This window comes from Chamaea fasciata, unplaced genomic scaffold, assembly GCF_029207755.1.
Source record: "Chamaea fasciata isolate MVZ Bird 193981 ecotype frontalis unplaced genomic scaffold, bChaFas1.0.hap1 SCAF_1, whole genome shotgun sequence".
Classification (NCBI taxonomy): domain Eukaryota; kingdom Metazoa; phylum Chordata; class Aves; order Passeriformes; family Sylviidae; genus Chamaea; species Chamaea fasciata.
In genome coordinates, this window is record NW_027094086.1 from 67,821,355 (window position 1) to 67,893,443 (window position 72,089).

The 72,089-nt window shown below is 36.4% G+C and overlaps 1 long non-coding RNA gene across 1 annotated transcript; it reads left to right on the plus strand.

Annotated features, from left to right (window-relative positions):
• The first annotated feature begins 17,474 nt into the window (after positions 1-17,474).
• LOC136302397 (uncharacterized) lies at positions 17,475-45,460 on the plus strand. Its single transcript, XR_010724052.1, has 5 exons — positions 17,475-17,611; positions 38,898-39,008; positions 40,470-40,518; positions 43,617-43,953; positions 44,802-45,460. It is a non-coding gene; the product is annotated as an uncharacterized lncRNA (long non-coding RNA).
• The last annotated feature ends 26,629 nt before the right edge of the window (positions 45,461-72,089 follow it).

Below are 72,089 nucleotides of genomic sequence, written 5' to 3' on the forward strand. Positions count from 1 at the left end.
GAGTACACAGGAACAGCTGGGGAATGGTTGATTTTTGGCAGAAATATAAAGGAAACCCAAGCTTATGTAACTTTAAGAGATTTATTAGATAATGCTGTGTCATGGGGTGCTGTGGTTATTGTGACAGGAAAGAGATGCTGCTGTGTTTTTCCTGCTTTATAATTAGATAGTTCTTTCCATTACTTTTTAGATCTTATTCACTGGAGAAGGGGATGCTTACCTTCTGGAAATGACTGCACTTCAAAATTTGTAAATGCATTCTCAGTCAGAAATACTACCTTGGAGCCTGCACATGCACCTTTATAGACTAAAAACAATTTAATGCTTAGTGCTAATGGTAGAGGAAATGTTAATTTAGTTGTGTTAACTTTCGCGCCCCAGACCTGCCTGCTACATGGGATTAGAATGGTTATTTTACCTTGTAATGTATATAGGTTCACATATTCTTTGTGAGGAGATTTTGACTGTAAGTTCCATACACTTTGGGTTTCTTCAGCAATTTTCCACAAGTATTGGCAGAATCTTGTCTTTCATAATATCCATATGAATATGATAACTTCTTTTCTTTGACAGGGTCTGTTGCTTTGCCTAGAGTGTGTTTCAGGGCATCCAGCACACTCCTGAGAATTTCCTTTTTTTACCTACAGATACCAATCATATTATTGCTTATGAAAAACCCAATTAGTTTTGAAAAATATGAGAATGGCTCACCAGCATCTTATCAATCATTGATTCTTCATACTTCCTTCTTTTTCTTATTGATTAAACATATCTCATTTATTTTAATTTTGTCTTGAGTGTAGTATTAAAATTTTGTGATTTAGTCTCACTTCTGGGTTCCTCTCGCTGTAAAAACATAAACCATTTCACAGCTTGTGCCCTCTATTACTCATCTGTTCCCTGCACATACAGAGTGAGTTTTCTTTGTCCAGTTCACCAGAGTTTTAGCTTTATATTTCAACAATTAACATTTCTTTTAATGACTTGCCTTTATTGCCATAAACCAATTGGAGCCACAGAGTCCAGAAGTTTGCTTCCTTCAGTGTCTGAGCAATGGCATTTCTAAGTAAGTCTCGGAACTTGATAAGGGCACTGTGATACAAAGCTCTGCAGAACACAACAATAGTCAGGAAACTGTACCTTTTAATAATGATGGCAAGTCCTTGGCCTTTTTCTGAGTTTTTCCAAGTATTAAGGGTTTGGTTTTTTTTGTTTGTTTGTTTTGTGGTTTTTTTTTTTTTTTTTTTTTTTTTTGTGGTTGGTTTTTTTTGGTTTTTTTTGTTTTTTTGTTTTTTGTTTTTTGTTTTTTTTTGTTTTGTTTTTTGTTTTTTGTTTTTTGTTTTTTGTTTTAGTGAGTCACCTTATAGAAACAGCAGCTAAATAATAATTAAAGATAAAAAGCAGCAAACTATTTGTAGTTTCTGTGCATGAGTATCTCTCATGCAATATATTAAAGCACTTGTTTTGCTGGAGTAACTCTACACTGTCTTAGGAAAAATTATTTTTGCTAATGTGATTCAGAAAGAACTTAAAATACATTTTTCAAAGAAAGAAATGTGCCTGAAAGAAGGAGTAAATTATTACAATTGCATAGGAGCTATTCTCTTTTTTCTCTTAAAACAAACCAGACTGAACACAATTTTTAAGTGTGTATCTTGGTACATCAGGGAAAAAGCCCCTTTTCTTCTCGGCACAATTAATAAAACTTACAGTGGGTTTACATTTTAAAAAGTGCTTAAATATAACTTTATGTTCAGGTCAATTAATTTCAAGCCTATATTTGGAGTGCCTGTCAAAAAGACAAACAAAATTTTTAAGAAAGTTTGCTGAAGGGTAAAATAGTTCTGGTAGCTACCTTCCTTTTGTAAAAGCCTTGGGGCTTAAAGTACACCAAAACCTTTTTCTGTTGAAAAATCCAAGTGGGTAAATAGCTGGGGGAAGGTTGAAACACTGTGCAGGGAACTGCAGATGGTCATATGATGTTAATTACAAGGGCTCCATGAACTGGTCCTCAAAGGATTCAGGAAGCCATGTAGTAGAAAATGTGATTTATACTGTTGCAAGGGAGGTGTATAAAGGAAAAATGTTACTTCCACCAAACCTGACATTTCTGTTAAATTAGTCAAACTTTTTTTGCAGGGCAAGAAACATTTTGATTGACCTGGGAGGCAGAGGTGGAATAACTTAGAACTACAATACTCATCTCTATGGGATGAATATACTAATAACAAGTGCACCTCAGCACTGCTCTTCCATTTGGGAGTTCCTACATTCTACTCTGCACATGCTCTGCACGTGCTCCCTCCACACAGGCATTTGCATGGTTCTGTTATCCTTTTAACTGATGTTTTATTCTCTGAATACAAAATTTTCAATATCTACTGCTGAAATGCAATTAGAGATATTTACAGTTGTGACTCAACTCAGTATGTTAACTAAACATGGACATAGCAATGTCAACACTGATGAAATTAATCAAGAGAACACCCCTTTTCTGCCATGCCTTTTCTATGACATGATGTAATCAATAAAGTACTCTTTTTATTTAGGAAAAGAGTATGTTGGCTTAAGAATACCTTTTCTTCTCTGGTAGAAACCTTTTTTGCCTTAAGCTGCTGTGCTTTCTGGATATATTCTTTAACCTCAGAGAGTGAATTTCAAGTCTCTGTAGAGTCATACTCTTACCAGCATTAAGCATTCCTTTCATTTTACGGTAAAAAATTGCCACTGTGGAATTTCATACTTAGTCCTTTAATAATTTCCACTTCACAAATGTGGGCATATTTTATTTTCTCCAGCAAAGTAGGTTCTTCCAATCTTCTATGCTGTGACTAACAATAATTCAGCCCAGGGTATGCAGAAAATCCAGGGCTGAGATAAAACCTGATAAAATCACCATGTTTAAGCATGCTTCAGACCTGGACATGTGCGATACAGACTGGACATTTGCAAGTGTCATTTTCCTCAATGGCAGCTTTGGTACATCTCAGGGCTGATCCATGCTTAATGAGGTTAGTTAACCAAAAGACCTCCATTTCCTTTTCTGGGTTATGTGCCAGGTTGATCTAGGTGTAGCACTGTGTGGATGTGTGCAGATTTTAAAGTCTCACTCTTGCATTTGTGATTTTAATTTGCCATTCTTCTACTTTGGATGTCAAGACAAAACATGTCTTTCCCTTAAAAGAATGTTTACACCACACCCTTCACAGTCTCATTTTTATAAACTCAGGACTATTGGCAAAGTCCTTGTGAGAAATTTAGAGTAAAGCTGCCCCTGACCTGTACCTTCATTCTATTTCAATAGATACCTAACTTGTTAATTTGATTTTAAAAGAAGTTTGAAGAATCCTATCACTGAATCTATCACTGGAAGTGTGTGAAGGAGCTTTTAGATAAAGCCATACAAAAGCCTGTTTTAATGCTCAGAATTTTTGGAAAGAAAATCTCTTTTGAGCATCTTGTTTGATATATGTCCAAAATGGACAATGTAATAGTTTATGCTGGAGAAGAGAACAATAACCCTTCATGTAACAAAAGCAGAAGATAGAAGAAAGCTTTACCCAGGTTGGGGACTTGTGTAAGACAGTACGTCACTTAAATAGGTGGTCTGAGGGAAAAAAAATGCTTGGGTTTTAGGGTTAGCTACAGCAGAAAGGAGACAGAAGGTTTGAACATTATGGGACACCCTAGGTTAGAGAAACAGAATAAAAAAAATAGTGCTCTGTGAACACTGAAATTAAGTAGAAGAATGGATAGGGAAGATGGAGATCTTGTACTTTCTTATTGTACCTTCAGTACCTGTGACTTTCAGGAAGCATACCTTTCTTTTGCTCAAGGTAGGTATGTAATACTGTGTGTCAAATCTGGAGAAAGGCTTGAGGACAAAAATCAGTGACTTCAGGGAAGAGAGAGTAGATTTATCATGGGAAATAAATATGGTGAAAGAAATGGGCAAAGAGGTGTCAAGGTGAATCAGAAAGTGTTAAATAGGAATAAAGGATCAAGTGTTGAATTTTATATGGGAGCTTTAAAAGGAATAATGGATGAATTGGAAAAGAAATGGTATTCAAGGAATAGATATCGGGATTTTCTGGGCTGGGGAGATAAGGGAATGTACAAAAGATGGAAGATACAAGAATCTTATGGGAGAGTGGGAACATGGAAGGAGGAAGGAGAAGATGTATTTTGAAAGAGGTCTAAGAGAAAAAAGGATGTGACAAGACAAGGAATAAGAGCTATAAAAAAGGAGTAATAGGGGAGCGAAACAATGGAAAGCCAGTGGGTCGTAAACTGCATACACTCAAAGTGTATTTTCTGAGTGTCTGGCAGTAACCAGTGTGCTGTGGTGCTCAGTGCTGAATGAGCAGCTTTCATTGACACCTAGACTGTCAGTTTGGGAATGACTTAGGGTATCACTACTCTGTCACTCTGTGTTGCTCTGATATAACCGCATTTCATTCTTACAGAGCTTGAGTTGTTTAGAGGCACTGGAGTTCCTTCACTAGTGCTGGTTCATGAGCTTAGGTAAGCTGTCACTAGTTCACTAGTCTACAGGGCATTGATAACCTGCCTCAGCTGCTCTGGCTGCAATGCTGCTTCTCTCTCACATTGCTCATTTAAAGAGTTTAAGTCTTGTCACAATTTGCTTTAATTGTGTAGGTGTGAGGAAAATACTGAAAATAGGTTTTTTTTTTTTATTACAATTTAAAAATGTGTAAGTAAAAAAAGAAATAAAAAAGTATAATTTACAAGAATTGTAAAATAAATTTTACTTAGACTGCTACGGCTAATGAAACTAATTTATTTATTTTCAATCCAAAGGTTCTCATGCTTGTATAAGAATTATATTACTTTCTCCTTTAGAGGTGGCAGACCAAATCAGTTTGAATTCAGAGTGGCCTGCAGATCTTTCTAAAACAGAGAGCCATCGAACAATGGCGAAATCAAAATATGACCTTAATCCATCACATCTTTCATCTCTGAAAAAAAGAAAAAGTCCATATTCAAATTTGATGGTTTCTTCTCAGAGGAACGCTGTGTTTTAATTAGCTCAGCTCTGGCACAGCTCTACATTTTGGTTTTGGTTTTGTTTACTTTTGGCTTTGTTTTCTTTTTTCTCAGAGAAAGACAGCTAAATTTTATGTTTTCATAGGCTCAGGACTGTGAAATGCCATCATGGGAAAGGGTGACACAAAGATGATGACCTTTTTGAGCCATGTTCAGTGTGAACATTCCAAGTGCAGCTCATTTGTGCTCATTCTGTTTCTTTTTCTTTTTCTCTTTCTTCTTTTTCTCTTATACCACTGGATTATAGTCCTTACAGAGGTTAGTATATTTTGTCTTTTCCCTCTCTGGATTTTTTTAGATGTCTGAATTCACAAGATAGATGACGCTTTAGAGAAAAGATGGATATATAGGTACTTGTATGAAAATATAGATTTTTTTTTTTTTCTTCTGGCCATTGGAACTGTGATTGGACAATTAAGTAACTTTTTTTTTTTTTCTTTCTTCCCAGCAGAACAAGCTGGCCAAGCTGAGCATTTCTTCTGGCAAGGTCAAGAAGTTCCACTTCTTACAGAGCCACTCTACAATTTCTCCTTGGGGTGTTTTTGTCCCTTTACCTTTTTCAAAAATTACATCATCTTAAAAGCAATAGAACACGGGCTTAGTTTTAATCCAATAACTTTTTAAAGTACATTTTCCGCAGTACTATTACAAATTGTATTTTTGACAGCTTCAAAATCATATTTGCTTCATGAACTTGTTTAAGAGATTAGATCAGCACTGCAAGTTTTATTGTTTTGTTGACTTCTTTTCTGTGGTAATGTAATTGACAGGAGCTGATAAGCCTGTAAACTCAAAAATAAATATTGAGTGTACTTCCAAACTAATAGCCCGTTCATCTTCATCTGCACTGTTGTCAGTTGTCCCTGTGAAGAATTGCTCTGAGCTAGCGGTGCTGTTTCTCCCGTTATGAAGCCTGTGCTTACACCTGTGTACATTTGCAGAAGTATGTAAGCAATTTCTGTTGCATATTTTCCAAAATATGGGATTCCAAACCCAACATATTTTTATTGTCTACTTTACCAATGTTTTCAGCCCTAATTTTCAGAGAGTAACTTTGTGCCCCAATTGAGTGGCACAATACCATCTACCCTTGCTGCTCTTCTAGCATGGTCATTCTCTCACTATTACTTCGTCAAACTTTGTCCTGAAGGCCTCTAAATTTTCTTGTCCTGGATCCCAACACAGCATCAAAATAATAAAGATGATTTTTTTTTCTGTAATATATATTACATTACATATATTTCTAAAATATATAAAGCTCTTTATGATTGTCCTAAATCATTAAGAAAATAATCTTTCAGTTCTATTCAGAGTAGAAAAGATATCCAATTATTTTTTTCTTAAATTAGGAATATAATGCAGAACAGTACTTCAAAGCTATATTCCATCTTTCTTACTTTGATTCTTTGTGATAAAGCAGAAAGTTATGTTTAAATTTGTTCTAGTTACCACCTGTGTTCCCTGGGATTTTAAGCCAAATGGCTTGCAGTCTTGAGTCCCTGCTTGACCCATCTTACAAACATAAGACTCTGTAAGGGCACAACAAAGGTGTGATTGTCCCCTTCTGTTCACGAGCCCAGCTTGTCTTGGTGTAGCAGCCATCTCTCCAGCGGCCTCCCTCTATGCTTGACTGAGAAAGGATCTCCTTCTCTTTTTATTATATTTCCTAGGTTATAGGAAGCGTGCCACAGATATCTCAGTCACTGGTAAATTTGACAGTAATCTATCAATCGATTTTTTAATGTTTGATCTGTTTCAATGTGTTTTTCTTGTGTTCAGAGTCTAAATTAAACTAAAATCAGTGAAAGAAAATGGGAATGCTTCCCATAAGAATAAAAACAAATGTATCAGTAGTTCAGGATTTCAGAGTAAAAAGAAGCAGAAAAAATGTCGATTGTCTCTTCACTATGAAAGATTCTCAAAGAGCCAAAGATGATGGGGAGTTGCTCTTAATATATTTGAGTCTTCTCTTTTTGTGCCTACACTCTTAGGGGCATCACTGTTGAAGATAGATTACAATGTAAATATTTTAAAATAAAGTAATGACTGCATTCTCAGGTACTGATTACCTGAAGGTAGCTTCTAGAAAATTGGACTGAAAATAATTCTAGTTTATGAAAAGATCTTCTCAGTGTTTATGATATTGCACAGTTGCAAAAGGTTATCATTGTGCTTCAAACATTCATCATGGTAAGTGCAGAAAATAAATCATCCAGACTGTAGAAACACTATTTTATAGCCATAAATTATTAGACTGTAAATTACCTTCTCGGAAAACATACTTTTAGTCTGGAAATCTCTTAAAAGGAATCTTTATGATCTCATTAGGTTTCCCCTTTGCAGCAGAAATTTAAATAATTTAGCTTTTGATTACTAATTCATAACAAACTAATTTGAGAATGTTTACATTTTATAAAGCTCATCCATTAAATTATTTATCATCTGATAAAATTTCAATAGGCATTTGTTCAATTTTTCATGCTTTACATACGATGACATTAGCACAATACCCCACAGTTTAGATATTGGAGAGAAGCAGTGTATTTTAAGCAGAAAGATGCAAATGAGTCTTTTGAAGCAATATAATGTAACTTTGCACTTACTTCACTGATAATTTTCACTGTAACCTTGTACTACATTTACAACTGCAAACTACTAGCAATGTGGAAAGAGAATAAAATGTATAATACTTCTGCAAGAGGGATTCATAGTAGCTACTTAATCTTGTTTGCAGCAGCAGAACTTGGCTTGTTTCTAGTGAAGTGCTTGGAGCATCATCCTAAAGGTGAAATATAATTTAATGGGGCAGCGCTGTGAACAAGGAAACTTGCTTCTTGTAGTTGGACATGAGGTCAAGGGACAAAGAGTGCATGAGTGTGATGAGAATTAGTGATAGTGTGTGATGGGAGAGGGCTGCACAGCCTTGTATTGGGTGAGATGCAATCCCAGAGCTTTTGCATAAGCATGGTGTGACTGAGCAACAGCAACAAAAAGTGATTTTGATTGCTTACTTATGTATTGCAGGGAATACATAGAATCCCCTCCTATGGGCATTTATTGACATATAATTATTTCAAAAAATGTTGTTCCACTAATGTAAACTAGAAGACCTTGTGTGGTGGTGTCCAGGGTTGAAGTATATTCTATCACCATCTTCATGAACTGTTGAAACCAGGTGAGGAAGTGCTCCCTGCCTCCTCCACTCTGGCTTATCTTCTGTTAATGGGCCCATCAGCACCTTTGCCACATGACTCACAGATAACCCCCTCCTGGACTACCTCCTGTTAATGGGCCCATCAGGCCTTATCACATGACTCACCATCCCATTGTGAGATGCTCCGCCCAGAGGGAGGAACCAAGCATTCCAGCCTGGATATAAACTTAGACTCTGAACACCAGAGGGGCGCTTACCCACTGGATTCCCAGAGGACCCGAGCTACCAGACCTTTCTACAGGATCACTGCTTCAGGAAGACCACCTCATCTGGACTGCTTCCATCACTACGCTCAGGTTGTATTCTGACTCTGTCAGTGGTCTTTTGTATTATTGCATCTATTCTAGTTTACTTTCTTTCCTTTTTTTTTTTTCTATTAAATTGTATCTCTGACTTGGAGCCTCTCATTTGTTTTGCCTTCAAACTACTACAGGTGGTCAAGTTCAGTGTCTGTGTGTGACAGAACTTGGCCTGTGCTGGTATTTGGATTGACTGTGTATTTCTGTTTTGCTTTCATTCATTAAACTCCATCTTTGAGCACGCAAGTTATTAGAAATGCTTCATTGAATTTGAAGCTGGGTCAGATAATCTTCATAGGATTGCTTGCCTAAAATCACACTGTAATACATTTAATACATAATCACTACTACTTATTGACAAATAGCAGTAATAATGCTATACGTTACTGTGTTGCTGATTACTCCTACCTATTGCTTGAATATAAGATTTGGAAGAGCTACAAATTGAGAGGTAAGAAGCCTAAGGAAGTGTTTACTAAATTTTTTTCCACTTTAAGTCTCAAATGAGAAATCCGGTGTGTAAGCTCGGTCTACTCTAGTATAGAAAAACTTCGAAGGTTCACTTTACCTTATGCATGACCTTTCCTGAAAGAGGAGGATAGACCTCAAGGATATGCTCCTGTGGGGTGTATTTAAGCTACAAGAAAGATTCTCTCTTTGAGTAAAAATTTGTCAGGGAGCTTATGGCTCTTGTAGTCTACAGGCTGGATTTGCTAATGTGTCGGAGTTGTCTTTTTATTCATTGAACATTGTGCTTTGGCAATCTTTTCATAAACCACTTTATTTTCACATGAGTACTTCAGAATATGACTTTTATTTTATACCCATACTAAAGAAGTTCTAGTTTAGATTTGCTTTGAATCGAAGAGGACTCCCTAAAGGGCAAAGATGATAGGCTGTAGGTAGAGGTCTTACTGTGTGGAGGGAGTCTTGATCTGAGAGAAAGCTGGGTGATGGCAGAGGTCAGCTCTGCTGATTGGAGACTGTGGAAGGTATAAAGACCAAATTAATAACTCTGGGACCAGACTTGTCTGAGATAAAACAGTCAGAGGTTACCAACTGGATGTGTGTTTGTTTATTTTTTTAAAAAAGGATGTGGCAAAGAACAAGGAGAGGAATCTAAAACTGTTTTTCTGATTTCTAACATTCCTCTTCTTCATCAAAGATAGCTTGGTAGACTACCTAATCTATAGCTACACATGTATTTTTCTCTTAAGAAGAAAATATCATATGATAAATTACAGACCATAGGATATGAAATAAATAATCATCTCTAATTCAATGGAGCAGGAAAAAACCCCAGTTTGACGTACAAAAGAATGAAAAAGCTGTGAAAATATGGAAGGACCAGTGGTAAGCCTGCAATAAGGTCTTTAAAATTTGTATTCACTACATGGGAATTTACTCCACATCCAGTAGCATGTTAGTGTTAGACAGTTTCCTGTGTGGCTCAGATTTCTGCATTTCAGAAGCAGAAAAATGGTAACTGTAGATGTGCCATATTGATGTTCAGGTCACCTATAAGCAGGATAGCTGAACATGTGTCTGGTGGGATCATTGTCATAGACTAGGAATAGGTTTCTTTATAATGGAAGATTGTGTGTTTTAACAACTTTGACCTCAGTCCTAACCCCTTACATATTGTAGGACTAATTTAAGAAAACACTAGTGAATTTGAAGCCTGGACAAACCTCAAAACTTCCACAGAATTCCTGACCCCATAGATTACTTATAAGGATTTTAGTATGTAAAGCCTGAGAGATTATTCCTCCCTTTTTCTGTCTAATGATGCCTTATTATAGGAAGTTCCATTTGTTAATTAAGTATAAAAGCAAAGGCTGTGCCTTCTTAAAGCATTCAATACTTTACTTTTAAGAGAAATTGCTTGAATGAGAAAATATTTTTGTCGTCATTGCCATCATTACTTTACTGGTGAGGAGGCCAGCTTTAACTGCCCTTATGAAGCATGCTAGTCACAGCTGATCATGAAAGTTAAATCCTGCTTGCATATGCTATGACCTTTGTGGCTTAACAGCCTCATCTGAACAAGATTATTCCAGACCAAATCCTTTTCCTTCATTGCTCTGATGCATTCACTTGTTAAAAATGTATGTTATGGGAAAACATGCCACTGAACCAGCAATGCAATTGCAATTATTGGGAGACTTGAACACAATGTATAAAAAATGAAGTGTTTTACATGGCACTTGACAGGAAGCAGTGTAGACACTTTTCTGCAGAACAGTGATGATTGTGTCATGAAGGATTCCAGTTCTTAACTCTTCAGTTCTGACCATCAATCCTGGGTGAAGTACAATAAATAGAGAAATTAAGTCATTTGCAGGAAGAACACAGGCAGGTATTCCTCACACAGCAGGGCTGGGCTTCTGCAGTCTTCCAAGTATTTATTTCAAATTTTCTTCAGGATGCACTTGGAATTTTTGGCTGTGGTCTTCAAAGATACTGAGCATGACATTTATACAAGTATGTAGATTATTGTATTTATTGTATACTTGCATACATAAAGTGACATGTATACAAATATATGGATCTGGACCTAAGTCTTCAGTCCTGAAATATCCTGCTCTTGTTTGGACTTCATATTGCAGGAAAATGTTTGAACACAGATACCCTTATAGAATTAGAGTATTAGGAGGAAATTTGAGATTTTGCTATTTCCCTTAGTATTTTTATTCTTCAAACTAAAACACTAGGGCACAATGATAGTGTTTGCTTCCAGTTTTCTAAACATACTGGAGACCTGTGCGCTACCTCTGTTACCACAGCTGTCAAATTCACAGAAAAAAATAGATTAACACTCACTTGCTTTGGAAGGAAAAAAATTATCAAACATTTAAAATTGGGAAAAGAAGTATTTTACTTTCCAAATGTTCATAGATCGTATTAATTTTAGCCTTGTGAACATGGGTTTGTATATCTGAAAAAAAAAAAAAAAACAAAAACAAAAAGAATTTTTCTTTGACTTAGATGTGTTGTAAAAAATTGTTTTCAAAATCTGTCCAGAGAGGTCAGCTGAGTCATTGATTTACACAGATTTTGGATTTTCAGTGGTGTTGATTTAAATGATGACACTACTTTTTCCTCTCCCTGCCACATGTATTATACATTTGAAGAAGAAGAAGGTTTCTCAGCAAACTGAAGAAAATTATTGAGGGGATCTGTTTTTCTGTTATAATGAGCACTTAACAAGGTGGTCTTTCACAGGAACATTGCTAAATAATATTGTCAAAAAAGCTTTATTTTTGAGAATATTTACTTTTTAACACAGTGGCATTGTGAGAATAAGTACAAGATGAGCAAAAAGCCCTTGAAAAATTAAATTTGTGTCATTTAATTTCAATTAAAATTAAGACCTTGGGGAATTACTAAAAGCCAGAAAATCTTATTCTAAGATCAAATATGAAGACATGAAAAGAAAATCCAAATATGACTGCATTTTAAAGTGTTTACTCTGTCTATGTCTGCAGAAATACCTTGTTTACTGAGTTCTAGCTTTTCCAATTATTGAATCAATTTTCACATGTGTACACAGAAATGTGTTATCAGACCATATGCATGTGAAAAGAGTCTGATATTTATGTCTTGCCTGTTGAGAACAGTTTAAAAGGAGCTGGAGCATCAATACTCTTTACACATTTTTCCCTAATATGACATGTAATTCATCTTGGTACTTATGCTGTGAGAAGGCTGTTTTGATAGTGCTTCTAGTGCACTTGAAATGGCGAGGCTGGCATGTTTTCTGAACACTTACCAATCCTGCCCAGTGGGTGAGCAGCCCATGTCTAAAAGAGCAGTATTTGCCCTTCTACAATATTGTGGATAATGTTCTTTTTAGACTACTCGTTATTGGTTTAGTCCTGAAAATAAAGGGCTTGCTTGCATCTCTTTCTTGAAAACACAACCCATATCTGTGGAGATTCTCTCTAGGAGTAGTGTGGCTATTTTCTGCAGTGAATGAATTGTTTTCCAATGTCAGTCATTATCTGAGTGTGCCTCCAGGATCTGTCCTCTCAGAGGAATGAGCCTCATCCCAGCGGGGTTTTAGTACCTAATTATTGCAGCTCCAGGTAGGAACATAATATTAAGCATTTCTTAGGTTTAGGCCTCAATATAACCAGCCCAGTACTGAACATTAATTATGATACAATTTTGAATTAGGCAAGAGAAGTCCTCCAAGATGTCAGGGATCTATGTGGCATCCATCACCACAACACTAGTATGTACTGTGTGTACTCCAGGTGATGGGTTAGAAGTCAGGATTGCCTTTGTCTTTTTTTTCTCCCAGTTAGTAATAATCTAAGTCCTTTGTGATACTGCAGCAATGAGTGTGACAGAAAGGAGCCTTTTCTAGTGCCCCAGAGCAGAAGGCAGAGAATTCTTTCAATCTAAGAGCTACTGTGAGTGTCTGGATTTGAAAGGCAGAGAGTCCTGGAAATGAGTTGTAGTTCAGATCATCAGCATGTTTTTGAAGGTAACCTCCTGATGGTGCACATTTACTGAAATTTGACCAGGTTATGGAGCTTTCTGAACCAAATTCCTTTGAGGACTCAAAACCAGAAGATTTGTTCGAAAAATAAGTTGATATTCTATTTCTTCTAGTGAATATTCAATGCATGACAGCAAATTTGACCTATAATAAGTGCAAACTTACTGAAATGTGTACTGTGCATTTCCTGACTTTTCAACAGCAGCAACCTCTTCTTTCTGTATCTGCTGCCATTGAACCACATTCTTGCTAATACTGTCAGGCGGAGGAGACCAATCCTGCTAGAAGAGAGGGCACAGAAGAGGATATTTTTCCTATTTTATCCAGGTCATCAGAGAGTTTTCCCTCAAAAGCACTCATGTCATCTAGACATCAGGAGAAACATAGTTGTTATTGTTGTTCAATAAAATTAATTTTACAGAAGGAAAGATATGTTCAAGATTTGGATTAAATATTAAATCTGCTATGTTGGGGAGATAGAGCAACACTGGCTTAGCATCCTTCCATCCTACAGGACTTCCAGGTCTTGATTAGGGAGTGCTATGGATCTGATACTGGCACTCATCCTGCTATGAGCAGGTGCTTTTCAAGCCTTGACCTTCAGTTAGGGTACGAGCTGGGGATGGAGGGGAAGCATGAAAACCTGTAGTAGTTCCAGCTAGGCTGATCAGGTTAGGAGGAGACTATTGAGCTAGTCCTCTTATAAAACCAGTCTTTCAAACTTTATGCCTATGGGCAATTGTTACATATTTGATTGCAGAGAAAACATGAAGCTTTTTTTGGGTTTTTTTGGGTTTTGTGGTTTTGTTTGTTTGTTTTTTGTTTTGTTTTGTTTTTGTATTTGTATTTTTTTTTTTTTTTTACACTTTAGTGGGGTGTTTTGTAGCCCAGGAAAAAAAATTAAAATAAATTAAGTTACAGAAATGAGTTTTCTATATGTTTCCCTTTATCAGTATTTCATATAGAATCTGTACTTGGTTCTCTTTTCTTTTCAATGCTAAGAGACAATACATCAATATTTTTCAGACTGAGGGTAGTCCTCAGAATTTATCACTTACGTGAAGGCATAAATGGCATTCTTTACATATGTTTCCCAGTTTAGCCACACCATGTGTTTAAAATTCAGCCCCCGAAACTTACTAAAGTATATTTACTTTCTTCTTTATTTCTTTCCTTTAGAGTTTGACTCATACCTTTTCTATATTTAGGTTTGGAAATAACTGTTTGAGGCAAAAAGCAATTTATAAACTCAGTATGTTTTAGGGTTACAGAAAGCTTACTAACTGTTCAAGTTGACAATATTATTCTAAGAGGGTAACTGTAAGATTTCTTCCTTCAGTTACTGTTTTCATTGTAAATGCATAGAGTGATGACTCTTTTATCATCTTTGAGAATGAAATAGGCAGATAATTCTTTTTAAGCAGCTGTAACTGGTCCAAGTAATCCATGAAAAGCTGAAGGATGTGATGTGTCAGTTCTCTGTCTATTAAGGCCCCTCCTCAAGGGCAGTGATGCAGTGATGCCTTCATGCAGAGATTTGCTTTTGTCCTATTAATTTTAACTACATTAGAATAAAGTTCTAATAGTTCAAACCTTAGAACAGTGAAAATTTAATACTGTAATTATAACCTTCTGTTGCAAAGTTGTTGAAATCCTATGCACACTTATTTAGTGGCAAGAAAATGTGCAGTTGAATTCCAAGTTTGAATTATCATCTCTGACTAAAATAGTCTTACATCCCACCTAAAATAATAGCAGTTACTTAAATTAATACTTCAGTGTTCTTCAAGATAGCTTTCTTTTTTAAGTTGATTTTCATAATTTTTCTTCCTTACAGATACAGACAGGAAAAAAAGCAATTTAGAGTGGTTCTGTTGACATGAGGTTTTTCATTTTAATACTGAAAAATTTGCTTTTCATGCAGAGATAATTCATTTGAGTATGTATGAACATGGTAAGCACAAATGCACTATTAAATACAAAAAAAAAATAGTTTGACCTATTCAGCTGAATAAATTAAGTCTGTTGATAACAAGAAGAAGGTCTAAAAGCTTACAGGTATTTTTCATAGATTTTTGAAATGGTCAGAAGTGAAATTATGCTTCCTGTAAAACCCAGTCTTCACAAAAATAATCTATTTAATTCTCTTAAATATTATGTGAGTAACTGGGAAATACAAAACCCCACACTCTCCACCAGCTCTCCAACTCTGCTTTACTTTCATATGACATTTTGTTGAATGAGTTGACAGACCTGAGCAACTTTAAAATGCATAAGTATTTTAAGCTTCTCTATATTTGATAATGATGATGCTTGATTGCTGAATGAGCGCAAGGTTATAATCATCTCCCTTGGCTTTTTTGTCATTCATAAGCTGCTTGAGCTGCTCTCTGCTGGCTTATGACATTTCCAGGATCTCTCAAGTGGATTGTAACCTTGTGTGTGCTCACTGAATTCCAAGGACTGGTCCTTCTAAATGCTCTTTGATGAGATGAGCTTTTATTCCTCTGTTATTTAAAAAAGGGTTTCATGCCATACAGTTTGCTTCTCAATGTCTTAAAATTCTCACAGAAAAGATTTATGAATTGGAAATGAAAAGTAATTTAAAATCTCCAAGTTCTCTATTTGCTGCTTAGAGATTTCATATCACTTTATATTTTTAATGATAACCCAGAAAATATGGCTTTAAAAATAGTTTTGTAAGCTTGGCCTAAAACATATAAACTATTTTATTGTTTATGATAACCTCTATTTTCAAATTATACCCTGTCTTGTTATCAGAGCATTTTTTACAAAAAACTCAACACAACAATATTCCACTAGGATTGTTTGAGAACTTGATTTCCCAATTCATATTGATTTTTTTTATTTTCACATAGAAATCAATAGAGTATATTTTATTAAATGATGGAATACCACTATACAACCCTCAGGTATTGTAAAAACATTCAATACTCTGTTTAATATCATTATTACAACAACACTGATATCTGTCATCAGCAATACAAGAGCCAGCATTTTCAAAATAAAGATAATTGTTTTGAAATAGACAGCCCTGTCAGATAGGATGTGTTACCAGATGTGCTGGTCATAAATGCAAGTGATGTAATTGAGGATGTCAACACTGGGGGCAGCCTGGGCTGCATCGATTACACATTGGGGGAGTTTGCAGCCCTGAGAGCTATGGGTGATGTAAGAAGTGAAATTAGGCCCTTGAACTTTAGAAAGCTAAATTCCAGCTCTTCAGGGAGGTTGTCAGTGACATTCCCTGGGAGACTGCACTTGGGAACAAGAGAGCTGGGACAGTGTTGCAAACAGAGCTGGAAGATCACTAAAGCAACCTTTCATAAAGCATAAGAGAAACAATAAATTGGGCAAGGAAGACAAGAGACTAGCATGGTTGAGTAATAGATTGCTGATCAAACTAAAGGGATAGAAACAATTGTACCAGCAGTGGAAACAAGGGCTTCATTGGCAACTTCTCTTCCCACACTGCTTGAATTGGCAGACAGCAGGATGTGGACAGGGAAAGCAAAGTGCTTCCCACTGCAAATAAAGGTGAGGTTCATCACCACCTGGGCAACCTGAATGTACATAAAATGTACGTGGGACCTGATGAAATGCATCTTACTGTCCTCAGGGACTTGGCTGATGTAGTTGCCAAGCCACTCTCCATGATATTTCAAAAGTCTTGGTAGTTTGGTAAAGTCCCAGGTGATCAGAAAAAGAGAAACATTGTTCTCATCTTTAAAAGGGGGTAGAAAGAATTACTGACATGTCTGCCTCACCTCTATGCCCAGGAAGATCATGGAACAGATCCTCCTAGAAGCTGTGCTAAGGCACAGGGAGAACACAGAGATGATTCAGGACAACCAGCTCGGCTTTGCCAGAGACAAGGCCTGCCTGACCAGCTCAGTGGCTTTCCCTGACGGAGTGATTACATCAGTGGATAAGGGAAAGGTTGCAGGTGTAATTTATCTGGATTTTTGTAAAGACTTGGATATGTCCCCTAAAACATCCTTCTCTCTGAATTGGAGAGAGATGGATTTTTGAGTTGATTTTTAGATGGATAAGAAAATTGGCCAGTCACATCCAGAACGTAGTGATAAATGACTTAGAGTCCTGATGAACATCAGTGATGAGTGGTGTCCCTCAGGTGTCCATACTGGGACCAGTGTTATTTAATATCTTCACTGACTACATAAACAAAAGGATTGAGTTTTCACCATCAGCAAATTTGCAGATGACACCAAGCTGAGTGGTGCAGTTGACACACCTGAGGGAGGGGATGCCAGAGGAACCTGGACAGGCTCAAAAATTGGGCCCATGGGAATCTTGTAAACTTTTACAAGACCAAGTTCAGGGTGCTGCACCTGGGTCAGGTTGGGGCATGAAGAGAATGAGAGTAGCCCTGCTGAGAAGGATTTTGGGTTGCTGCTCCTCCAGGAGAAAACTCTGGAACCTCCCCCACCAAGAAGCCCAGAGTGAATTAGGACTGACAGGATACCTCTGGATCCACGTGTGGTGACTATCTTCTTGATCTGTCTATCTTTCTTCCCCCACCTCTTTTGTATTCTAAATATCTCTGTACCTCAAATTTGCTTTTCAATATAATCCATATTATTGATTTTAGCATATGGTCTCATTTGCACCTTAATTTGGGCAGAGGAATCTCTCAATAATCAGATCTTAACATTAGTGTGGACAGCAAGTCAAGGGAGGTGAGTCTGTCCCCCTATTTCTCTGTGGTGAGACCCCACATGCAGGGCTGCATCCAGTTCTGGGGTTCCCAGAAGGAAGGACATGGATCTGTTGGAGTGAGTCTGGAGGAGGCCACCAGTTTATTTAGAGGCATGGAGCTCCTCTCTGGTAAGGAAAGGCTGAGAGAACTGGGTTTTTTTCATCCTGGTAAAGAGAAAGAGATTTGAGGTAATCTAATTGGAAACTTTCAGTGCCTAAAGGAAACCTCCTAGAAGAATGGAGGGAGCCTATTTACAAGGACATGTAGTGGCAGGACAAAAGGGGAATGGCTTCAAACTGAGAGTAGGTTTAAATCAGATATTAGGAAAAAAATATTTGCTGTGAGGGTGATGAGGCACTGGAACAGATTGTCCAGAGAAGTTGTGGATGCCCCATTCCTGGAAGAATTCAAGGTCAGGTTGGGTAGTGCTCTGAGCCACCTGGCCTAGTAAAAGGTGTCACTTGTTCATGACAGGGGGGTTGGAACTAGATGGTAAGGTCTGTTCTAACCCAGGCTATGCTATGATTCTATGAATAATACCAAAAAAAATATTTGGTTAGAGTAGTTAAACTAGTACTTGAAATTCTCTATTTGAACTACTTGCTTATATCCTGGTGAGTGACATGCAATGTGATATGAAAGGCTGTTCATGAAGGCAGTGTCTGTGCCCAGAAGGGGAGCTGGAAGCTTGTTTCACCTCACAAAAACCAAAGGAAATCACAAAGGGCCTCACGGGGAATGGTGGTTTGAATAGGCTGCAGAGCGTGCAATAGCAGATATAATTTGACAGCATCTTCTGCACTGTTGGAAAATCATGACCATGACCTGTCCTTGACTCATAAGTAGAATATTGCAGTCTCCAGGGACGGTTGTACATGTGAACAGTGCACATCCTCCATTTTTTACCCTCCTTGGTAAGATTGGTTAATTTAGATAACATCAAATGACATATATAATCTTATGATGAGGAATTTTGGTGGCTTTTTTTTTTTTTTTTTTTCTGCCTGTCACTTTCAATTGTTCCTTTGTCTTGGCTGTATGCCACTTCTTCCCAAGCAACTTTGGATGTTAAATAGCAGTTACATTTAGCCTGTGACTTTAAAGGTCGGGTTGAATAAAAACATGTGGCAGTTGCATAAGGCAAAATACTTCTGCTGAGCTAATTAATGATCACAGATCAAATCATGTATTGTGTTAAGTGGGTGTAACTTGGATTTGGCCCACGTATGTGAGCAATGGATTTGCTTCTCTATATCCATCACTGAATTTGAACATCACTGAAATCAAACTGTGTATTTTACTATTTTTCACTTTTTTTTTTTTTAAATTCTTAACTTGCCTTTTCTTTTTTAAAGGTATATTCTTGCATCTTCTCTATTGCTTTGTATTTATTTTGTGTTCTATGTTTCACTATTCTGTCTGTCTGATAAGGGCTAGTATAACTTTGAACAAAGTCTGTAAGCCTTGCTCTCTGTCTCTTCCCTTTCGGACGTATCTCAACCTGCAGGAGTTAAAAGGGTATTTGAAGCCATCATTCAGGAATGGACAGATGCACTGAGGAAGAAAGACTGCCTGCAAGGGTGAAACTTCTCTTGCATACTGAAATTCCTAAAAAGGCTCTGGATATTCATGTCTGAATTCACTGTTCACACATTTTCTTTGGGCATTCATAATGAATGACTGATTTTAGTGGTCCCACTGCATTTGCAGAGGCACTTGCCCATGTATTTCTTATAATTGCATTTGATAGCCTCAATATAATACTTTTTAATGGAATTGAGTAAATAATGTTTTCAGGTTTTTCCTTGTTTGAGAATTTGATTGGCAAGATTTAGGGAAGTGCTGTTCCTTAGTTTGGCAGAATGTGGTAGTCTACACAGTTTCTGACATACATTGACTCTTGAACAGTTGACAACCCCAAAAGGGTGCTAGAAGTCTGCCTCCCTGGTCACCAAGACTGGAAGGCTTCAGGACTCACCCCCAATTCCATCATAGCTTTCTAGTAAACTAAATTATCCTCAAGCTGAGTCTATTTTTTTCTGTGAAAGTAATTTGTGAGTGATATCACTGCTTTTTTATCTGGACCCATGGGCATTTCACTGCTCACAACCCACCACAGGTGATAAATGCATTTTTCAATTCCTTCACTAAATTTATCCTAATGTCTTATTATTATATGTTATCGATATCCCATATCAATTTATAACTTGGTTTTTTGTCATGGAACTGGACCATACAGGGGTTCTGTAAATGGCTAGGCTTGTATCAATATAATTTTTGTTCATCATCAGTTCTTTTTGGGCTATTTAATATCACAGAACACAGGCTTTCTGCAGATACCCATTACACAGGCATGTGCCAAGGGGAATGTTAACTCAATCCCCTCCCCCAAATGCAATAGTGTCACATTACAGACAAGTATCTTCATGTCAGGTTTTTTTTTACTTCTCAGCAGAGTCAGATTTACTCAGACAACTTGAAATCTGGATTGCCTGACAAAGTGTGATTTGGAACAGGCTGAGCTACTTGGACAGAATTATAAATAGATTTAAGACTGTTTCTGTACTCGTAAATTATTATGTAAACATAAACTGAGTTTGTCTAAAGAATAGTTTAAAATTCTGGCTCTTATTTTTTGTTTTCTGAACAGTGACCATAAATCTTCCATCTTAGAAGTCCTTGGGGGCAGAAGAAGTCTTGTATTGCTATCCCTGGCATTCTGTACAGGGGAAGTCTGGTGTAAATAACTAGCATCTTACAGAGAAATCTGTTCAAGACGAGCACATATTAGCAATTCCAAATAGCTGCTTGTGCATCCAGCAGTCAGGACATTTTAGGTTCACGTGCACATCTTTCTCTTCATTCATTGGTTGAAATTTTTGCATCTAAGGCATTTTAAATCTGAGAGACTGAATATTTCTCTTTAGGAGTGGAAATGCACTCAGTGTTCAAAGAAGTTAAAGTCTGACCATAACTATTGCTATAATTGCTGCACTCAGACCTGTCATAAATTAAAGCATTCATTACAGGAAAAAAGTATCTTGAAATTCTACTAAAAGCGCAATTAGGTGATGAACCTATTATCAGTCATACTCTGGCCATGGTCTGATGAGGAGAATGGTATGTATAGAAAAATCTGCCTCATGCTACTGAACAAAGTTGACTAATTTGATGACCTAACAAAAGGGGACTGAATGAGGCTATCTCAGAAGTGGAACATGAACCATTTTGCCACTTAATGTTACATTAGGAATTAATTCTTGATGAATATTGCTTTTTATGGAAAGAAAATAATGTGTGATAGGTCAAGAGAGACAAGGATTTTAAGAGTTTCTTTATATTGGCAAAAGATAGCTGTGGGATGAATGAGTAGGTAAGAAAGGCTCCAGTGAAACTGAGGGGCCACAGATGAAAGTAGTAGTTTTCTCTCTTTAGATAGATATCATTAATTATTAGAAGAAAGATCCTGATCTGGAAAAGAGCATAAACAATGAAGTAGGAAATAAGTAGAATTTGCCTCCAAATTTGCAGTTTTAAAAAGTCTCTTTACTATATAACTCTGTAGCTCTCATGTCTACATAAACAATTTACCTTGAGGATTCTAAATATTGTGATATTCTACTTCTGTTCATGACACTTAGAATCTTAGGTAGATAGACTTCCTCAGTGTCTTTCATCCAGATCTAACCTGAAAACTAGAATACAAATTCTCTCTGAGCATATCTACCATGTACTGGCAGAATCAGGCTTTCTACAAAATGAACAAAGTATTACTGTTTCTCTTTAAGAGAGAGGGAATAAGAGCTGCTGATTTTTTTTTAATTTAATTTTTTTAAAAAGCATCAGCTGAGAAAACAAGCAGCTACTCTTATTTGATTTCCCTCACCTGACTGAAGAGAGTGAAATGTAAATCTCTTCTTCCACAGCATGTCCTGCTACTGTATTGTGACATGAGGGTCTGTGTTATTCTCACCCTTCATCTTCTACTGTTCAAATATATCTGAGAGTATCACTGAAAAGAAATGCAGAGCATGTGGAGAGAAACATGTTTTAAAGAATTAGGTTGTACCTCCAAAAGGTGATACTGAGCTTACTTACTTACTTTTCTTACTTACTTTTCTGTAAAGTATAAAACAATTAGAAATAAAGGATTTATCTTGGTTTTTATCCTTGTTGACTGGCTTCTTTAATCTCTTGCTAAGAGCTCTGTGCTGGGAAAGGGTAAATTTATGTTTACTCCCTCACTTCCTATCCTCTTAAAAAGAAAAATAAAGAACAACTCTCTCTGGAAGAAAGTTTATGGTAATCACTTGCTTAACCATTTTGTCTCCACTGGAATAATATTAAGACTTTTATCTAATGCAGATTATGCAGCAGTTACTATTTATTGTGTTAGAGGTGCACTTCATGTATGACTAACTCAGGACCTTGTGTTTCTTCAAGGAGATGAGGAATAATTCTTGAGGATGCAACAATCCATTGGAAAAGCAGCAAAACAGCGGTTTCTTGATTGTTCAGCTTTGAGTAATAGGTTTCACCAAGCTCACCCATTCATTTCAATGCATATCAATATTGACTTCTAGGATTACTGAGGGATAAATTTAGTGGAGCTGGTTCAGGCGAACATTACTGTTAGAAACTTTTTTGCCTAATTTGCTGTTTATCACAGGTTGATTTCAAAGAAAAATGTCAAGAAAACATTAATATTTTCAAGGGGAATTGCATTCTGATTTTTGGTCCTGAGATGATTTTTTCTAATAATGACAGATGATTAGACCTGTTACAGTTCTTTCATTTTTCTCTGTGTTTGGAAGCTGTTTTCTTCTCTCTAAAAAGTACCTCTTTATCATTCCTTACTCTCTCTCAAAGAAAAAGTAAGACTTAAAAGATATTAGAATATTTTTCCTCTTTAATTTAAATTTAAATGAAGGTCAGAGCTCAATCATCCCCAATGAATGGCAGAAATAATGAAAATCTTACCTTGTGGAGTGTTTCCTTTTAATAGTGCTGAATTAGAGCTGCTTCTGAACTGAGTAATTTTATCTGAATATACACAGGATTCCAAATCATTAAAGGTTCTCATAAAGCAAGCTCATAAATTTGGCTCAGCTCAATGAGACTTAGTGCATATGTGAATAAAAATGTTTCTGTAAATAGGAATTGATTTTTCTTTCTCACTGATGATTTTCTTTAGTTAATCTTATGAATGTGTTCTGCACTAGTTAAAGCAAGACAAATATGAGGATACTGGGTGTCATAGGAACCAATATTAAAGAGCATATTCTACTGATCTTTGACGCTCATCGTGATACCCATGATATCTTCTGCTTTTTCTCAGAGGGAAGATGTTGCTAAGTCACCTAAGTCACCAGTAGCTGCAGACCAGTCAGGTAGAAGAATATTAGAATTTTCATACCAGTCCCAACATGAAAATTTCTAATCTTTTTTTCTGCTCTCCTTTAATTTTGTCTGTACTAATTTTTGAGGCACTGTTGTTGTGAATTATCCTCCATAAGTAATTTCCCGACCCATTCTGATCCTGCATAATTGTAGGTCAGTTGAAAAATCCCTTTTGACAGCAGTGATATAGGATCAAAATTACTGTTTGACCCCATGATTTTAAAAATAAATAAAAATAAATGTCAGAACAAAATTACCTTAAGAAAATAAATTGTTTTTCAGTTAAACTTTGGAAACATGTTTTTTCCAATTAGGTTCTGAAACATTTACAATTTTGCTGCTGCAGGAAGGCAATATTAATGTAGTTCCTTCATATACATTTAAGAAAGGAGTACTAGCCTATTTAGGTTTTAACAAATTAAACAGACATCATTAATGATTAGAAGAAAGATCCTGATCTAGAAAAGAGCATAAACAATGAAGTAGGAAATACAAATAGATGGGATGGAGCTCAGTGGACAGGTGTCTGATATCCACCCTCTCTCTCTAAACCTTGTAATGCAGTTGCTAATTTTTGAGAGATATTCTTAGTATCTGCTTTTATTTACCTTTACAGATGGCCTGCAGTGAAGTTTTTTAAAAAAATATATTCCCTTCCCACCAAAAAAAGATTGCAAAGAAACAAAAAAAGAATATTTATTTCAGTAGTCATGTATTTTGTCATTGTGGCAGTGTAGGATCAAATATAATAAAGTGCAGGTGGCTATGCTTTCTTCTTTGTGATTGTGATTTTAATGTATTGAGCACTCAGCTCCCCTTTAAGAGATAAAATGTAAGGATCAGGTTGTGAGCACTCTTCCTACTCTAGTGAAAGCATGAAGAAGGTGTTGGATACAGACAACTTCGAATATCTGTTCATTTGATCTTCTGCCTTCTCAATTACCAGCTCAGCTGTACAACTGAGTGTTTCCTGAGGCCTCAAGATAGTGTAGTGCAGCAGAAAGATATGGCTGTGCTGTAGCTTTGTACAGCAGTGAGTGCTGTAGGGGTTGAGTTGTGCCTCTACAGTTAAACTTGGAGAATGAGATTTGCTCTCACACAAGATGAGTGCCTTCCAAAACAAATTCTTTTTAACACTCCTTGTATGAAAATGGTGCAAAAGTTTTGCAAGAAAATGTTTGTTTCTTTACCCATAGCAATAATTTTTTTGTATTGTGTGTGATTTTCTTTTATGATGGGAAAGCAATTATTTTATAGTACTTCTGCTCACATTGAGTATGAGCCATATGGTAATATTTACCTATTTTTTTTTTTTTTTCTGCTAGCTACTCATGTAATAAGAAACACTTTTTTCCTGCTTAAAACCCTGGGTATTATGCACTTGTGTTAAGCATTACATATTTCAAAAGACGCTTAGTTCTTCTTTCTAGCTGAAGAAATTATTTGCAGGAGAATGCAACAGAAATCAGATATCTTTCAGTTGTTTTTCAGACCTCTTGTGTTCAAATACTATATCTTGATGTTTTGTTTTGCTTTGCACTTTCAAGGTGATATTGATAAGACAAAAGAAGAAAGCCAAGTTTTATAACCAGCCTCTATAGACTTAACTACAGATGAAAACATTAGGTCTACAGGGTAATTTCTATAAGAGCACAAATAGAAATTACATGGAATTGTAATATGGTGTGGATAGATGTTTTTAGAGCTGCAAGTGCAATAAAGAAATATTTATATAAGGCTGGATGATGACATTAGAGTTTTGTGGAAGCAGTTGCAAGAAGGAAGAAAAAAGTTTATTAGCTGATATAGTTGAAGTGTATGTAGCCTTCTGGGGTGAGTGGAGAGCAGAGAACAGCTGATCCCAGGGCTCAGAACTGTCTGCTGCAGTGCTGACTCTGAACGTACTCTTGGTTGTATCTGGGACCCATAGAAATTCAGTGCCTTGGAAACCTTACTTTTAACTAATCTGGTAATAGACACCATGCCCTTCATCTCAGTCGTAGACTTTTAAGAACCTTGTGTCAGAATTGTTATCTGCAGAATCCTTCTGACTTTGAAATAATATAATAATGAGAAAATGCAAGGTGTAATACTCAGTGAAAAGGTTCCGGAGATAATTTCACAAGAAATGAAATATTGTCCAAAGAATTGTATTAATTCATTAATTAGCTGTATTATACATCAAAGAGAAAGATTTACATAGGGTGCTGCCAGACATGATATTTTAGTTGAGTTACTGATACTGTGTTGCCATTTTAGCTTCTATTATTTAATTGATATTGTAGAGCTGAACACAGCCCAGATCTGCAATGCTGATTTATCAAAGAGATCTTTGTTCATGGAAACTCTCAGCATCATGTAAAACAGTCTTTCAGTTCAACAATCAATATTTATAAATCCTTTCAAGTCAGTACCATTATGATTATAGAAAATAGTAGCTGAAATGAGATTTAGATATAGCACTTTTTTTTTTTTTTTTTTTTTTTTTTTTTTTTTTTTTTTTTTTTTTTTTTTTTTTTTTTTTTCCCCCCAAGGGCAGGGTATGTTTGGTTTTCGTGGGGGTTTTTTTTGTGTGGTTTTTTTTTTTGGGGGGGGAAGTGTTTTTTGTTTCTTCGGGGTTTTTGTGTTTGTTTTTGTTTTGGTTTGTTTTTGTTTTTGTTTTTTGTTGTTGCTAAGCATTGGGATTTTCTAAGGAGGGTTTTTAAAACCTGTTGGTTATTGCAGATCCTACAGAATGGTGCTAATTTTCTGTGTTAATATTTAAATGAGAGAGCAAATAAGGGCCCTGGCTTCTTAGTAATAGTTAAAAGGATGGAAGTTACCACTCAAAGCACAGAGGAGTTCCACTGTTAGGCTTCTGCTCATTACACAAGAAATTTTCTTTATGACACGCTGAAAATGCAAGGGCTGTGCCCCTAACTCAACTGCATTGCAAATGTGGCAAAAGCAATCACTAAAGGCATGAAATTGCTAAAAAAAAGTAAAGGGAGGAATTCCTTTGAACTAAATTTTTAAGAGAAAAGCTTGATTTTGAAGCTGAACAGGTACTGTCCCCCCCCCCCTTTTTTTTTTTTTTTTTTTTTTTTTTTTTTTTTTTTTTTTTTTTCTGCTCAGGAAAACAGAATTTGGTTTAAGTCTTCTGTAAATAGAATTATAGTGACTCAATAACTCAAGGCCTTCTAACTTTGTTTTTTTGTATTGAGGTAAGTTCTGTCCTAGTTCACTATAGGGCCTTGAGGTCATGTGATTAAATATATATTTTTCATTCTCATTGTGAATTCGTAGTTTTCCTTACTAGGGGAAAATCTTGTGGTTTTGAGACAGGGAAGCTTTGCTCACATCAGCTGTTTGGATGCATAGACAATAAAGGAAACCATCCAGAATTCTTTCTTTTATTCCATTGTGTCACTTGTCAAATATGTCCTTCCTGAACTACTGGGGCTCTGTTCCCTGCAAGTCAAACAACCGACACAGATCATTTGGTCAGCTTTGTGTTTGCAGAAGTAAAACTTAAGAGGACTGAAATGGGAATGTGGTGTTTCTGCACTGGGAAAGAAAGTCTGACCACATGTGTATGTTACCAAAAATCAGAATAATTGCTGGAGCAGCATCTATGATGTGTTATTCCACCAGTGTGCTGCTGTCTTTCAGACACAGACATCAGGACAGGTAAGTCAGGCAGTGCTTACAGTTTTGAGGAAAAACTGGTATTTTGCTCTGGAGTTGTAGTTTTATTGGGTGAATATGATCAGCCTAAAATACAAAGAAATATTTAATTGATCTAAGCAAAAAATACCCAGTGTCAAAAAGCAGAGAAGAAATACTTGATCCCAATAATTTCACTGTCAAGCACTGTCATTAGGACGAATCCACAGCATAAATATTTATGTGGGTGGATAGGGTGAGAGTACATGTAAGCAAATGTTGAACATACTTGACCTTAACAGGCTCACGATCTGAGGACTTTTAGAGATACAGAGCCAAACTTAATGTTCTGTCAACAACTAAACTAAAACATGACGCTATTGTTAGATCAGGCATACAGATTCATGTCTAGATTTTTAAAGCTTGGGTTACTTTTAAATATCTTGCCTAGTCGTTATTTTTCTCATCTGCCTCCAAAATTCTGTTCAATTACAAAAAACCTTCCCATTTCCACAGCAGGTATATAAAAATCAATGAAGCATTTGAGTGGAACCACAGGGAAACTTGGTAGAAGGGATTGAATTCGGAACATAATGCAGTACATTTTAATATAAATGTCCTGTAACCCTTAGACAAATTTATATTCTGTTCACTTTGGGAACAGAATATACCATCCTGACAGATTCAAGGATATTTCAATCATGTAAGCCCAAGAGACCATAAATTAATTGAAACCTGTATTCATTTGCTCTCTAGGTTTATTTACTTACAGAAAAACTAATTGGCTTTATTCCTGGGTGCCTCCCACTCCTCCCTCCATATTTCAGTGATGGTAAAAGACTTATTAAAAATATATATTGCTAGTGATTTCCTGTATTCTATTACTCACATTGCTGCTTGTAATAGAAGCCATTAATTTTGTATTTCCTAAATATAATTTCTTTAAACTGTCAATGCTAATTGATGTTTCAGAATCTAAATACTAAAAACCTGAGGAATGTAATACTACGTTAAGCTCTTCACTATTAAAATAGATGAGGAAGTGTAAAGAAAAGTAATAAGAAGTTGAGACTAATAATATAGTCACCTAGTGGTATACTGTGTTTAGTAATTACGCCTTGTTTAAATCTTATTTATGTAATACGAAACTTATTCTATTCTGAAATCCCACCAATTCCAAGATCTGGTGTTGCTCTTATTTTGCTCTGGGTGTTCAGATAATACTGAACTTTATGCTCTGCTCTTCCTCTAAAATGGCCAAGATTCAATGAATACATGCAGCTTTTTTATTACTAGCTGCACTGCTAGAACATTAATGTTCAGTATTAAAATCTTGAAATCTATCTATTGAAGGCTTGTACATTATTTTCTTATCTGAAAGGAATATTAATTATTAATAAAGGAGTCTTGTGATGTAGAGTCTTCATTTGGTAATGAATCCTCTATGAACAGATGTTTAAGTCCATACAGAGGTGCAACATCAGATAGGTGCCAAGGTTAGATACACTGTGGTTTCTGATAAATCTGTTTTTGGAAGGCAGATTTATATGCCATGAATTCACTTTAATTAGTGTGCCATATTTTGGAGGGATCTGCCTGTAGGCTGCATAACAAGAACAAGCAGATAAACAACAAAAGTTCAAGTTTAGCATTTCACAGCTTTGTTACTTATTCTCCTCATACCCCCTTGAAAATTCTTTCAAAGTCAGCAAGTAACTGTTATCAATTAAACATTTAGTTTGCTTTTTGTTGGAAGACATTTGACCCATTACAGCCTGCGTCCTGCCCTTCATCCTTGAGTCTACTCATGAAATTAAGGAAAAAATATGCCTTTTGAGCATCCTTTTTTCCAAGCACTTAAATTACGTGAAGATTTACAGTCTTGAAAATCCCTTAATGATAAATTGAATGCTATTAAAATATTGCAGCTACTACTCAAATCAACCAGTTTATTAGCATTCCAATTGCTGGGAGTTGTTTTCTTTTTTTAACAGCCTGTGTACTTCAGTGTTTTCTTCTCTTCATGGAGTAAGAACATTTACCTTGTGGATCTTCTGACATGAAACAAACTGAGTGCTAATGCAATGAAGGACTATAACAAAACTGAATGAACATACCTCGATTTTTTGTTTTGGTTTTTTTTTTTTTTTTTTTTTTTTTTTTTTTTTTTTTTTTTTTTTTTTTCTGCTCAAAGATGAGCATTTGTTTTCCTCTTAGCTGTGGCTTCCCATGATTCACATGTAGCCAATATGAAAGCTCATGGTAGATTCCCTTTTGCTGGAATACCATAGATAAGATGCTGCTTTTACAGCTTTGTAAAATTAAATTTCATGAAAATCAATAAAGTAACAGTGCTGTAAAATTGACTTAAGCTATGAGGCTCAACATGTTCTCTGAAAAATCCTTTTCTAAAAAAGATAAAACAGAAGCATTAACATTTGGGTTATTGATTAACATTAGCAAAGTTAGATTTATTTGCCAATGCTGTGACTTTCAAGAAAGTCTAAAATGTCAGAAAAATTATATCATCTGTTTTGGAAAGGTGATTTTTCTCTATGACGCTGGGATAATGAAGCATTGCAAAATTATTTTTTTTGCTATTTGCAGCCCTTCAGAGAAAAAAAAAAGAAAAAAGAAAAAAACAGAACTGTTGAAAAAACATTGATAAGGAGATAAATGCAGACTTAATTTTGAATGATTTTTTATGGATTTGGAGTAAGAAATGGACTTATTTATGGGTTAATTGAGAACTTAAGAGTTTTAATCCTAGAATGCTGTTATGAGAGAATTCAATCCTTTAATGGAGCCAGGGGACAGAGGAAGGGCAGAACACAGGATGATCAACCCCCAAAAAACCCAATGAACCCAATGAGGTTCTGCTTTCTATTTCACTTTCCTAACATAAAAATTCTAGGATAGGGATTGTATTTCAGAGATGGATTTCCAATAGCATCAGCTTTTTCTGTCCCTGCCTGAGTTACCCTGTGTTCTTTCACAAAATAATGTTTATTGAGACTTCTTGGTTATTAATACTAACAATCTGAAGGTTTGAGAAAGCAGATTCTATTTCAACGGACTTCTATTAAAAATAATTAAAAAAGCCACTTTATGAAGTAAGCATTTCTGGAAATCCTTGAAATTCGTGCAGTTGACCATATGTATTATGTTTCTGATTCAGAGTTGCATGGTGGTTTGGAATGAAAGTAGACACAATGATCTTTTGTGGGTGCTTTCCAACTTGAGATATTCCATGATTCCATGATTCTATGGTCATTTTGGGATGGTGTTGCCTTTATCATGAGTAGACAAATGACTTCTGATGAGGGAAGTGAGAAACTGCAGACTGATAACCAGTTACTATTATGAGAGACTGAAATGATAAGTTTAATAACTCAAATAATTTGCAAAAGCACAGGTAAGTTTAGAATAAACACTAACTTAATTTCAAATGGGTGCCTGAGCATGCTGCAGAAATGGGACCTGGAAAAGTAAAGAAGGAGTAAGAATAACAACCATTGAGAAACCCAGAGACAGCTGTGAAGCGGTCCGGCCTGGACTTTGTAATAGCCAAGGAGAAAAGAAATATGAAGATTTGGGATAGGTGAGAGGGATGCGGTTCAGTGCAAAATTTAAGAAATCCTTAGAAGAAGGGGGCCAGGGAGAAAGAAGGAGGGCGGAGATGGGGGAGGGGGGGGAGGTGGCATTAAAAGGCCTGATAATATATAAACCATTGATAGGTTCTACATATTTGACCTGTGCTGGTCACTGCAGTTCTGTTTTGTTAAATCCTTTCTGATCTCTGCACGGTACCCACTCTATCAGGGAGTAGTGTAGGGACTGAATGCAGGTGCTGGGGGGATGGACACAAATGGATTTGGTGCCAGCAGGTAGAGTCAAACTGGGATGAGTGTGCACCTAGGCTTTTCCAGCTCAACTAAAGCAGGTGTGGGCCTCAGTGTCAGCCACCAGTGTGGGACTATGGAGTGGAAATTTGGAGGGCTGGAGTGTTTGTGGTTTTCTTCTCTCTTGGTGTGCATGGGGGTTTCTGTGTGTGTAATTTGGTATCAAATCAAAGATTGGACTAGCTGGTGAGCAGGAGGACCTAACTTGGGGTAGGCATATCTTGCATGACCTGTGACTGTGAGGTGCTTGTGCTTATTTGCTAGCAAATATCAAGCTGGGATAGCTGGCAGGTGGATTCTGGAGGAGGTCAGTGTGCAAGCATGGATGTTGAATGGGAAGCAACTGTTCCTGCTGATGTTCGGGGGATCTGAAATGTGCCCATGGGTCTAGGGAGTGTGGCAGCGTGCTCTTTCCCAAGATGAACTTCACCCATAACCAGCTGGAAAGGTGGAAGTGGATTTGGCCATCTGTGCTGTGTTTATGTGAGTCCTGGCAGTATTATATGTAGGTCCTGTTAAAAGAGAGTGCCCAGCCTGCAATAGTCAGTAGCTGATTGCATTGCTTGCTGTCCTCTGTGTGTGCCTGGTCTCACTGAACATCACTGTTGCCTGAACTTGCAAATGAGAAAGTATCAGCTGCATCCATTGGCATGGAATGGAAAAACTGGTCCCTGTGGATACAGGCACATTGGGCTGGGCTGCAGTGGCTGGAAAGCAGCAATCACAGAGACAGTGGCATTAAACATCCCACAAAGTACACCTGAGTAATCCTCTACTCCCAGTTAAAAACTTTAAAAAAAAAAAATCAACTTGCAACTGTAACTGGTAATTTAACTTTTTCAGTATTTTAAGACTGCTGAGAAAAAATGTATTAAGGCTTTGTTACAGATAAGCTTACTAAGAACTTGTATCAGATTTATTTCTACTTTTTCTGTAAGGAGTTGCATAAAAACAATTAAATACAAGCAAATTAATCAAGACAATCCATTGTTTAAAATTCAAGGGGGTTTGTGCTGTGGTTGAGAACTATTTATGCTACAATAAGACCCAACATGGCTAGTGGCGCAGTCTCAGATACATGAGCAGTACCCATTGAAGGGAAATAGGAGTAAGTTTCAAAATTAAATATGAAGGAAGTGTGAAACATTGATGAAAACAGACTACTGAATTGTCCAGTTATAGCATCAAAGTTGTCAGGTTGAAAGGATCTCATTTTCTGACTGTTTTAAGGCAAAGCAGAGGGGGAGAGGGAAGTAATTTTTTTGGTTATGGAATTCAACAAAATTTAAATTAATAATTTGGTTTTTTGGGTTTTGTCAAATAAAATAAGTCTCAAAAAATTCCAACAAGTGCTTAAAGAGAGGTAAAAGTATTCAGATTTTACAATATTTTCACAGCACTAGTTTCATGGTCTTTAGTGTAGGTAGAGTACTTTCCTTTTTCAACCTACTAGTAATGAAAAATTAATTTATTCTTTCCACATTAGTAATTTCTAATATTCTTCAGTTCTCCTGCAGCATTCTATATTCCTTGTCAACAACTAATAATTTTTTTTCATGATGCAGCTCAGGAGCTGGATGTCTAGATTAAGAAAAGTATAGCAGCACTTATGGGCAGTGGCATCTGCAGTGTGCGTGCCCTTGCATAGATGATACCACAGAACAACAAGGCATTAGTGACAGAAAAAATTGAAGCTTGTATCAGAATGAACTTAGTGGATACTAGACTAGAGTTTGAAACTACTATTTGAAAAAAAAGAGTAGGTCAAGAGAGATGAATTGTTTTTTGAAGTGATGGGGCCACTCCTTTTCAAAACTGACCAGCACTTATATATTCCTATATAAAGGTGTTTGGATGCCAGAGAGAGGAGTGTATGTTAATACTTAATTTACATGTGTTCTTTACTGTGAAAGGGGAAGAAGAAGAAGAAGGCAATCACTGTGTGAAGTTGAAGGGAGTCATCCATTCATTCATTTATTCATTCATTCATTCATATGAATTTTCTGAAGTGTTTCATTGTGACATTTTAGAATTTGTATGTATTATAAAAATCATAATTCTGTGGGGTGTTTTGTGACCTATTTAATTCTAAAATTTTAGATTCCAGGGCAGCAAACTGATTACAGACATGAATATACTATATCCATTGATTTGTTTCCACACTGACTAGGAGAACCACCATTTCTTTCTCTTTAGACTTTTCACTTACTGTATCAGTTAGTTGTCTTAGTTATGGGTGCTTCATCTTTATTCCTGAAAACTTTAACCTGCTCATCCTTGTGTGAAAGAGTCTCAAAATATTTCAGGCTGAAAATATACATAATTGTTGATAGCAGTTTCTTATCTGCCACCCACTATCTGAATACTAAAGCAGTATTTTGTTAGAACCTCCAAAAGCTGCTGCAGAAGCTGTCAAAAAAGAGTAATTATCTTGAATGTAAGAACTAGCAATTTTTTCCCATCTGCCTGTTGCCAGACAGCAGCGTGGGCTGGAGAAGCAAACTCCTAGTGAACTGCTCTTGGGTTGGTACTCAAGTACCACTTGACAAGTTCTTAGGCTTTGTTTGTGAGGCAATATGTAAAATTCTGGTTTAAAAAATGAAGGTTTGAAAACTCAGTATAATACTGGAAAAAAGCTGACTGATCTCAAGAGGGGATATTGTTCTTCTAGAAGCACCTGTCTCAATCTCTTTGGACTTAATTTCTATTTTGTGAAAAACTTTTCCTCCCCTGTTTTGTTCGTCTGATTTTGTTTTCTCACATGCAGCACAAATGAGGCTGTGTTCACTGACCCAGAGGTTTCTTATGCAGTGACTGGCTTTCAAAGAACCGACCCTCTCTTCTTCTTCATAGTTTTGTTGTATTTTTTTCTATATGTCTAAAGTTAAATTTTACCACTTCATAAAAACCCTATATACAATAGGTTCCTCTTAGAGTGCTTTTAATTGTTATGTATATCTTCCCCTGATTTCTGTTTCTTAATGATTTCATGCTTCTCTGCGTTCTGTGAATTTTATAGGCAAGAGCTATATATAATTGTTTTATTATTGTATAGTGAGCTTCATGAATGGTGAAAAAAATGAATAAATGCAGACTATTTATTGGTTTTATTTTACCTTATGTTTTCTAAACATACAATTAGTTTTTCAGCAGTTATAGTGCTTTGATATTGTTTAGCAGTTTTAAAAAATCAAATTACTTTGTGGCACTAAGTCAAATACTAGGTCTATGTGCATGTTTCAGTGAGAAAGCTGCATTTGTTTACCTGGGCATGAGCTTGGGCTATGATGTGTCAATATAGTCTCACTTAATGAAGACTTACAACACAGAATAGTATCCTATTTGGTCAATTTTCAAGTTGACTAATATTATTTATCCTTCCAATGAACTAAATCCAATTCTTTGATGGAACCGAATTTGGCTTGTTAAGTTACATCAACTGTTCTGCTTCTGAAATATCCCAGCATTATCAGATTTATCCAAAACATACTTTGGCAAGGTGTCCTCATATAGCCCTCTTTTTAGGATACTTGAAAGCTGACTGCGTAATCCATTTCTTCTCATTAATGAAAATTACCAGTGCCTTATGCTTATTTTACTATTCAGATGGTGACAATGACTTGAAAAATTTCATCCCAGAGCAACTTAAATTTTTGTAACCTGGTCCTCTGCCTCCAAGCATGAATATCTTTTCCTGATAAATATTTATCAAGTATTTTATTAAAGAACTTAAAGTAGACAGATTACATGGCCTCTCCAGGCAATCTGTTCTAGTACTTCACTCTCTTTACCCCAAAAGTTTTTCTTAATTTTTGCCTTGAGTCTTTTATGCTGTAATGTGAACCCATTCTTTCATATCCATCATAGGTAAGGAAAAGAAATTAATCTGTCCTTTGCAGAAGCCATTTATTTATTTAACCCATGTTTGTATTTTCCCTTCTCCCTTTCAGGTAAATTAGATTAATTCAACAACTTCAGATAGGTATGATTTTGTAGACCTCTGATAATTCATTTTCTTCTCCTCTTGACTTCTCTGATTAGTGCACATTCTCATTGAAGTTCAGCATGGAAATCTTGATCAGAGATTCTAGCTGAATATGAGACTCTTCTTGGTCTTATGACCCATTTCTCCATAATTTACATCAGCAAGAATAACTCTGTAGTGTACTTGTAGGATCTCACCTAGTAGAGCTAAGAGAAGAACTTAGCTGTCCCCTTCTTTCCTATGCCATTCCCATTTTGTTAATTTGAATAGGGAGTTTATCAGAACTAGCCTTTCAATTGATGCAACAAGCCTGATTAGATGTTACTGTTTTTTTCAAGGTCATCCTTTGATGCTGGTGATTCAGGAGACAACATGAGAAGGTTTTTTTCAATGACTCTTACCTTGATTCTTGTGGAGCAACTCCTAGCCTTGTCCTCTCCTAAACTGTACCTGCATACTTACGCTCTGTTCCTGTGTGCACTCTTAAGAATCTGACTTTTGCCATTTCTTGTATATTTTCTTCCTACATTTGAAGTAAATGCAGAACTTCTAATTAGCTATATTGATCTTTTGATGTGTTTCTGACCTTCCTTGAGAGAATTATTTGCTTGAAATATCTACTTGAAGACAGGAAATGTTTATGCAGTTGCCTCTCCTTTGATTTCTGAGGGTTTTTAACTCTTCTGCTTACTTATGGGTTTAATTGAAGTTCTTTCTTCCTGTGACATTTTGCTCAGCCACTTTATCCTTGTTGTTCAGAATTATAGCTAAAAGCCATCTCTGACTTCTACAGGAAGAAACATTCATACAATACTCCAGGAATATGGTGGACATCTTACCTGCCAAAGCTGGTCAACTGGGCTTCTTCTACAATTAATGAAGATTAATAGGCCTCTGAAGACTATGAAGATAATTAGGAAATAAGGAATGAAATATTCTCTGATAAAAGATCTTTTGTTATATGCTCTATAGATACAGTGTTTAGGTGACTGGATTAGTTTTTTAATTAATAACAATATAGGTTGCTATAGTTCAGTGAGCTGAATAATGCTCTCTACTTTTTAGGTGTAATCTTCTTTTGGCAGATGTTTGGATAATTGAAATTGTACATTACTTACTGAACCTCACATTCTAAATAATATTGCCATTGATTTTCATCAAGCCTTATCTTCCCAATGTTCCTGTTTTACCTTGAGCTCTGAATATTGTGGTACCCATGTTGCAGATCAAGGCACTGCCTGTCTTCATCTTTTCAGAAGATGATTGTTTCATTGATAAATGGATAGTCAAACTATTAGTTCAGATTTTTTTTTCTCTAAATAAGAAAATATAAATTAAATCAGCCAATAAAAAATCAAAAGTACTGCCAAGGTCCAGGCCAAAATAATGAGGAATGAATGTTTCAGGGAAGAATTTTTTAGGTTACATCCTAATGGACAAAATAGAGCCTTTCTTTGTTTTAGGAAAAAAATATGGAAGGCTGTTTTTATTTCTTACAAGAATTGTGGAGTTTCGGAGCAGTTTTGTCCCAGCCTCAAAGTAGAAAGGTAATTTGCTATAGTCATTCTTATTTTGGCTGCTGATAGTAAAATAAAAATATTATATATCCTAAACAAGTTGGGAATGGTAATTTCTACCATCGACTGCTTCACCGTCCAAGCTGTTTGTCAAATGTGCTGTCACAATAGGTTCTTTGGATAATAATTTGAAGAATCAATAGCCTTCTCTCTTTTTTTTATGAAACCTGGCAACTTTTCCATCGATTGCTTTTCTTCCAACACTGCACCTGCTGGCTTTGCAGTTTCTGATTAATTTTCTATCATCTCAGCTCATTTGTGTATTTCAATATAACACATAGGCTTTGGAGAATATACAGGCTCTTTCTTTCCTGCTTGGATACTGTAACCTATGTTGGCAAAATGGACCATGTTTTATATACATAATATTGTGAGGTTTAGATAAAACAGATAAAGGTGTAACTCTTCCCTGCATGCAACCATAGGATGGCATGGTGGAATAAACCAGGAAAGAAACAAGAAATGTTTCATGCAATTGCTAGAGAAACACTTTTTAGATAGTAGTCAAGCAACAAAAGTTATCATGGTGTCCAGTAGTATGTCTTCTGTCTAACATGTTGTGCCTTACCTATAATAATTAACAGTGAATACTGCAGTGTGGCAATCACTGCTGCAAATAACAATAAAAAGAATGTTTACTATGACCGCCACTGTAACGATCTAATTGCATTTACCTTTTGTGTCTCTTTACAAAAGAAAGATTTGAAGTAATGACAAGTTTAAATCTTGTTGGGTATTACCAATTAGAGTGCAATTTTGTGTTATTAAGTGCATGGCCATTCATTACTAGAAAAGGTTAAAAAATGAAGGTCAGATGTTGTGAACATTTACAGATATGACCTTTTGCAGATGGCTATAAAAATTTAAGAAGTGTCCTGGATGGCTTTAAAGTTACAGTTTATCTATGGCTAAATGGACTCTAACAATTAGCTTTTAAACTGCAACAATGATTTAAAATGTTAGCATTGTCTTAATTATTGCTCAAAAATCCAACACAGTTCTGGACACCATTTTCAAAAAGGTGGTTGAGACCCCATCCCCAAACATGTTCAAGGCTGGATGGGACTTTGAGCTACCTGGTCTTGTAGAAAATGCCCCTGCCCATGGAGTGTTGGAACTAAGTGATCTTTAAAGTCTTTTCCAGTCCTTTCCCTAACCATTCTATAATTCTAAGATTGATTTTTCTCTAGCATTGTCTCTTGTCACTGTCAGTTCCTGTTATGAACCATCTTAGACCAAGACTGTTTTAGTGCCAGGGGCATGCTGAATCTGTATCCATGATCACTCCTCTTTTCTTCAGCACCAAACTGCAAGTCTTATTGTCAAACTGCGTACGAATGATTCTGCGTACAAATCCTCATACTTGAGTTTTTATAGTACTTCTATTGCTTTTTGCCTTTTTTCTGCTGTCCTTGTATGGAGGTTATGGCATGAACCAAGCTCTAAATGTCCTTCTAAAGTGTGGACTCTGAGCTGGTAGTGGTGTCATGTAGCTGGGGGTGGGGCGAGGGCTGATCTTACACAGGTATAGAAATTTCATTAGCTCTGAATGCTGTTCAAATACCAGCTCTCTGCATGTTAACAGACTCACCTTTTGTCTTGTGTATACCAAAGCTACTGAGTATTACCAAAGTAACTATTAATTGGCCTTTCCAAGTTAAATATTATATTTGTTTCCTATGCAGCATCTGAGGAAAAGGGCATCCAACATTGCTGGTAGGGTGACAGATCTAATTGTCTCCCCAGGAAAATAGACAGCATAGCACACTTTTATTTTTTGTCCTGATAGACTTTAGGAAACATAACATATTTTTGTAATCTACAAATTAATGGAGTTAAAACATGATTAATTAATAAGAAGGTATAAATAACAAATTAAATTAAGCAGAGGTTTCTGTGTATCAGTTAATTTGTTGAGATTAAATCTGAAGTTAAGGAGGAAATGAATGTAATTTTTGTTTACTTACATGTTGTTCTGACCGAATGCACTGTAAATCTGAATGTCTCACTACACTGAAATGTTACGTATTTTCATGAAATGTGCACGTGGGCAGAGAAATCAGAAATATATCTGTATTCTATTTTCAAAGTAGCCCAATGTAGGCCACGTTAAACAGAAAGCTCTCCCTAAATCTATCGTCATTTCTAATTTTCTCTAATCAGAGGAAAAACATTAATTTCACTTGTCTAAGGATGGAGAAAAATGTACATTCAGTTGATTTAACTTACTGATGTTATTTTCCTCTAATAGGAGAGGGGTTTACTCTTTTAAGAGCTGGCAAGTGAATATTGATAGGTGCAGCTTTAAAAACTTGCAGAAAAGAAAGTCTCTGGTTAAAATGGATCAATAAAAATCTTTGCTTATATTTTCAAGGAGATGTATCTGTTTAAAAGATAGTAAAGTTTGGTGTAGCTTATGCAGACCATGTAGAAAACTGTAATGGCATTTAGAGAATAATGCAACCATCAGGCACCATTTACATGGGTTCACCAAGGAAAGGTAATGTGTAAGTACACTGGTATCCTCCTATGGTAACGGTGACCTCATTGCTCTCTACAGCTTACTGAGGAAGGGGTGTGGAGAGGTGTTGAGCTCCTTTTCCAAGTACCTGGAGATAGGATGCATGGGAATGCCATAAATCTGAGAAAGATCAAATGGAGATTTCCAAAGGTACTTTGGACCCCAAGATTTTGCTTTTTTTATATGCATGAACAGAAAACTTAAATGACTTTTTTTTTTTGGTATATGTAATTTGTTTATTTTTACAAATGCAATATGAGATGGAAAGATCTCTGTAGGAGTATCTTGTGGTTTTTGATTAACTTTGAGGTATCCACCCATTTGGAGCTGTTTCTTACTTTCACTAATTATACCTCACTAATCTCAGTAGCTATGCAGAGGCAGAGGTTTCAACCTGCATTCAAGATAAATTACTATTTTGAAGACAATAATAATTCATATAAAGCATAATTTCTTTTGCCGTGTGGATAAGCACAGTAAGTTAAAGTCAAAGGCTATGTTGATGAAATCAAAAACTGAATTCCTGGGAGTTAGATGGCAGTATTAGCTTACAGTACACTTCTGATATGTTGTTCTCTTGTTCAGGTTTTCATAACACCCTCGTCACTTCTTTTTCTCTCTTAGTGTTGTGTTAAGCAACATTACTTAAGCAGTTTTCTTATTCCTTCCCCACAGGAGAAATGAGTGCAGTGGTGTGTCTTGTTTTGGTCTTTCTTTTTCTTCTTCCTACATTCCTATCTCTCTTTGATTTGCAGTCTTAATTTTCCTCTTTTTTTAAGACCTTCTGGAAGTTGTCTGAGTCATGTTGCTATTCTGCAGAGAATTTGAGCCATATTTGGAGATAGAAATGCAGCCCGGGATACCAGAGGGATTCTAAATCAGTGCAACTTACAGATTCCTCTGCCATCCCAATAGATCAGCTGCACTTAGTAAAATCTCTGCAGATTGCTTTAAACGAAGTATTTATACTTAGGTTTTTTTGTCAATATGTAAGTTGCATTCTCCAGCTCATCTTCTCTTACATGGTAGAATCCCAGTGCTGAGGGAGAGGAGAGGAGAGGAGAGGAGAGGAGAGGAGAGGAGAGGAGAGGAGAGGAGAGGGAGAGGGAGAGGGAGAGGGAGAGGGAGAGGGAGAGGGAGAGGGAGAGGGAGAGGGAGAGGGAGAGGGAGAGGGAGAGGGAGAGGGAGAGGGAGAGGGAGAGGGAGAGGGAGAGGGAGAGGGAGAGGGAGAGGGAGAGGGAGAGGGAGAGGGAGAGGAGAATAACTTCTATTTCCTCTTAATGGAAAGCTATTCCTGCTTATATCATCTCTTTTAGCACTTTTGCTATGACAGTAGCTATGATGATGACTGATTTATCTCTGTGTCTTTAAGTAAATTTATTTTGCAACAAATTTATTTGTCACTTCAAAATTGACCCTAAATGCAAATGTGTGGAAATGGTTTCTCTTAACCGTTTTAGATAGTTTGTGACATTTCAAAAATAATCACACTTTAAATATCAAATAACTTGTTTAAAAAGGATTCAATGAAGAAAAATTATTCCTAAATAATTCAACTTAGACTAAACATTTACAGATGTTCAAATATTCACTGTTGACTTTTCTTTGCAGGTGCATACATAAAGCTTGCTGAATAAACCACCACTCCATTTTGGCATAGGTAAAAGTATGGCTTTTTGTATTATGTTGTTCTGAGAAAGCTCCACATTAGGAGCACATTAAATTATACGTTCAGTGATATGATTCAGTTTATTGAAGTACTATCTTCTGGAAGAGACTTCCTCACTGAATGCCTAACATGGAGGCATTTAAAAGAAATGTACATGAGCGGATGTGGACCTATATATGTAAAAATACAGGACATGTTGTTTGGGTCCTTGCTTGTCCCTTATAGAGGGATCAACAATCCAGAAAGAACTTACCTCAAGGCTGAAGCTGATGCAAAATTAAGTTAAGGGAGAAGTTTTGGGAGGAGAAGGGTGGGTATACCTTCTGCCTAGCTGACTAGGCTATTAAGGAAATGGTGGGGTAAGTCTTACACAAATCTGGATGCTTGTCAGTGTTGGACAATACCAGCAGAACTTCAAACTGTATTCATTTTGAAAAAGCTCACATATTTCCTTCTACCAAACAGAATCTGTTCTCTCAGTTACAAAATACACTCTCATTCTGAGTAATATGACCATTTATGCATGCAGAAACATACAGGCACCTAATATCACCAACTACCAGAGATTATATTTGATAGCTGGTGATCAACATCATATTTCCTGTTTCCACTTGGAATTTTTTCCAAGACAGGTAAGCAAACCTTTATGGAGAACTGCTTTTTTTTTCAAAATTACCATAAGTCTTTTTTCTTCTGGCTGCATGTGTGCAATGCTCACACTCACTTTTTGGGAAAACAAAACAAAACAAAACAAACAAAACCCCCAAACAAACAAAAAACAAACTTGAAAACTTTACCTTCTCATGGTAAATTCCATTCTTAACATATATGCTGGCTGCAGCATCTGGGTTATCCTCATTAACACATGTCAATGTGAAAATGTTGGATTCAAATGCTGCTGTCAATGTGTCACTTCTAGGTTGACCTTGTAAATCTCAGAAGGGGCACATTGAATCTATAAAAAGGAAACTTTACTGTAGAGTTTGAGTTACAAGTTCATTTTCAATCTCAACATTCTTCTGACATGTGGTTGTTTACTTTTATTAGAGATAGCTTCTGCAAATAAAATAGCAGTTAATAGAAGATTTAGTACCTCGAGGTGTTGCAGAAGATGTGTGTTGCTCATTAAATTTAAACCAATTTTGGGCTTAATTTGGTTTGTTCTTTTGGAAATTTATTAGGTGATGTGGGACTGGGGACTTGATTGTAGTTTTTACATATATACTATCCCCAAGCTTTGAGCTAATTAACAGTCTGTGAAAGCAAAGAACTCTGTGGACTACTGGAACTGCACATCCCTTTCAACTACAGAAAGTTACATCCCAAATGTTATTGACATCCAGGCAGAAAAATTGGGGGCAGAGGGTGAATAAACAAACAGAAAACTCCAACCAAAACTGGACAACAACCAAATGAAACAAAACCATCTTTCACTTAGGGCTGACTTCCAGTATTAAGTTCCTTGGGATCTGAAATCATAATTAAATATCCATGCACATTTGATGTGTAGCTCCCAAGCTCTTGATGAGAGCTTGGTTTACTTAATTTTGTAATATAGCAGGGAAACTCCTGGGAATTTTTTCCTGTCTTCTTTCTTTGAATAACTGTGGATATCACTTAAAACATACATTTATTGTCTAGATAGAGACTTACAGTGGAGAGGAGTAAGCTTTCCATATCTAGCCAAACCTTTAAGAGATAGATAGATCTTCCAGGAGCCTTGCAATGAAGAAAAGCTTGTGGCAAATCACTTGTTTAGTGTTCAGACTAATTTTTTCCCCATATCATAATGTCTTTATTTTTATTGTGGAAGTTCTACACATAATAGGGGCTTTAGGTAGGGAAGCTCTGAGGCTCCTGTTCACTGCTGTTGGACATTTATCCAAAAAACCTGAGTTGTTGGTATGGCTCAAGAGTGCCTGAGTGCTGTTCATATATTGAATTATTATAATCAATAAAAATAATATAGTGAGAGTAACTTACTAATGAAATGGAGTTTATATGTTGGAATCAAAGTAATATGAATGAGGTGTTAAGGACTGTTCCTCCTATCTGTATCTTTGTCAGACTTTTAGAGAATTAATTTATTCATTAGCTAGAGGTGAAAAAGTGTTCTGCAATAATTTTACAAAAGTAAATTGACAAATTATATTAATGGAATAACTATAAGCTGAATAAAATTTTAGGATATGTAATTGATCAAGGACACTCTGAAGACATACATTGGCATAAAAAAACCCCTTCTTTTACTTCATTTTTGCCTTAATGCAGAATTTCAGGTTGCTCTGCTTTCTCATGTGTCTTTTATGTGGCAGGAGACTTGCTTGCACGCTTGTGTTTTTTTATTGTGCAGACACCAATTTAAGTTGAGTTTGCAGGCAAGTATCTTTGTGTCTGTTCCTGCCTGTTAAATTTCTGTAAAATCTATTACCTTGTTTCAAAGTCATGGTTCTAGAGTGAAATAAATGTCAAACAAAATCACCTTTGAGCATCTTTTCAGAAAAAAATCGGTATTCCTTAACTGGGTAGTTCCTAATTGATATTATAATTACGATGCACTCTTCAAACTAGCTAGGGGTTGATCTACTAACAGTTACAAGCCTGAAATATTCAAACATGTAGTCAAAAGATGGTCTCACAGCCTCAATTATGATTTCACTATTTTTAAGATTACAGTCTGTTCAAAATTTCTTTTTCTGACCATGAAAAAGGAAACATGGAATTCAGAAATAGCCTCTACCCACATGCAAGGAAACCTCTTAGTGAGGATGTAAAACAGCTTGCTGAAGTCAATAATTTTGTGTTTATGTTAAAATAAGACTAAATGAGCATTGCAGCACGCACTGAACTTAGGGGTATCTTTTTCATAGCCTTTTTTTAAATCAGAAGTTGACTCTGATGGGAAGAGAAAGGAAAAATGAAATATAGCGGGAGAAATGATTTTAAATTTTGAGACAGCTGAAATACTATTCCTATTTATTTAAAGTTTATTTGTTTGCTTGTTTTCACTTTTTTAAAAAACATCATTCAAAACAATGTTTAGCAGTTTTATGTTCTTTGAAATTTTTTGCTTATTTGTTTCATTTCAGAAGAATGAACAACCATTTTAGTATTTTAGACCTATATTCAGAGCCTGGACCAAGTATTTGACATTGGTGAAGAACAAGGATTACAGCCCATCTTGACTGGATAACAGAGTATAAAGCACTCTTGAGCTGAGAACTTTTGTCTATGAATTTTTCAAACTTTGGAGGCTTTAGCAGTAAATGTATCTTTCATTTAGAGTGTCTTCAAATGAAGGAAGAAAATATATTTGAGTTCTGGAGAGCCCTTTAATGTACGACTGTTCTGAGTAGGGTCAAGTTTTCCTTCTTGTACATATGGGTTTTGGTCAGCCGTTTGTGGTTTGGATCTTCTTTCTAAGAGGTAAGAATTTTTGGTTTATTCATGTATTTACCTGAATAAAATTAAATCCTCCAGGCATTCAGGTCTAATATCAGACATAGAAGTGCTTCTGTTTGAGACCTCCTTTGTGGTGGGATGTGGCTACACTGATGCATTTGCAAAATGCTCAGTTGAGAATGCAATGCACATATATATTTTTGAAATTTGACGTACTGCTATTCAGTCCACAGAAATGTTGATGGAGGTGTAAATGCTTATTTGGGTTACAAAATCTCAATTTGATCATCATGTCTTAAGCTGGTTTCTGTTCCTAGGAAACAGAGCAATAAGTAGCTCCATTTTAGCTAATCAACATAACAGATTTTAGCTAATCAGGAATATATTTATTCCTCAAAAGACAGTATGTATCCACACAATGATAGAGCTGTGAATACTTTCTTATCTGTTTAATCTCAACTCAAAAATTGTTCACATCCAGAATTCTCTTCACAGCAATGATGAGCAGTGTCCCTGATTAGTAGCACTAATGAAAACTGGCATAAACCAGCCTCTTATATGCTCACTAATTAAAGGCACATGGCCTTAAACTAGCTAGTCCTAATTTCAGGTTACTAATCTCATTACGTACTGTTTTCAGGGACACAAAAATACAAGTGAGGAGAAAGGGAGATTAAAAAACTACTTTAGAAGTACATTATGAATTTCAGACTTCTTGAGAAATGTTAGGATTACACAGTAATGATGCTTATTGAACCTAACAGGAGCTCTTCCATGACCTTTATTTGGCAGTTAATCAGGGTTTCTATTATTTTGACTGTATTGCCACTTTGGGACAAGATTAGAAAATGTATCAATCATCTGTTTTTCAGGGATATACAAGGAACTCGTCTGGCTCTGAAGGATATGCAAGGAAAGCCCCTCTTGATTCCTGTGATGAGAAGAAAAAAAATTGGAAGGTTGTGGCATTCCATTAAAACTGATATATTGCCTGTCATACAAAATTATGAGAAAAGATTTACTTAAAATACTGATTATTTTTCACCACCATAGCACTTTTGGACTAATCTATTTAGAAGAAAGCAAAGTTCATGTTAAGCAACTGTAATTCTGATGCTTCTGATAAGAAGGATAAAAGCCAGTGACATTTAGAAAACCCTTGATTTATGCTATTTTAATGTCATAAAATTATCTTAGTCACTTGCATGGGTAGAAAAAGAAACATGATTAAAGGAGCCCGTGAATCATAGAAATTTCAAGTGTTTAATCTGTTTGGCACCAAGTTACAATAACACTTTCTGTAACTAAGTGTTTGGAAATTGTTTTGCTGTGACAACTGTAACTGATCAGTATCTTAGTAAGGATAATTATAATATCAATGAGAATCTCTTTCTGTGATTAATGTATTTTTCTTTGTGCTGCTCAAGAAATGGATGTTCACTTGTCATCAGTTTTGAGCACAAGTAAAGGAATACAACTATAATGGCAATTTAAATGTATGATTCATAATATGACACTTACCTTGAAAAAAATCCACTATATTCATTTTAAGGCGCTTATGAACTTTTCAGTAAATGAAAAACTCCAGCCATCTGGGTTCCTCTGATAATCTTCATTGAAATCACTTGAACAACCTCTTCTGTCCCTCACCAGTTGTCTGGCCAGGCCAGGGTTCATAGCTCGTATGTTTATAAGCGCCTGAGCTTGCTATTAATGCCTGCTACCTATTCACTAATTTGGCAAGAATGAGAAAAATTCCTGAGCTCGTCATAGGTGCAAATCTAGTCGTTTGCTTGATGTCCATTCTTACTGATGTGAGAAACTTAAAATACATCAGTTTTCATAGTAAATATTTTCTGAAATAACTATTGCAGATTTAGAATAGAAGCCTGCCTCATCTGAGGACAAAAGCAAAACACTCCAAATCTTCGAAATACTGCAATATAAAGGATTAATTTATCACAACCCTTGATAATGCTCTCCAAGTGAGTAACTACAGCAGCAATTATCTAGTAGCTGTGGGAAAATATTTTCCTAACCCACACTGTGCATAAAAGATCCGATAAACTCTGCCAGGTCAGAAGCAGCAGAGGTGAAAATAGTTTTAAACACAGGAGTGCCACAGATGGGAGGCTGTGAGTAGGGTATGAATCCCTGAAGTGTAGGAGCTGAATAAAGGTTCACTAAATATGAACCTTCCTACTTACTGCTTCAGCTTTGTGCTTTCTTCAGAGCACATCAGAAGTGGAAGACTTGAGATCACTGAGAGGGTAGAAAAACTGATTAATGCTTTCAACTATGACTCAATTTATGCTGTCAAATGTGGGGGGGGGGCTGGTGAGGGGGGAAGATTTGCTAAACACTCTTAATGTTTCTCAGAATTTATTTTACTAGCCTGGAGATTCTAGCTTAAACAAAAAATGAGGAGACTGATATTTTGGGGTTTGTATCTTTTAAGGAGAAGCATGAATATAATGGCAGAAACTATGAAATATTTTACAGAAAAATACCCCACGCATGAATGTGAGTAATCCCAACTTGTTGTCAAGCTTAATATTGTTGTAATATGATCTTGCCCATCTCCAAATCGTACAGTTAAGAGGGAAACATTTTGTACTTATCTTTCTTATTTAATAGCTCTTGACCCCTTTAAATAGGAAACTTCTACAAATAAGTGCTGCCAGGTCTGCCACCTATCTTGAAGTTGGCAGAATACAGACAGGGAAGGAGAAAACTATCTTTAATGTTAGGAGAAAGGGGAAGCATAAAGGAAAAATTATCATTTGTGACATTTTAAAATCTTCTCTCCCCCACCGCAATTTCTGTTGCACTTGTGAAAACATCAAAGTCTTGTTGCAGTATTTTGCCTTCCTTATCTCTCTTATGCCTTGGAGGCTGTGACCCAGGTCTTCTTCCTACTGCAATGCAGGAAAATGACAGGGAAAAATTAGAGAGAACTGGGAAGTTGTATTGTCATTCCAACAGAAGACAAGCAGTATGGAAATTATAGAGTGAAATGCAGTTGCTACTCCCTGGAAGGGATGCAGTCAGCCTGCATGACTTCCCCCACTCAATACATCTTAAGGAGGACTAGGGGTGGAGAGAAGTGGAGACATCACAGCCAGGCTCTGATGAAATCAGACCCCCAGATACTCGCCTGTGGAGGCCCAGAAGGGCATGCCTCACGCTGTTGTTGTGTCCCCCTGAACAAGTCGGATGAACCACCCTCCAGTCCAGCAGGACCACTCAGGGGAGGGTCCTCATAACAGGACACTGGCTGACTGGTCAGGCACAAGGCTCTTGGCTTTTTTGGGGTGCTGACAGACTAATCACACACAAAGGGTTTGAGAAAGTCTCTCCTTTCATGTAACACTGTAGGATCTAGGCCACACAACTGCTGTACTACAGTTAACTTGAGGTCCAGTTCTCCAAATTCATCAGTCTTTATGGTGTTTCTTTCTTTTCTTTCCTTCCCCACTTTTTTCTTTTGCATCTCCTCAGAATGAGCTCTTCCTTCCTCCATATTTGCTCTCCAAGCCTTTGGAACCTTTCCTTTATTCCTCTTTTTTTTCTTTAATATCTTTTTTCCTTTTCATTTTTCCAAGGAAATCCTGGCACCCTGACAGCAAACCTCCCTGACCTCAAACTTTTGGGTCAGGCCTAAACCATTACTGGGATTTCACAAGTCCTGAGGCTATTTAATGTTGCATCTGTGACAATGATTTTGAGTGCAGCAGGGGAACAACAGCAATTTGGATACAGTTTAGGCAGACTGTGAAGAACACAAACTGGTGTCTGAAGCTCTCTGAAGTTCAGGAACATCTTCTTTTATAATATAGGGGCTTTTTTTCTACATGACAGAGTAAATGTATTATACTCCATAAGGTGATACATCGCCCGAACAGAAATCTCAGTTTTGTCATCCTCCCATAGCAGGTGGGTAACGCTGGTAGTACAGGCTATTCTGGACATTGATGGAGCACTAAAAGGTGAGAAAATCTTGAACCTTTCCTCAGTGAGACTGGTCTTTTGGGTTAATCCTTCATTTTTCTCCCTGATTTCTGGGAATAAGAAGACAGGCAAGCTTCTGCAAAACTCCAGCACTGAGTTGTTTGCAGTGCATTAAACTGCCATGCAGTGTGCTAGAACAGAGTGGCACAAATTTGGTTGTTGTTTTGGGAAGTTGAGTTCTAATTTTCAGAGTTTCTTCTGGAAGTGTAGTTTTGTAGTCAAGATAACCAACAGCATTTGAAGTTCAGCACCTCAAAAGGACAGATGAGGCATCAACCCTATCCATTTAAGGATGCCTGAGAAATAATGAGGAAATGGAGCAATCCCCTCCTCATGCACCGCTGTGTCCCAGCCAGGGGAAGAGCATCTCTGCCAGCAACTCTGAAGCCTATAGTCAAAAAACAAACAGCCAGTGTGGATCATGGCATCCATTTTCCAGGAAAGGCTTGTGGAACAATAAAAGAAAAGCTGCCTTTGGACTCAACCCAGGCTAACAGCATAATTGAAAAGGTTGAGGTAGAAAAAATACCCCACTTTTTGAATTGATTTTTTCAGTTATTTCTGCTCCTTTTCTCATGCCTGCATGTCACTGGAGTTATTAAATGACAAATTCAAGACTGCCAGCAAATGATTTGTCGGAGGACAGTGCTAGGGGTGTGTGAATGAAATCAGTATTTTTCAGTTTTGTATATATATGATTGCTTCTTTATTATCTCTAAGTTCTCATTGAACATAACTGGCACTTTATTTAAGCATAGCATGGATAGCACATTGGTAATGTGCTCACAGATGTTTACTTGCCATGAAGTCATGCATGTTTAGATTCCATGGTGTATTCTGGGGGGGTGCTGCTGTGTAATGTTGCTCTCAGAACACCTGTTCTGTTCTGGCGACTTGGAGGACCGCTTGTCCTCTAAGTGCAGCAGGCTTTTCTATATTTCAATACATATGTTTATAGTATTGTCTCTACAAAGCCAGGAGACAAAGGGGATGCCTAGAAATTCATGGAGATTTGCAGTTGTAATAGTAATATCAGAGGCAGTCTTAAACTGCAAATATCCTTTAAGCCAGTAAAACCCCTCTATGGTCGAAACAGACTTCAAATGACATTGTGGAACTGGGAAGTACTTGACATCATCAAAGTCATCTACCACACACCTCAGCTTGGGGGCAATGACTGAGATTTTGTTCAGAACTTTCTGTATGTTTAGATTTTTATTTCTTTGATATTTTTATTTAAGGGCTTAGCTGCATGTCTCAGGAATTCATGTGGTAAATCCACAGTGTCTTGGTTTTTGATCCATGATGTTGGAAAATTAAAGTTAAATTTTCAAGTTATGATGCAGAAAGGAGTGACACTGGTAGAAGGAAAAAAACCCTACTCTTTATACTGCAGGTCCAATGGCATCCTGGCTGGTATCAGAAATAATGTGATCAGGAGGGCCAGGAGAGTCACTGTCCCCCTGTGCTATCACTGATAAGGGCACGCCTTGTGTTCTTGTCTCCTCAATTCAGGAAGGTTATTGGGATGCTGGAGTGAGTCCAGAGAAGTGAAATGAAGCTGGTGAAAGGTCTGGAGAACAAGTCCTATGACGAGCAGCTGAGGGAGCTGGGGTTGTTTAGCCTGGAGGAAAGGAGGCTCAGGGGAGACCTCATCACTCTCTACAACTGCCTGAAAGGAGACTGTAGCAAGGTAGGCGTTGGCCTCTTCTCCCTGGCAACAAGGGACATAGCCTCAACAATGCATGGGGAGGTTCAAGTTGGACATCAGGAGGACTGTCTACATGGAAAGGGCAGTTAAACATTGGAATGGACTTCCAGGGAGTCATCATCCCTGGAAGTGTTCAAGAAATGACTCTATGTGGCACTTGGAGCCATGATCTAGTTGATGTGTTGGTGATGGGTCAAAGGTTGGACTCAGTGATATCTGAGGTCTTTTGTAATCTAAATGGTTCTGTGATTTTGTGAAAACAAAGGGCAAGTTTAGTCTGTAGGGAGATTGCTGTAACATGTCCTCACTTAGGCACTGGCTAAATCTTCTCTGGTTTATCAGACAGATTTGTTGCTGTATCACCCCAGGGATCCAAGCTTGAGTCTTAGGTAAGCTCATGTTCAGCATGGGCAAACAACAATGCCGGATGTAAAGGGACTCCTGTAATTGCTTATGCTGGCACAGCTGTGTTGTCCCCAGCTGGCAGACACTGTCATCCTGACCCAGGGCATCACACTGTGTCATGAAGATACAAAGGGCTTAGATTTCAATGCAGAAAATGAGTTGTGATAGAAATGAGAAGCCTGTTGGTTTATAACAGACAGCTTCCATTGTGCTCATTATTCAGGTTTGGGATTACTTGCATCCATGCACACTGACAAGCTTCCCTGGCATGGGTTGGCTTTTTTAAAGGCTTCCCATTGCCAGCAGCTCTAAATCTTTATCTCACATAGGAGCAGATGGAAATTATTCTCACATCTGAGCAGCAAAAATCTCAAAATGGACTGGGCACAGTGGCTGACATTTGGCTGGTTATTTGTTGTTTTCTTTGCTAGTTGTTTTCCAAGGCAAAGTGCATATTGTCAGACATCTGGACACAGTGGGCATAAAGCTACTATGGAAAAAAATCAATCTAAACACCTGGTATAACGGTAGATTCTTCCAGTAGGAATAATTGCATGCTGTTATCACTCCTGAACAATAGAGGTAAACCAGACACATTGACCTTCGGAAAATTTATGACTGTTCACCAGTTCAGGAGTTCAGTAGTAAGATATATCCTGGCTATGCACCTTTTAACTTGCCAGATTTTATATTTTCAATTGAATTGAAAAAAAAAAAAAAAAAAAAGAAGAACTGATAGAACTGAGGAGTGGATTCCAGCATTCCTGTAATTGCCTTCAAAATACATTGTCTCTAAAAGAAACCTTGCCAGCCTTTACCCTACCCTGCTTTCATGCAGACTGAGAAATAACTAATTTATCTGTTCAATGGCAATCCTTTTTAAGAGCTCACCTTTCATAGTAACCAGAATATTTAATAAGTATAAAACAAACTATTTGATTTGAGTGAAAACTCAAAAGATATGAATAGAAGCAAACTTAAAAGGAATGAAGGCCTCATGTTGATGGTTTGTGAAAAGAACTTTACTAAGTGAACAAAAGGCGGCTATATTTCAGAACATTATTAGATAAAATAAGAGCTGCTCTAAAGTTGTTTTGAATAGGTAAGAGAAAGATAAGGCAGTTAGTTATCTAGCTTTGAGTTGTGGTATAGACTTATTTTGGACTATGCATGATTTAATTTAGAGGTCAACTGTATTCTCTGAATGGTTCATATAGATGTTAAAGCATTATGCAATTTATCAAAATATTCAATTAATGTAAATTTTCCATTAGAGATCTTGGCAGATGTTCATAAAGGAATACTCATAAAGTTTTATTTATGCAAGAAACACCTACCAAAGACAGATATTGGACTATATCAAAGACTAGGGAGACTTAGACTAGTCAACATCCACTGAGATGGGTCGTCTTAAACCCTAGCGTTTTATATAGAGGCTCCCACTAATCGCAATGGATTTGAATTGAAACAAAAGGATGAAGAAAAAAAGACTTGGCTGCTGATGAAAATATGTATAAATAAATAAAAAGAGAATTAATATGATACCTGAAACTACTTCTAACTTTATTTAGACGTGTCTATATCCAGGGGCATTGATTCAGATAAAGAAAGAATAATTTTAATTTTCAGGCACAAGGCCTGAAGATAAACTTCTATTTTCCATCATCTTGAAAGCTGCCTCCTGTAATATGTGCTTTATAAGATTGAAATTCAGTAACTTCACAGTTCTGATTTACTGACCATAACCTAGAAAAATTTTCCTTCCATTTGTTCAGTCTTAACGGTGTTTCTCAGCTGTGTTGTAGAGCATTGGGTGACAGTGGCTGCGCTGTGGGAGTCTGGTGTACTCACACTTTCAGGGAAGATTGCCTTTCATTCTCCTGCAGAAGACCCCTCCCTGCCCCTTCCTTTGGAGGGGACTTCTCCCCCTGGAAGTGGGAGTGGGAAGTAGCAGTCCCCCTCATTGTAGCTCGCACTGCTATTGCAGCCAAGTGATCCTCACCTGAAGCAAGGTACTTATACAAGGTATTCATGTGAATATTTCCAATGTTTCACTTTGCAAAAGGGTTAAACAGAGCCATTTAGCAGTGCTAGTTTTTTTTGTATGTGCATGTTCCTTTTTTTTTTCCTGGCAGGGAAATAAATGAAAATGAAAATTGTTTCAAAGACAATTGTTGAAAGTTGCATCTTCTCTTTCAATGGAAAATCCTCCACTGTTTCTTTCTGGATATTTCAGCCTCTAAAATGTGACTCTAAGTGTCAGGGGAAAAAAAAAAAAAAAGTAATAGACCTTCTCAGAAGTGTAATTAGCACAGACAGATCTTTACATATTAGCTGTTTCCATTCTGTTAAAAGATGGTGAAATGTTCCTTTGACTGTCCCACAGGAAGACCATTTGGCATCTATAAATTAGTGAAATGGATCTATTATATAACAATTGTAAATCATCAGTGATAACTGTGTCATCTAGGGCAACAGAAAAAGTATGTACTTGATGTTTTATTCAGCAGGAGGTTATTATAATGACACCTTAGTGCACAGTGAATGTAGTTCTCTCTCTACATAAAATTTTTATTAATTGCATTAATTAGTGTATTTTTATTTTTAAAGCATAAAAAGCTTCTCATTCCAGGCCCTGAATACTTGCATATAATTTAAACTTATCATAAAATGTCATGATAGTCTGTCTACTCATTTAGCTTCAATTACATAGAAATATGCATAACCGAATGCAATAAAATAGACTCATTTCAGACCAGCCATAATGAACCTTCTTATCTATCGTTATGCTTCTCTAAGTACCAGAAAGAATGTTCTAGGAAATTAGTAACTACTAATAATACTAGGAGCAGACTGAGAGAGAGTGAACTTGTGACTATCTTAGCATCAGTGTCAAGGCATGAGCTGATTTTCCTGGAATTGGGATTTTAGCTTTCAGTGAATGATGTAACAAACAATAATTTTTAAAAGCTGTTGGCATCATCTGTAATTTAAGATCTTCAGATTTCATGAGGTGCTGTTTTAAAGCTTTACTTCTGTGTAAGTTATTCTCAAGTTTTCTAGGTAGTTATTTTCAAGCCTTTCACATATATTATTTGTATCATAAAAACAAAACTAATGTATTCTGTTGGGGTAAATGGAGAGAGAAAGATGAATTCAGTGGGCTTTTGATAACTTATGAAGAAAATAAAGATTGATCTTCAGATGCAAATGTAATCAAATTGTGACAGGTAAAAAAATGGGGTGTGTGTGTATGCATGAATTATAGATAAAATTTTTATGTATGGACAAATAATATGGATCTTACCTTTAATACATATAAAATAATCCAGCCCCAGTCAGTCACTTCACTTTTGAAATCTTAATGACTGCATCTTCTGGATTTAGCAAGATCTAAATATCTATAAATATGCTTTTGATTTAATATGCAGAGAGATTGATCAAAAAGAATTTGAACTTCTGAGAATAACTCTAAATATTGGTGCTTCTCAGTAAATATACATGATTATAACCATACTGAATTACTCACTACATTGTTTTTTGTCTGTGTTAATTTTTTCCCTGGTTTGTTTTGTTTTGTTTTGTTTTGTTTTGTTTTGTTTTGTTTTTCCTACTATGCTAGCGAAATAGTAGTAAAATAGTTCTTTTTTGGTCAGAGTTCTCAAAGAATTGAATTTAGTTGTTTTCCAAAAGCTAATGGTAGTAGCAGAAGTTCAAGTCTGCTGCAGTTTTATACAGCATAGGATCCCCTTCTTTCGCTGAGGATTGAAATGATTAATGAAAGCATTACATCTCCAGAGAGTAGCCCTCAGCAAACTTCCCACTAAATGTATCCATTAAAAGCTGGCATACAATATGCAGAAAAGATTTAAAAAATTATACTGGAAAGCTGTCTGGGATTTCAGTGTTTCCCAGAGGGTAATTTTTTGATGGCATTAATGATCTCCTGTAGAGAAATCTGTGTCTAATCCTTCTTCATGCCTGCATGACTCTGCAGTTTGGCATCCTGCAGTATTTATTGCTACATTGGGATATATTGGTACTCTAGGGTATTCAGTGGCTGGAAAAATACTTGAGCAAGTTATTTACTTTTGCAAGAAATTATGACTATTTCTGCACTTCAGCTCCTGATGAAAGAAATACTTTATTTTCCAAAGTCTTAACACTGAGTGTATCCTCATACTTGGTAGGCCAAAATTTACCACCTTAGAATCACTGTAAATACGCTTTCTTCTACCATGGTGAGTTGTTCTTTTTTTTTTTTTTTTTTTTTTTTTACCTTTCAAACTAGAAAATCATGATCAGAGAAATTAGTTTGAAATAGTGATCTAAAGCTGGAAAATGAAGGAGAGAAGAAAATTGTGGAATCATCAATGCAAATCATTGTCAGATGCTTCCTGCTGTCTAGCAGGGCAAAGTGTGCAGCAACTGGGCATAAAAATGAAGAATAATTCTCTCCTTCTTTCCTTCAAAACAAATTATAGGCAGAGCTCCAATCAGGAAAACTTTTGCCCTCCATCCACAGCCTGTATTCAACTGAGGGGACCAGCCTAGGGAGGTGATCCCTGAAGCTGCCCTTATCAATTTGAAGAGTCATTCCTTGAGTCAACATTCATCACATGAAGTTTTTTTGCCACTAGGAAGGGGTTTTTTCCCATCCAGGTTTTGTAAATGCACTTACAGCTTCATACAGAAACTTTCAGAAATTTTAAAATATTTCACTGGTTCACTTTCACTTGAGGAACAGATAGGAACAAGAAACAGATGGCTTCTGTGACATTTTAGTTTGTTTTTTATTTGGTAAAGCCTGAATATCTCTGTGTCCTCTGTTAAAGATCCTTGAATTTTTAAAATGTATTGCAGCAATGATAGTTCAAAGTGAAACAAAACTGTATTTGGTGGATTTTACATACAGTTTTTAGAATGAAAAAAAAAATTTGCTACTGCAATCAGAAATAAATCACTTGCTACTGTAAACTCTCTCCAAAAATTTGCTGTTTTTATTATTATTATGTTAATGTAGTTCAAGCTAAGGTTCATCAGTGTTCTCAAACTTACTAGGAAAATATGAATGTATTTAAAGACAACTTACACTTTCTCTCACACTTCAAAATAAAGTGACATTCAGAGAGCGTGCATAGCAGAGAATAAGGAAATAAGTTTATTTATTTCCCCTACCAGTGTTTTTTACCCAATTTCATTAGAAAATTGTTTAAAAAATTATTGATATGAACCAATACTAAATATATTCCTCAAGTATCTTTACACACAATGTTACTGCTATATATCAAATGTATAGAAGAGAATAACTCATTCTTCAGATACACTAGTCTTCATTTACACACATTGGCCTTTGTGACATGAGAGTAAATATTGAATCCCATTTCTGGCCAAATTAATTTTAAAGTTTAACAGCCACAAAGAGAAATGGAAAATGACAGAATCTTTATTTTCCCAGATAAGAAATCAAATAGTTTGTGTGTGAAGAAATAATCTTTTCAGACATTACTGAGTCTTTAGTGCAAACACAAAAACAGTCTTCTCCAAGGTATTTTCAGCCGTATCCTGTTGAAGGTTTTATTCTATTAATGCCAAGCTAATCTAATTATAACTGAGCTATATTTTCTGGAAATCGTTTAGTGTACCTATTCACAGCATCTATAACATTGACTTCAAGCCCTCTTGTAAGGTAATTTTTGTGTTTCAGTGGTGGTATGTGTAATTAGAGCCTGCTTTAGTAAGCATTGTGTCATACTATTTTCAATGGTGTGAGAATGATACCTGGAGGTGTAATTGCCCTTATGTTTTTATGGATTCTTTTAAGATCAAACCTATTAATTATGAGACACAAAGACATTTAGACAATAAGAACAAGCGTATATATCAAGCAAAGTCAGGCAAAGGTAAATCTGAAATTGTTTCAACTTTCAAGAGAAAGCTTTTAATGTTTATATTAATATGTTACTTTAAAATAATTTTTAAAGCTCCATAAAATAATGAAGAAGCGTCATGTGTTATTCTGAGATTATTATGCAAACTACATTGTGTTTCTGAGCCACTGTATCAGTTTGTGTCACTGCTAGACTTGATTTCTCATCATACAACTTGCAAAAAAAATTTACCTCCTGCCTTCATAAATGCAGAGTCTAGCTTTAATATTATACCATACTATACTAGCATTAATACTACACAATTGAAGGTTTATGTAAATCAAGCTTTTTAAGAAGAATGAATTTATATGAAACTCAGGATGAAGATATTTGGCTGCAATAAGAACTTAATGAAGAAGAATTATGCAATCAAAAATCTCTGTTTTCATTATATCATAAGCAGATTTTTGAAAATACACAGAAAAGAAGAAGAACGTTCCCCTCTCCCTGTTTTTTGCTAAAAGGCTGTTCAGTGCTGTGCATATTCTTTCCTTACTTCCCTTCCTGCATTGTTATGAGTAATAATGCATTACTATCTTTACACAGTAAAAGATTTAGAAAAATGAATAATGTAACTTCTAGAAATTTGAAATGCTGAAATATAAATTAGCATTATTTCTTAAAAAAAAAGAATGGAAGCATGGTTTTGGTTTATTTCAGCTTAAATGCTCTTTTTTCTTGAACTTGAATGATTTGTATTTTAAGTAAAAAACCCCAGAGAGATATTGTATTTTATTTTATTTTATTTCATTTCATTTCATTTCATTTCATTTCATTTCATTTCATTTCATTTTACCTGACTTTCGGAAGAATTTACTTTAGCATTCACTGTATTAATTCTAAAAGTTTTGGGGATTTTTAACATTTGCTGTATCTTTCTTATTCAGGAACCACATTTGAATCTGCAACATAAATTATGCTTGTGTCATCATAAAAATGTTTGATTAAGTTAATCCTTTATAGTGGTTTTGGTGAATAGCTTCTGTGGATAGCTCCTCCCCTCACCAAATGTCAATCAATGCAAAACCAGCACATCCATCTTGTTCATAATAAGCTGATTTTTTTTTTTTTTCATAAATCCTTCTATTGAATTTTTTTGGAGAGGGGATTTTAAATGAAGCTGTTCTTGGTACGATAGCTATGAATCTCACCTGGAACAGACTGTAGAGTAACTTTAGGAATAACTGGGCTGTAAATCTTTGCCAGCTGTTCTCCACATTGGGGAGAAGACTAGCCTTACAGTTTGTATAAGACAGAAAAACACAAGTCCACTTTTTTCAGTCTACAGGCAGGTGTGAGAAGGGATCCTCTGGTTGTTCTAACTAGCTGTTCATGGGGGCTGCTTTAGAAATAGGTGTCTGTATAGAAGCCTCCATAAAAATTGCAGTGACCCATTAGGGTTCTCAGGGACCTGCAGTCTTGCAGTATGACCAGACTCAGTCCAGTACTCTGTCACACAGTGCACCCTTTAACCTGCTCTGCTCCACTCCAAGAAGGGAGGTGGTTTAAATCCTTATTTCCCTGGAATTTTAGGTGAAAGTGAGTGCCTGATGCCATCTGTTGAATAAATATGAATGAACACTGCTCATGTGACTATTTTACTACCCTGAATCAATTTCTGATCTGTACAAGAAACATTACAAAAAGAGCTACTTTCCATTGCAGTGGAAGAGACTCCCCGGAACAGATTTTAAGGGCAAAACTTCTGAAAGAGTGGTTTTAAATTTACATTTCAACTTCACTTATAGGTTCATTCAACTGTGACTGATGGGGGGAAACTGCAAATGTAATGGAATGTCTATTAGTGGTAAGGCACAGGTGCTAGGATTATTTGAATGGTGATAAATTTACATTGCAAATGCGATAAATCTGGTGCAGTTTTAATGCTACTGTAATGACTATCAGCTGCATGCATGAGGACAGATAAAAGCTGTTAAATGCATACTCTTAGTGCATGGAAAATATATTATCTCAGCAGTTTATGTACTGCTTGATATTCATTTATGAGGGCTTCACTTCATGCAGGAACTTCCATTTCTATAGAAATTTATTTTGCAATGTTTTATTTGTAAATTACATTATTTGGTTGTTGAGGCTGAATACATACTCATTCCTTCTTGGTAATAATATGATCATGTATGGGAGTTGTGCAGGGTACTTTTCCATTCCAAGTCACTTTTTGTCAGCTCTTTCTTTTCTGGCAGTTTCCTGCACTGCAGCAAAGTCATTGCTGACAAAGCACCACTCAATTCCAGGGAAAATCAGAATCTGAGAGGTGGCTGATATCTATAGTACTAAATTCAATGTTGTGTCTTCAGATATTTGTTTTGGTTTACCTTTCATGTGTGGTGTTTAGTAATCAACAGAGAAAGCAGACAAAATATTCCCAGTGTGCTTGAAAATCTGTTCTGTGCAGTCAGCAGAGCTAAGCTAATGGAAATTTTGAAAGTCTCATATAGTATTAGGTTTCCTGTATTGATGACTGAAATTTTGGGTTCTTTAGTTGTTGGGGGTTAGGTTTGTTCCTTCTTTCTCTAAAGAATGTTTTTTCCCCACAAGTTACCAAGGAGACCAAGTGTTGAATACTTGAAAGTACCTAACCAAAACAAAGAGGTGGACAAAATTGGAAGGGGGAGATAACACAGGTAAAAGACAAAGCTTGAGGCAGCTGCGGGCTTTTCTTTTTCTGGTGTTCGGGGAGGGAGAGAACGGCTGTTGCTGGCTAGAAGAGTTTCACTGTGGCCAAAGAGATCCAGTCCTAGAAAATCTACTATCACCGGTTCGGCCTGAATCCTGAGCTTTCCCTGCCACCCGCGGGAGCTGGTCCAGGCCCTAGCTCGCCTTCGGCTTCTTCGGCGCTGCTCCTCTTGCTACAGTGTGACCCTGCACCCCCTGCGCTGCCGGGACATCCTGCCCCTGCCTTCCGAGACACCCTGCCATCCCAGCTACCAGCCTGGGACTTTACCACTGTTTCAGCTTGGTGCTCTGAGGATCCTGCAGGAACACCGAAACCAAACTGCCCTGGGTTTTGTGAAGCAAAGCCCTCAAGGTTCTTGGTACTGTTGTCGTTTGTTATTAATGCTATAGTTGTTTGGTGGGAGGAGTTTTTTTTGGTTTTGTTTGCTTTGTTTTACATACTAGTAAAGAACTGCTATTCCTATTTCCCAAATCTTTGCCAAAGAGCCTCTGATTGTAATTTTACCTGGCAGATACCTGTCTTCCCAAACCAAGACATTAGTATATGTAGGATATTATTTTTTTATATTTTCCATGAAACTACCTGTCCCAAGTGTGCACAGAGGCAACTATCTCTGCCCCATGGAAGCACAAATTCTTAGCAAGTATGCACATGTGTGGGCAGGAATGAAGTGAGAAGCTCTATAAGTTTTCTACCCTACAGATGCAACTGTGGAAGCATCTCCTCACCAGAGAGCCTGGACAGAGATGCAGGAAAGCTGGAAGGACTGGGCGTCAGTGAAGGTCCCACTGCATCCTGATGTTGCTGGGGGATGGTTCCCTCACTCTCCTTTGTCCCTTTGTCTTCTGAACTACTGCTGGCCTCACATGGGCAGCAGCTCACTTGCACACTCCAGGTGTTTGTCTACCTGGAAGTGTCTTGGACAATGGGAAGCAGGAAACCTTGGAGGAAGGTCTGCTCTGGGGAGTGGAAACTCACCCTATCTGCCTGGCTGAGAGTCTTGAGCCCAGAGAATTACTGCTAATGTGTCTTGGCCTATCCCTGTCACATGTGTATTCATTATTACCATCTGCTACCTTGCATCTCAATGTTTCCCCCAAAATATCGTATTCCTGTGTCTGGATATTATTGATGCCTCTAAGTCTTGGACTTACAGAAAGGTGTGGTTGCTCAGCCTCTCTGGCTCTGTGCCCCCCTTCTCCCTCATTAAACTATAACCTGCCATGGGGGATGTGATGGCTGCATCCAGCTTACTCTGGACTTTGGGAGATGCATGGCAACACAACAGCTGAGAGCTATCTGGAGAGGTGACCTAGCTAGATGTCTTGCCAGTATGTCAGTATGACTAAATCAATCATCTTACTTCATAAATTGCAACCAACATGCCCGTAGCTTGTGGTGGTGTTTTTATTATTTTTTTTTTTTTCCAAATTCACAACAGTTGTGACTTTAGAGGTTCCAGAGGTTCCCAGCTGCTCTGCTTTGTTGTTGTTGTTGTTGTTGTTGTTGTTGTTGTTGGTTGGTTGGGTTTTTTTTCCTCTGGCTTTTCTGTTTTCCTCTTTTAGCCCCAGAACACAGAAACAAGGATTCAGGCTGTCTGGAAGGGACTCTGGTGATTGATTGGTCCAGTGTCCTGCTTGTATCAGTGGTAAATTTTAAGTTGGGTATATTGTATCTGTTTGCATCTTGTAATGCAGTTTGCATTTCAAAGCTGCTCTCCTTAAGCCTCCTTCCCAATCCTCCCCAAAATTCAGTTTGTGGAAGGGCTACAGGGGAATATGACAGAAATTACTCTTTTCTTCTACAGGATTGGCTTGCTTGGCATCATTAGGAAAATGAGAGGTTATGGCCTTTCCCCTCCATGGGAAATGAAAGAGATGTAAAGACATGGTACTCCAATGACAGATCTTACAGTGAAACACTGAATGTAATGGCAAATTATTTGCTTGATGGCTGCGTTTTATCACTTCAGAGTAAATTAAATCAGTGGTTTGAAATGCTTATAAAGTAATGCATTTCCCTGTGAAGACAAAATGAAACAGCAAAAGGCAACAACACAGTCACCAACCCTTTTATAGCCTGGAAATATTGAAAGAAACTAATGTTTTGAGTACAGAACTTATCCCTATTTATAAATTTCTTCTTTACATTGAAAGGGTAATTCAGTATATTCACCCAGGCCACATTTCTACACAGAGTAAAACAGCACTGAATGGTTATTCCAATGTTACTCAATGTTTATAAAGTCTATTTAAAACTGATGTAATTTTTTTATAGCCTTGTTTTCATAAAACCCATTTGGTTAAGACAAATTAATTTGAGTAAAGTAGACAGTAATATCTTAGTTGACACTATTGCAAGGATTTTACAGGCTAGGTTAATTATAAATATGAGCCTATAGCTGCTGTGTTCCCCCCTCATCTTTACCATTCTTTAAAATAACAGACGTTGTAATGCTCCTGGGCGACCTTACTATTTTACCACTCTCAGAGACTTCCCATAATATCCTTCACAATACAAGCCTCAAATTTCCTTTATAAATATTATATAATTAGGTCTAGAGACTTGGTGACTCTAGTATTTCCCTGATAGTAAAAATTGTGTTGTATGTGAGAAGATTTTATTTGACAAAAAAACTGTGCTTTTTAGGTGAGAAAAATAAAATGGCATTATACACTTAAAAATAAGACATTTTAAAGAACTGAATAAAAAACTTGTATAAGTGTGTGGTTACTTGGAGCTTTATCATCATTAGAAAAAAGTGATTTAAAGGTGATATTTTTTAAAAACAAATCATATTTTAGGCAATACTAAAGAGTAGTGAGAAGACTTCAGTCACTGAAGAGTTTCCATGTGAAAGTTGCCCTTCCCTTGTGAGCTGGTCATGGCAGGCACGAACTTGCAACCTACTTCTGTGCCCAGGTGAAGTACACTCATTTTTCCACCTGTACTGATTTACTTATGTGTGTATCCTGATTTGTACACTGAGCCCAATTTTAAACCAAAGAGTGTTGTCTACACAGTGAACATGGTGATTTAAAGCCACTCTTCCAGCTGTTAAAAATCAGACCCCTGAAGTGCTGGTGACAAGGGATGGGTTAAGCCCTTTCCCACTGAGATACCACAGGTTAATACAATTGACCTTTGGTTGGAGCTTGGTGAACGTAGAGGAGGATGCTGAGCATTAGTCAGTGCAAAGAAAGTTAGAAAAGTATTTCTGCTGTAGCCATACATCTAGTGCAAATAAAATTTCACAAGAAGGCTGATCTACTCAACATAATGCTCCTTCATGGGTCCAAAAGGAATGAAGGAAATGTGTTACAGACAGCTAGGAGCATCATTGCATCAGATTAAAATATTCATATTCTCTGCTCGGAAGAGTATATAATTTTTCTTTAAATTTTAGAAATTTTCCCTCTACAGAAGAAAAACCTCAGTAAAATTATTCACATTTCAAAATTCTTTTCTCAGTAAGGCCAGATATTTTTTCTTGACACTTCTATTTAAATTTTATTAAAAGAAGTCAAAAATATTCTAATTAACTGTGTGAAATTTTGCTCATTTTTCAAAAATCATCTAGGCTCATCACATACTGCTTTTTAAATCACAAATTTACCTGAACTGGGGAGTCCAGGTCATATTTCTTTCATTACAAGCATAAAAATTTATGTCTTAATGTGAATGTTTAAAATAATACGTAGTAAATCAAGGCAAACAATTACCTTTTTTATAAAAGGTAGAATTAGAAGTGAATATATCACTAAAATAAGTCTAGCAGCATTTTGAACAGAATGTATGGAGAAGAGTTTATTCTCTGAATTTTATTTTACTTATTTTTAGTTGCAGTGTGTCTCTTCAATGCCAGTTCATAAGCAATGCCTTGAACAAGGATCAGAGTTCAGGATCACTTTTTTGCCAAAGGTACACAGTACATAGGCATGCATTCCATCTTTCTTATTCTTTTCTTTGACTGCTAAATTCTTGCTGTGAAATGACATTCCTCTGACAGGAGAGACAGGTTTGTTCTCTCTTCAAGTATATTCCATTCTGGTAGAGTTGGAGCAGTTGGTGAGACAAAGTGATTTCTAGGGCCACATTCAGTTTTTTCTGTTTGTGGCAAAGAAACCAAGGCCCCACTTGAACTTCTGTGTAGAAGTGACCTTGTACTAAAAAAATAAAATTTTAAAGTAAAATTCAGATGTTGAGATTTCATATTCAGCAATCTTCTGATTTGAATAACTATGTGGCTCCCTTAAGAAACAAAAAGGCAAGAATATCAGATCTGTACCAGCTTCTCATTTCATATGTTGGTAGGTTTACTTATGTCTGTGAGTAGAGCTACTTTTTTTTTTTTCCTTTTTTTAATGACAGCTCAGATTCTTAAACCCAAGATGCACTCAAATCAAAACCAATACCCTCAAATTGCATTCTGAACTTGACCAAGTGTAACTGTAATTTTTAAATATGAAAACTTGACAAAGAAGAATTAATGAAAACCTTTATTTGCATATGAATACCATCTGTCACATAACATTCACAGTACAGTAGTTTGGATAGGATGTCATTAATTCTTCAGGAAGCACTGAGCAGTAGGGAAAGGGGAGTTGAGAAAGTAGTTTGTAATGAAAAGTTTTTGGGAGGCATGCTTTAACTCACCTCAGTTGCATTAATATCTGCATCCATAGTAGATTTGTGCTTTTTTATTTACAGCTGAAAATACCAAATTGTATAAAAAGTGATTGATTTTCCTTTAACCTGAAAACTGTGTGGAGTGAGAACTGCTCTTTCTGTTCTGACTGCATAGCTTGTTCAGTCAATGCCTGGAATCCCTAGGTACTACTGCAGTAAAAACAAATAACCATTTTAAGCATGACTAAATTATTATTATTTCTTGTAAAAGCTTTTTAGGAAAAAAAAAGGCTCTGTAGGTAGTTTAAATCTTGTAATGGTCTGTAAAAGGGATTTAAGAAATGCAAAAATTTGATCATACAAGAATAGAGGATGGATGTATTTATGACATTACCATTCATATTGGAAGGACAAATACGAGCTTGTTCAATATTCATCTTATTGCTTCAAAGCTAATTTCATATAACATAAACCAAAATAGATATATAGCTCTAGCTGGCATTAGGGATGGCTCAGTGGAAACATCTGTACAGTGTTTAGCAATGTGTATGAAAGTGCATCACATCTAGGGAAGGAAAATACAGTGGAGAATGTAATTCTTGTAGAAGGTGGAAACGTAAACTAAAACCTGGATGAGGTGAAATGCTTTGAAATTATGTTTAGGTCAGAGGAATGAATGCCAGAGAAAGTAGACAAGGGAAGTAATTAGTAGCTGTTGCAAAAAAGAAGTTTGGGTAGATGCTTACATTCACTCCCTTTGTATAGGAGACAAAAAATATAATACATATAAAATTATTTAAATAAATAATTTCATAAAATCAATAATCACCCCAGGAACTTGGTTATAATGTCTATTGGTAAGAAAAAAAGCTTAATAGAGCTAGAATTGGCAAAAAAAATTCACAGAGATAAGAAAAACTGATATTCAAAATAGTGGTGTGTCTTGGGTTGCAATGGAAGATGTATTCTATTCCCATCTCTTGAAACAGGGTGAAGAGGTGTTTTTCTTTATCTCATAACTGAAGGGAGGGGGTGAGGGGCGGGTGTCTTTCTGTTACTGGGCCATCTGTTAAAAGCAGGCGGGGCAGTGTTTCTTTATCTCTTCCACAACCCATCCTCTGTCCCGGGGATATCTTCTGTTAATGGGCCGTCAAGCTCACCACATGACTGATAAAATTACATCATCCCATTGTGAGATGCTCCATCCAGGGACTGTTCCTACCTGGATAAAAGCTAAGATTCAGAACAGCAGGACAGCCAATTTCCACTGGATACCCAGAGGAAGACCAGACCCATCTCGTCACCACTCCACTGCACCCTTCCACAGGACCATCTCTACTTAAACAGAACCACATCTGCCACTCCAGGAGGGCTTACTTTGGACTGCTTCCAACACCCTGACCAACAGGGTGTCAGGTTGTATTTTCTGACCCAATCAGGGTTTCTAGGATTTTCTGTTTGTTTTGTTTGGTTGGTTTTTTTTTTTTTTTTTTTTTTTTTTGATATTAATACATTTGTATTCTTAATGTTTTTAGTAAAAAAAATTGTTATTCCTATTCCCAAATCTTTGCCTGAAAAGCCTTTAATTGCAAAATTATAATAAGTTGGAAGGCGAGGGGTTTACATTCTCCATTCCAAGGGAAACTTCAGCTTTTCCTGGTAGATACCTGTCTTGCCAAATCAAGACAGCTGTGTAACTGCATATGGATATGATAGAAACCAGCAACCATCATGATCTACAGTCCCCTCAGCACTCTTCTATGTGTGAAGTACTAGCTGCATTACGTTTCTGAATGTCCCCTACCTACTTTTTAGAGCGTATTTTCTGAATGAAGTACCGTAGAACGCTGAAAATTTTTAAATGCAAGAATATATTAAATTGAAAATTGAATATCAAGACAACTATTAGAATAAATAGTATTAGAGGTTATACTATTTTTTGTATTTCATTCAGTTGAAATCTAGGGGTTTTATACAATACCATTGTCACCACAAATTTCAGGGAGTCTGTCCCAGGTTCCATGTTTGAATTTATACAGTAGGTTTTGTTTTTAGCTGGTTATGTGAAATATGACAAAGCTACATGACACATGGAACAGGGAGAAAAATGCACAATTCAAATTACCTAAAAATTAGTGAATTGTATTAAATTGGGGCAAGCTTGTTTATAGCTGAGTTGGACAAAATCCATCACTTGAGTAACCTGCATTGCAAATTCAGTAGAGAAATGTGACCTTGTCACTATTCCTGTGTCATCTGTTACGGGGTGTGATTTCAGCTGAAAGGGAAAATGGGCTTTTGGGATAATTTTGAAAGCATATAGTCCTCCTTAGAGCACTGGGAATCATTAATTTTTGCATTAATTCTTCTCTATATAATTTTTTTTAGCATGAGTTTGCATTCCAGAGTCTTACTTGGTGAGAGACTAAAAACAAAGCATGGTTTTCTTATTAGAAAATCTTCTTACAAGAAAATCATAATTTCTTAAATTTCTTTTAAAAAAAATTTTCTTATAAGAAAATCTTCTTTTCTTTGCATGCTGAAATAATGAAAGAAAGTGAATTCTGCTTCTGCTCCACATAGTCATCCTTGCTGACAATTTAATCTCTTACTAGCTTGACTTTGAGCCTCTTATAAAAGGACACAAATTCTAATTCTAATTTGTTAATCACCTTACCTGTCTGAAAGATAAAACTATCAGGACAGGAATTGCCTCTTCCCAGATGTACACCCTAAGTCCGTCCAGAATGTGTCCAAGCTGCAGCTAGATCCTGGATGCTACAATTATATGAGTGGTGGTATATATTAAAATAAAACATATTTAAAGTATCTTATGGTTGTGTTTTTCCAGTAATAAAAACTTAAATGGTAAAATAAAATTCTTGTTTTGGGCATGAGAGAAAGGAGTTCAAATTCTAACAGTATGGAAAACTGTGCACTCTAGATTCCTAAATTGCAGAAAATTTTGTTCCTGATCCAGTTTTACTATAGAAAGAAAAAACCCCAAACATCAGAAAAGCAATCCTATTTGCCTCCAAGTATTTGCAAGGAAGAATTTGACTGTGAAATGATGGCAAATCAATTGTGCTGGTATAGCCAGAGCAGTATTCGTTGCACAGTCAGTAGCTCTGATATCAGGCATTTAGACTATGCATGTTTGATACTGCCCGCCCACAATGATACCAGGATCTGCACTGAAAACCAGAAATGCATTAGAAAACTAAGTGCTTTCCAGCTGGGGTACAAATCATACTTTCAGGATCTTTATTTCTACACAGTTTAAAACCCAGCTGTAACAAGGAAAGTCAGAAACCATAATATGAGCCTTTAGCTCCTTGATATTGTGAATTTCAGGTTCTGGACAGATTCTTGCATCAATATGAATATTACCAGCATTTAGCTGTAGATGGGTCGTTTATCACTTGCTTTAGTCTCTGCTTTCATATTCATGAATCAGAATGTGCACTGTTCCTAGCTGAACTTCTGTGCTCTGTACTTCACAGCAATTAACACCCCTGACATTGTATCTCAAGATAAGATGCTCATCTCAGAAGACTGGTAGGAAATGAAATGTAATCTGTCATATTTAAGTCAGCTCTTTAATAATAACCCATTCTAAGAAGGACAAAGTCAGTCCATTTCTTTCCAGTTCCTAACCTCATGTCGTTGCAATTTACATCATAATTGGCATGTTATCAACAATATCACCTGAGTATCTCTAGACTTCACAGGCTTTTGGAGAGCTAATTAGCTAGAGATAACGACTTCAAGTCAGCTTGGAAGAATGGGATGCAGCTGCAGGATGCATACATTTTTGATGTGCAGCATGTTCTCTTTTTAGTTATGATTTATATGTGAGATATTTGCAGATTGAAAGGGAACAGGAAGGTCTGCAGAAGTCTGCAAGTTTCTCATGAGCATAGCCTAGCACAGGATTCATGCTTTGTTCCAAAACTTGTGTTATGGGTTGCATGGGCTTGCTATTTTTCACACAGTGTTTCCATTTGTCCTTTGCTCTCTCAAAACAAGCAGATAAGATACCTGATGACGCTCTATGCATAATATCACGGATGTCAAACACCATTATTTCTGTGCCTTACCTATCAAAACGTTCCCATCTAAAAGCCCTTTCATGGTATATCCAATCAGTAAACAGTTCTTTTGCTAACAATATTTAGTTGCACCTTTGGTTCCAAAGAGCATCAACTTCAGGACCAAGAAGGCTTCAAAAAACATCAGCTGTCCCCTGTATTGTTGTGGTGAGGACTAAGCAGTTACAGCAGCAGGGACTTCTGAAAAGCACCCTCTGAAGCAGGCATGGCTAGAAAGTCTATCCTGACTATATCTTAAGTGTTTCCCAGTGAAATGAAAAAAAGTGGTTGTCAGTGGAAAATCTCAAGATGAAAAAAAAAAAAAAAAAAAAAAAAAAAAAACCAAACCCAAAACAAAAAGCAAACAAACAAACAAACAAAAACAAAAAAAAAAAAAAAAAAAAAAAAAGAGCTTAGGTTGCCATCCAGTATTTTCCCGCAGTTTGGTTTTATTTCCTTTAAATTGTTGAAAGAATTTAGTGACTCAAGGAGATCTTGAGCCTTCCTAAGTTTCACCTTTCACCAGCATGAAGAAAGTTAAAGGCAATGAAATTAAAAATTGATGTTTGGTTTTGCACTAGTATCATAAAAATAAAAACAGACTTGGGGAGATATTTTTTCAATAAATTCATTTATTTATTCATTTATGCTGGGTCATTGTTCACTTTAAAATCAGCTTCATGAAGCTGAGTTGAAGTAAACTGTGCAAATGCTGTGTGCATCCTAAACAAAAACACTTCAGTAGCTCCAGTTTTAGCATTTTTCTCACTTCTTTCATGTTATCTTTTTGCCATCAACACCACAGAGATACTCAAAAGGAACTTTACATTTTGACAAGCAATCTAAGCTATTACCCAGCCTGAAAAGTGAATGGGCGTGGGAAACTTATTTTCCCTTTAAGTAAGTATGAATGTCAGAAATGCTCTTAATATGTGACAAATAGCATTCAGTCAAAGTAGTGGCTGAAATTACTCAAAGTAGTCATAAATTGGTGAGTAGAGCTGGCTTTATTTCATTTGTGAACATAATGCTAAGTTGTCATTGTCTTTAGAAGATAAAAGCTAGCTAGAGCATGTGCTGGTGTTTTCTTCCATGAGAACTGTTTGCAGAAATATCTATTTCTTCTGGTGGCTATGTATTTCACTGAAATACCTACTGAAAGTAAACAATTCTTAAAATGTTACCAAAAAATCACAGATGAAATAAGGGGGAAAAAATGACAATGTTGTACATTAGCTCAAATACATGGATTGACCTAAAGATTCCCTATCAAGTGTCCAATTAAATCTATGGGGTTTTACCCCCTGCTTCTCAATCACTAGTAACAAAAACTAAACTCTGTGCTAATTCTGTAGCAATTTTCCTTGAAATTTCTTTCCTTCTTTGTGAAAGAGTATAAGTTGTCCTTTCATAAAATCTATTTGTGTATTAAGGGGGATATGAAAACATTATTTTTACTTCATTCTTCATGCATATAATATGGCTAGAGGAGCTATTTGTTTTTTGCTAGGCAACATTTCCCTTTCACATTTCTGAGGTCTGGTGGTCTGAGGATAATTATTATATTTTCCCTTTTTTAATATTAAAAATTAAACGGAGAATTTAAAAATAATACTTAAGAGCAAAATGCATCCATTATGACGTCTTTCTGCAGTGGAAGAACTACAGTTAGAAAATATGCTTCTGTTAAAAAGTACTACTTTTTTGTTCCTTGGAACACTAACTATATAGTAAAGACTTCATTTTTCTTCTTGTGGGGAGAATAGGTCCGTAGAAACTTGCTTTGGACTAGCTGGTTAATGCAGGATAAAAGCTGTAGAGAATCCAATTCCAATTAAACAAGGTGAAGTCATTTTCACACAATATTTTCAACCAGAGAGCTCTAAGACAGCATCATATATAGCTCTGGGGGTATGAAACCTTCCTTACTCATGTTTATTAGATGCATCTGGCACTTCCTTATAATTTATATGCAGTAAATTTCTATAATAAATACTAAATATACATACCACATATTTACTCTCCTGCTATTATGTCTTTTTGATAATTTAGTAGTGGATATGCTTTGCATTTCAAGTATTTTCTTATCCTGTCTTTCTATAACTATGAGTGGAACTGTGTCTTAGGATGATTACTAATTGCCTAAGAAAACATTCCTCTTGGTATTCATGAAATCAGAAATAGACTTTGGTTTTGCTATGCATATAAGAAGTTGCATAATAATGTGATATGAAAAAAATAAGAAAAACAAAATAATAAACAATAAAGTACAAGTTGTTTTTAAATTCTCTTGGAAATGAGTGGGGAGTTAAACTTTAGTATTAGAGAAACCTGTTATGGAGTATTTGCCAGTCAGCTATTAGTGTGGCCTTTTATATCACAGACTCCCTGCATGGCCTTCTTTGAGATGCCCATTGCTGGAACTTCCTGGATTTATGCATTGTGTATCCTATTTACCTCTTGGAGAGACAGATGCTGCCTCTGCTTACTTCCCACCCAGCTGTGAAGAGATGGATCCCCACATTCAGGCACAGATTTCCCAACAAGTCACGTACCTGAAACTCTTTCTTGTGTTTCTGCAGAAATACCTTTTGATAAGCTATGGTTTACTCCACTGTTGAGAAATGTGTCTCTGTATAATAGTTTCATTGATTCAGATGAAAGGACTATTACATTTGCCATTGTCACTCTCAGCTGAGCCTTCACACCACAAACATGTCATCAGTGCACATCGGATGAGAGTGTGGTCAGGGAAATGTGTCCTCTGACTCTCTCATGTGGATGACTTGTTAGGAAAGAAGCAGAAATCCAGGGTGGTATTGACTGATGTGTCCAAGCAGCAGAAACTGGTGAAATAAAGGAGGAAGTGATTCCTACACATGGACATCTGCAGCTTCTTCTAGGAGAACAGCGGGAAAGGCTTGTACTTCTTCCCAAATATGCATTTGACAGTATGGGGATTGCTCCCTGACAATGCCAACAAAGTAGATAGCACTGTACAGACCAAATTAGTCTGCTGCTGAAAAATGAGAAGGAATAGTATTGCTTTGAGCAGTGCTAAAAACAACCTAGCTCTCCCCTTTCTTTTCTAACAATTGAAAAATCAGTGCTAATGATGTCAGCAAGCTCAATATCTAAATGTTTTTCTCTCATGCTTTGTCTCAGAGTTATTTGGTTAAGACTAGCAGGTGGAACCTGCTTGCTGTCATATAAGCTCCATCAGTCTTATTAATTCATCATCTTTTTATTTTTGTTCTGCATGCATCAATAACTCTGGCAGTAATAAATTATTATAGAGAAGCATAGTGTAGGTAGTGCTATTATCATCCTGATCTCCAGTGAACCAGCATTCCAGTGTCACATTGGTCTCCTTTCTCCTCTGAAATAGCTATTCAAGAAGTTGATACTGATGATCGTGAGGTTAAGCAGAGCTATATATCAGGAATTCACCCTTTGCTAGAATGAGCAGGAACTTAATTTGAAAACAAATGGAACTAGGGACACAGAGAAGCTGTTAAAAAATGGCAATAACTGAAATGTGTCTGCAGCATGTCTAGGGAGGTAGAATGGAGGAAAAAATCAATCATAAATATACTGGGTGCAGATACTGATTACACAAAGGAAGATCTTGGAAAACAAACATCAGATTGATTTCTCAGATCCATTCTGCCAGTGTAGAGAGCTACTGATTGGAGTTGCTATCAGCTTATTTTTATGACCTTTTTTAATACCAAAATGTAAGTTACTTGAGTTATTAAAATAAGGCTTTACAAAGACATTTCCAAGAGCCTTTGCTTGCAGTACCAAGGCAGCTCTCCTATTGTGCAGACACAGCTGGGTGCTCACTTACAGCAAATGGGGTGTGAGATCATAAATACTACCCTGTAGTACCAAGAGGACAAAAATTTTGCAACATGGTATACTAAGGAGGAGAGTAATATTGAATATTAGAAAAGATTTCTTCACTCAAAGGCAGTTGACACTGGAAGTAGCTGCCCAGAGAAATGGAAGTCACTTCATCCTTGGAAGTGTTCATAAAAACATATAGATGTGGTACTAGAAGACATGGTTTGGTGGTGAACACAGTGGTGCTGATTTAATGGTTGGACTCAATAATCTTAAAGGTATTTCCCAACCTTAATAATTCCATGATTATTTTTGGCCCTTCCAATTACTACTTCTGCCATTGATTCTATTCCTATCATGAAGGAAGTTTGGGTTCAATTCTCCTGTCTCTTAAAAAGTTGGAGCCTTAAAAAATCAATTTATTACTGTTCAAAAATTATAAGACTACTTTGTGATCAGCATACTTCCTAATTAAGGAATGATTTTTTTAATATCAACTTAGCAGCAATTACCACTTGTTAAATATTATATATTTTTAAATTGTCTAGTCATATGAGATTAGGGGGATGGGGGTTGTTTTGTGGTGGTGAAATTTTTGTTTGTTTGTTTTGTTTGGTTTGTTTTCTAAGCAAAAATTTCTCCCCTTTCATGTCCTCTATACAAACAAGGCAAACTTCCGCACACTGGTACATATCCACTAAAATGAAAATACCATGAATTACCCTGCTGTGTTGCTCTTAGTGGATACTGATTATCAATTCTGTAAGAATGAAAGCAAACTGAAAGTAATCCATAGGCTTTAAGATGAATGAGACTTTTGCCTTGTAGTACTTGAATAC